The sequence below is a fragment of the Ischnura elegans genome, chromosome 5, assembly GCF_921293095.1.
Source record: "Ischnura elegans chromosome 5, ioIscEleg1.1, whole genome shotgun sequence".
Taxonomy (NCBI): Eukaryota; Metazoa; Arthropoda; class Insecta; order Odonata; family Coenagrionidae; genus Ischnura; species Ischnura elegans.
This window is the reverse complement of record NC_060250.1, coordinates 35,585,813-35,657,901: the sequence shown is the minus strand read 5'-3', so window position 1 is coordinate 35,657,901 and position 72,089 is coordinate 35,585,813. Positions and strand designations below refer to the sequence as shown.

General features: G+C 38.2%; 2 protein-coding genes across 2 annotated transcripts; one reads left to right on the top strand and one right to left on the bottom strand.

Moving 5' to 3' along the window:
* Nucleotides 1-31,766: 31,766 nt before the first annotated feature.
* Nucleotides 31,767-67,261, bottom strand: LOC124158714 (SET domain-containing protein SmydA-8-like). The gene is made up of 5 exons (XM_046533963.1): nt 66,888-67,261; nt 39,356-39,553; nt 38,404-38,767; nt 35,514-36,339; nt 31,767-32,056 (listed from the first exon to the last, which is right to left on the bottom strand). The coding sequence occupies exons 2-5, from the start codon at nt 39,514-39,516 to the stop codon at nt 31,812-31,814; spliced, it is 1,596 nt and encodes a 531-aa protein (XP_046389919.1). The 5' UTR covers nt 39,517-39,553; nt 66,888-67,261; the 3' UTR covers nt 31,767-31,811.
* A 2,239-nt stretch (nt 67,262-69,500) lies between these two features.
* LOC124159809 lies at nt 69,501-70,924 on the top strand. The gene has a single exon (XM_046535723.1). The coding sequence runs from the start codon at nt 69,768-69,770 to the stop codon at nt 70,440-70,442; it is 675 nt and encodes a 224-aa protein (XP_046391679.1). The 5' UTR covers nt 69,501-69,767; the 3' UTR covers nt 70,443-70,924.
* The last annotated feature ends 1,165 nt before the right edge of the window (nt 70,925-72,089 follow it).

Here is a 72,089-nt window from a genome sequence, read left to right as displayed (position 1 = left end):
GCGTCATCACTTGAGCGCGCCGGATCAATGTCCGCGTTAAGTTGCTCGAGTTTGCCGTAACCACCGCCTCGTGGTGTTTCGCCTGAGAGCATATTGGTAGCTTATCGCTCATCCTTCACTTTTCACTTGTGCCATTTTATGCCCTCTCATAAACTTACCTCGTGGACTGGCGAGGGTCGTAAAATTTTGATCGAAGGTAGGTTATTTTCCCGCCTATGTGGTGCTTTCATGAAGGTGAGGCTTTTCGAGTATATGACGTAATAATATAATGTGCAAAAAAAATTTTTAATTATATTTTTGTAATTAGTGGATGAAAAAATGTGAGTCGTTACGTGATTTCCTTTTTTGTCGAGGTTTTCTCTTCTAATTCTCTCTAGTCTCAAATTTTAACGATTTTCCTGGCACTTTTTTTAATGATAACTAAGGAAAAGTAGAGCCGAAAAGGAGTATTATTGGAATAATTTGTTTATTTAGACCTCAAACTTTAGACTATCAATTCAGATAGGGGTTTACATTGCATAAGCCGGCAAAAATTCACTCCTTAAGATAGTAGAATGTACTTTTCAAATAATATTCATATCTCTATTATATTCTCTAGTTTATGGGAAAAATTAACGTGTGAGTTCTTATATCATTAGCTGTAATAAATTTGTTTTTTTTATCTCAATAACTGTTGCAGGTAGTGGGGAATAATAATTTACTCATACATATTTCGGTCCGTAGGGAATACTCGCGCGTGTCCTCAAGGAGTTAGCTCCACAAATCGCACCTTACTTGAAGATAATATTCAACAAGTCAGTACCTGAGGGAAAGTTACCGCTAGACTGGAAAATTGTATCCAATTTCATCGATTATAGGCAAGATACTTGAGCGTCGTCTATCGCCGTTAGCAATATCATGACTTTCTTGGACAGTCGTCACTTGGACTTTCGTAATTCATCTGTGACTCAGCCAGCACTGCGTAGCAAGTAAGTAGTCCAGCTGCTAAGGCATACCGATTACTTGTGATACATTATCATTACAGTATTCTACCGATTACTTAGGTTTCCATGGAGTATTTTAAGCTCCATTTTTTCAGGGAAGAGATAGTCGGTAGCGATTCTCACTTCCATTACTATGGTGTTTATTACGAGACACCATCGTGTGGACTACCTTTCATGTGGCTCCTTCCCTTCGACCTATCTGGCATGGGTGGCCCCTGCGCAAGTCATTGAGTATTAATGCCGCCAGTGCAGCTCATATGAGGTCCCGCCAGTACAGAGGTCATAGGAACGCGCAAGCTTTTCCACCGCGATAAGGTTGTAGCCCAAGGGACTTGTGATACATTGATAAGAATTTTATCTCTCCCAACCTCAAGGAAAATTCAAAGCAAGTAGTTTCTAATGTTTTTAATTATTCAAAATTTGATCTTTGTTGATCATAGGCAGATAGCATTTGAAACTAACAGAAGTATTTTGAAAATAAAATTTAATTTTGTAATGTAAATACGAGTTCTTAGCTAAATTTTTGTTTCGAATCTGAAATACAATTTTTATTAGAATATGATATTGAAATCTATTGTAGCCATCTTCGGTATTACTTTCAGGATTTCCGGTTTCCGGATGTAATGTTAATTCAAGAATATCTGTGTCTCAGCTAGCTTTCAATAGCAATTACTCCAGCTTCTGCGGCATGCCTGTTAGATGTAATGCTCAAGTACGAATTTTGGTCGCTCCCAGCTTCAAGGAAGATGACAGTGTTTGGAGTGTTAAATATTTGATCTTCATTGGTGGCCCATAGTATTTGTATTGAAAGAGAGTATTTGAAAATTAAATTCCATTTTGTTTGGAAAATACATGTTCAATTAATACTTTTGCGGTAGTAGGGATGTTATGTCAATTCAAGAACTCCTGTTAGAAGGTTTTAATTTGAAGTATTGAAAATTTGATCTTCATTGAGTGAAGGTAGATAGTGTTTATATTTTAAGCGACTATACTGAAAATAAAATTCTGCTTTGTACTGAAGATACACGTTCATCGAGTAATTTAAGTTTTTAATCCGCAATACAATTTTTATGAATATTTTGTATTTTGCGTATTGAAAACACAATTGATATCTGTGTTGGCCATCTCTAGTAACACTTTCGATGATGTATGTATAGAATACATATTCAAGAATTTCTGTGCCTCATTCTGCTTTGCTTAGCCATTAGTCCAGATTCTGCGGCATGCCGTAAACTTGTAAAACCTAGGTACGAATTTTTGTCTTCCAATTTCAAAGAGAGGGATGATAGTATTGAATAAAAGCCGATAGTATCTGTGTTTGAAGAAATTATTTTAAAAATATAATCGTACTCTGTATTGAAGATGACAGAAAATACGCATCATCATCATCATCATCATCACTGGTCAACAATCCTAGGATTGGTTTGACGCAGCTCTCCATTCAGTTCTCCTATCAGCTAATCTTTTCACTCCTACGTATTTCTTCTCTTTCACATCTCTCTTTACTTGTTCCATATATTTTGTTCGAGGTCTTCCTTTTCCATTCTTGCCTTCCACCTGTCCTTCGACGATTGTCTTCATCAGGCCTTCATGTCTCAAGATGTGGCCTATAAGGTTGTTCCGTCTTCTTATTAAGGTTTTCATGAGGCTTCTCTTCTCTCCTACCCTTCTTAGGACTTCCTCGTTACTAACTCGGTCGATCCATTTGATTTTCATCATTCTTCTGTAGCACCACATTTCAAAGGCCTCTATCCTTGCTTTCTCCGCTGCGGTCATTGTCCATGCCTCACTTCCGTATAGGAGCATACTCCAGACGTAGGTTCTTATAAATTGTTTCTTTACATCCATATTTAAGTTTCCCGCTGTTAGCAGGTCTCTCTTTTGGTGGAATGCTCTTTTAGCCTGGGCTACTCTGCTGATAATTTCTTTCTTGCTTCTCCCGTCACTAGTTATCTTGCTTCCCAAATAACAGAATTCATCCACTTCTATCAGTTTTTGCCTCCCTATTTTAATGTTGGTCTTGACTTCTTCTCTTCTGCTGCATACTAAGATCTTGGTTTTCTTCGTGCTTATTTTCTTCGCAATGCATAATAATAATAAAACTTTTCCATTACATTACAATAAGCAGCAATTTTAAATACATGTAGGATTGTCAGAAAATTTCTCAACACAGAGTAAAAAGACGAGAGTGCTTGGTGATACCCGTACCTCCTCGCCTAAAACCAGCAAAAATGCAGTGAAACTAAAGAATAATAATAATTTCATAGAGTAAATTTAGTTTCGAATTTTTATGAGTAATTTATAATTTGTGTATCAAAAACGATATCGAAATCTATTTTGGCCTCCTCTGGCCTTTCGTGAATGTATAGATGAATGTCAATTTGAAAACTTTGGAAAGCACTACTGACGGCCGTGCGACAGTGTTTTCGCGACCGAAGGCGAAATTTCCTGAAATAGCGACAAAGACCTCTCACCGTGCTCAAATGGAAAGGGTTTCGGTCCTCGGCGAGGCATCTTGCATATTAAACAGCGTCAGGCGCGGCGGCGCTGCTGCTCCCTCCGGCTCTTTCTCCGTCTCAAGCCCCCTCGGAGTCCCAAATGCGTTCGTAATCAAGGCAGTAATTAAGTTAAACATTGTCTCTCCCTCTCTCTCTCTCGCGATCCCGCCGCTCGTTCGTATTTGAAGTTTCCCCCGCGTGAAATGAAACTCTAGGTCAGCTCTGTGTCTAGCTCATTGAATGAGAATGTAAACTTTGCCGAGACACACCGCGTATCTTAATAATAAAGGGTCACATTCATATTTTGAATGCCAAAGAGTGACGCGGCTCTTCATTTCTCTCAAAGTTATATCATGATGATGTCGTCCCTCCCGTAAATTTTTAATTGGCTGTTTTTTTTATTTTCGTTTTCCGGTTTACACCTATTCCTTTTTTCCTTTTGTATTGTAGCTGAGTTCTGTAGAGTTTGTTCCTCTTTAATATTTTGTGGAATAATGTTTCTTATAATAATCCGTCTATTTTCACCCTATATGATCCGTTCATACATGTGAATGGTATCAAACTAGCCACATAATGGGGGTTCGTTGGGAATTATAAAGCCAAGAAAAAGGGAGGTAAAAATGTTGAAAGTGGTTTACACACGTTTTTTAGCTCAAGTCGATTTCATTCGTCCAGTTTTGTTATTTATTGTAAAATATATAATTCGTTTTCACATATTCTCCTCATTGAATCTTCTGAATGTTATATCCATCGCACCGAAAAATAAAGTGCGCTGTTACATCTGGAATGTCTTCATTAAATAGTTCATGAGTCGCTTCTTAGGGGCACAGTCAATTGCTACTATGATGTGAAGCCATATCTTCACATAGATTTTTCAACGGATATCGATGGGTGAGTTTTTCGATCCACGTAGACACTTTTAATCTCAAGTATACGTGCATAAAATTTGGCTTAAAGGCTCATTTGAACTAATGTAACCGATCCAAGAGGGGTGTGTTTGACTCTTGAAGTTTCGTTTGTATAATCCTTGTGGTGAAAAACTCAATACGTTTCATTCCTTTTGAGCTCCCTCTTTCTCAGAATTTTCATGAGAATACTCCGTGGAGTAATCAAGATGCACTATATTCCAGCCCTATCAAGGTGAATTTTTGGCATTATTGTATTTTGCTTATTTTAAGTAGAAAAAAGGCTTGGGTCTCAAATGAACATTGGAGACATAAGACTGTGAATTCTCTAAACAAAACTCGCATTCATCGATATTAACTTGTATATACAGGGTGGGGCAGAATGGACTCCCTAGTTTCAGACAATCACTGTAGAGTGCGCAGGTGTGTTAGCGGGGTGGGAGTAGTGTCGTTTGGTGGGGGAAGCGATGCCATTTTTTAGTAATTGCCATGAAGTGGTCCGGTGAGCATCGAGGTTTTGTCATAGAAACGTTCTTTATAAACAATAATAGTGTATTGGCGACACAGAGGGCTTTTCGTAGGCAGTTTGGTTTGGCTCGTCATAAATAGGTTTCTGATGCAAAAACCATTAGGAAATGGATCACTAGCGTGCGGGCGATAGGATCTACACTTCCTAGAAAACCAGCAGGGTGACCTAAAAGTGTTAGGACACCTGAAATCACCGTGGCAGTGAGAGCGTCCATTGAGCAGTCCCCATCGCGCTCTGCGCGGAAACATGCTGCTGCCCTTGAAATATCGTCCAGAACAGTAAGGCGAATTTTACACACTGACCTTCACTTACACCCCTACAAGATGATGGTCGTTCAAGAATTGAGTCCACAAGACTGAAACGTATGGATGCTTGCAATGCAATTTTAACCTCTGTGCAACTCCACGCTATTCTGTGGTCTAGCGATGAAGCGCATTTTCACCTCTCCGGCACAGTTAGCAAGCAAAATTTTCGGTACTGGGCGACTGAAAATCCTCATGAACTTCACCAAAGACCTCTTCATAGCCCCAAAGTGACAGTTTGGTGCGCTGTGTCCTCCATAGGCATTATTGGGCCTCACTTTTTTGAATCTCGAGGTTTAGCTGTTACTGTTATCTCTAAGCGTTATTATGAAATGCTGGAGAACTTTTTTCAACCTGAAATGGAAGAGTATGGTCAGCAATATGGCACATAAGCCTTTTGGTTTCAACAGGACAGTGCCACGGCTCATACCGCCCTTCGTTCACGCCAAGTTCTGCAAAGACAGTTTCCCGGCCGCCTGAACTCATTACGAGGCGAAGTTCCGTGGCCCCCTCGCTCCCCGGATTTGAGTCCATGCGATTTTTTTCTTTGGGGATATCTCAAAGCTGAGGTTTAAAAAGTCCGACCAAGGACCTTGGAAGCTCTTAAGGAGGCAATAACAGATATCATCGTTGGAATATCAGAAGATATGCTGAGAAGAGTTTTCGAAAACTTTTTTGAACGACTCAATATGTGCATCGCTCGCCAAGGTCGTCAACTGGATGAACAAATTTTCAAATTCAAATAAAAATAAAATGGCATTGAACGCAGTTTTGGGAAGTATAAACGTTTTAAAACTATCTTTGCTAGTTTTTTCACAATTTACCCGTCAAATCAGGGAGTCCATTCTGCCCCACCCTGTATATGCAATAGGCAAATTAAATAGGCAGATGTAGTCTTTAGCTACCCTCCTTTTTTCCTGGCTTTGACAATCAAACCTTTTCAACAAGGTAACTAAGATGACACATAATTATCTTTTTATTGGGATATATTGAAAAAATAACACAATTTATTACTATAATAGTTAATAATAATGTTTGGAATCTCTCCTTTGAATTATTTCAATCTCTTAAATATATTTTTTGGTATGCGGTGGTCAAACCTTTGATTCACATTCCGATTTACTTCTAATATTAGATGGGTCCAATATTTTTAACTCTGATATATTTTTAGATCATATTTTCAGTTAGTGAATAGAAATCTTTGTTGGCAATCTCTAGTAATAAATTCGTGGATGTATGGTTGGAATATAAAGGGTTCTCTTGAGTTTCCCATAAAGTTTCGATCGATCAAACATTTTCAATAAGGACTAAGATGACACATTATTATCTTTTTATTGGGATATATTGAAAAAAATAATACTATTTATTACTATAATAGTTAATAATAATGTTTGGAATCTCTCCTTTGAACTATTTTAATCTCTTTAATATATTTTTTGGAATGCGGTGCTCAAACATCTGATCCACATTCCGATATACTTCCAATATTAGATCGGTCCAATATTCTAAACTTTGGTATATTTTTAGATCATATTTTCACTCAGTGACTTCTCTTGAGTGGTAAGAGTTTCCCGTAAAGTTTCGATCTATCTCTGCCTTCTCACTTCTACTCTTTCATTTTCGCGCTCCGAAAGGTCGCTTCACTTCCTTTGCCTTCGTGGAGCTTGTTCGCCTTGTATTGTTTCCGGTCGGGGCGAAGTAACATTAAAAGGGATGAGAAAAAAAGGTTCCATTTTTTTGGCTCGCGAAAAAATGTGTTCAAATTCGCGAAATGGAGGAAATCGGCACGGAAGACGCGGGTGGTCTTGTTCAAACCTTTGTCGAAGATGGATTTTGGGAAAAAAAGATCATCGTACATCGGTTTTCATGAGAATCGCGAAAGAGCGAGGAGGAAAAGGCTTCTGTCTAAATTTCTCTCCGCATTTCTCACTTCTTTTGCTCTTTAGGATGCGCAACGGAGGCGGAAAACATCCATTTTCGTGTTTTGTTAGTAATTGCCTTTTTTTTCAGCGATGTGGTTGCGTGAAAGCCTTACTCGTGGAGATTTTCTCACGTAAACATTTCGTGTCAACGTGAATCTTATTGTACGTGAACATATAGTTTCCATTAAGATGAATAAATATTTATCCATCGTATTTTGTTTAACGTAAAGATATAGCTCTCAGTTAGATGAATAAATATTTATCATTCTCGCCCATTTCGTAGCGCAGGGTAGCATAAAGAGCTCTCTCATGCACAAATAGATACACATTTCGCTCTTTATTTATGAATACATTCTATATGGCGTGTAAATTATGCTTCCTTGTCAATTTACGTATTAATTGCGCAATCATTGAAGAAAATCTTACTGTATAGTCCTATTTTCGCCCATTCCAAAACGCAAGCTAGCAAAACGGTTTCTTTCATGCACAAATATGTCGTTCTATGTATATGAACAGATTTTATGTGGCGTGTAAATTATGCTTCCTTATCTGTTAACGTATTAATTTCGGCATCATTGAAGAAAATATTATCATTTACTCATATCTATTTCATGATAAAAAATTCTTTAGTAATTGAGGTGAGGTACAGATGGAAATACTCCTAAGGAATTATCATATCGAAAATAGTCTCTTATCCATAACAATCCAGAATTTGGGAACAGGCTACCGTAAATGCGATTTGAACGAAGATGAAAGTAATCGTTACATGCTGGATGGTGATTTTTATACTCTTAACAATCTGTGTTTGTTAAAGTGAACTGTGGTGAAAATTTTCGGAATATTATTGATCACTTGCGGCATTCAACTTACGCATTTAAAATATCAAGTTAATATCACCAAATTTATGGCACAAATACCAAGGGCATAGCACAATGTATTATTGTTAGGATACGCAATGGAATGGAATCTAATAATGTCAGACTGTGTACTGCGTTATTAATTTGCGCTGAAAGCCGTACGTTCATCATCATAGAATGTGCTATTTGCTTGACTTGGATAAATATTTCTACATGTCGACAGTGGCGGATCCAGGATAGGGACAAGGGAGTGGGGGGGGGGCAAAGTAGGGGGCAACATCCCAGCAGTAGTGGGGGTCCTAAAAAAAATACCATTCTATATAGTGTAAATTGGATACTCAAGGGGGACCTATAACCCCCTTTATCCCCCCCATAGATCCGCCACTGCCTGTCAACATCTTCATCGCGATATCAGCTTTAAGTTTATTTTGCCGTAGTGACCCAAAAATTATATTGTAGGTAGCCGGTATTTTAAATAAGCATCTGGTGACATAGAGGTCTCATTTCTTGATCTTCGATTATTCTGGATTAATTACGATGGTAGGTATTCTGTTTTTCGGTATTTCATATCAAACCTTCAGGTAGTAGCTGTGTACGCGGACGCTCGTGATCCAACTTCGTAATCGGCAAATCGCTCGCTCTGCTCAAAATGTAAATCCTGGAGATGGCTCCGCTTATCTCCCCAAACAGCAAGAGACCTCCGTATGCATTTGCCGGCTTATCCATCACGTGACTGTCTTTTATTTTAGATTGCAGCGGCAACAGCCACGGAAAACTGCATTACGGCCAACGTGCAACTCCGAAAACGAATTGCCGTTATTTCTCCCTCGCGGCATAAACTCCTCGATTAAACTGCCCTCGCCTGGATAAGAGTGGTGCGAAAGACCATTGCGATTGTTCATGGTCATCGAGCCCCTTATCGCTCCGGAGTACGCCAATGGCCATGATGAATGGATGACACGGGCAACACTCCACGCTTGATTAACCGAAGTGCCGGTGAACCTATTCGGTTGGCCATTTTGGATGCATAGCGGTGACGAGGATTCATCAGTCTGCCAATTTCTCCGGGCGTCCTTTCTAACCACTTTCATCCTTTTTCGCTCTCCAGAGACCAAGCTTAAAAGTGCTCTATTGATGAGACAGGTTACCCCATACCTTTTCTCACATTCTCTTTTCCCGTAGCGATTGTGGAGGGTATATTAAGGGGAGTGGTTTTGATAAATACACCTTAATACATCGCAAGCCTCATAATTCCCGAATGGCTATTGGATTTTAATATTTTGATTGAAGAATGTAAAAATATATACAGCCTTGATAGCAAAGTTACAGCTCGATCAGCCATACTTCAAAGTTACGTAGTTAAGTCCTAGTTTAGCGCGAGTTAAGTCTCTCATCATTAGCCCTATCCTATCCTAGGATTGGTTTTACGCAGCTCTCCATTCCTCGCTTCTATCCGCTAGCCTTATTAGTTTTATGTCAGGGTCGTAGTTTGCTCTCAATCGGAAATTAATTTCTATATTATAGCGTTTATTTATCGCGCTTTTTACGTTAGTTATCTTCTGGAAAAATGAAGAGCTAATACGAACGATATTAAAAAACACACCGATTAAACTCGAGTAGTTCTGTAGATAGCTTTCGTAGCTGTATTTTTAGATTTTTGGAATTAATGTGTACGGGGACAAACATTATCTGGTTTCCATCTGATATTGATTGTTCCCCTAAGAAGAATTAAGTAATAGACAAATTATGACGAAAAGGACTGTAATCTACGTTTTTCATATCCTTTTCATAATTACCTTCATGGCTTTTTTGAACATTGAAACAGTGAATCAATAGCCTATCGGGTTGAACCACTTATTGAAAAAAATATGAATATTCCTCAATAGTGAATAAATTTCGTTCCGCACTCGGTCTCAGCCACTACCTTATGTTATAAATAGGTAATCACGACCGTAATTGGCATAATTCACTCATAATCAGTTTATAAAATAAGTTTGGATTTCTAATTGAATTTAGCCTATTTAATCTAGTTGTTGGCCACGCATTGAACAGGATCATTAAATCCTCTGAGTTTGACAAATAATGGTTGAGTGCGGGTGAATTTGTTTAGTGATGGAAAAATCGATTTCACTTTAATTGAAAAATCGAGTTTTAATAGTCAAAGATAGAAAAAATAGAAATTGAGCCATGGTATTCGATTTTCGATCCAAACTTGTGTCTCAACTTTGATCTTGACCATTTCGTTTTATCTCAGCATCTTCACTACTGGCTAATCATAACGTCATCCGTCCCTAGTGAAAGACTTTTTATCTATTTTATATGTTTTATCTGTGGCCAATAAAATTGGAAAGGCGCGCCCCCACCTCGATCATCAAGAAAGAATCTCATTTAGTTGATTTTTAAAAATTATTTTAGTGGAGCCGAATGGTTCCGAACGGTAATTCCAAAACTTTAATATGCGTGCATTGGTAGATTTCTATTACTAGTAATTCAATTATGCAGTCTGAGTAGTTTTTCGAGATTTTTCTACCACTCAAATGTGTTTTTTTAGTGTTTTTCGAACGGATAATAATAATTATGTTTCTTTACTAACTGTATTTCTAAAAAAAAAGTTGATTTTTGCGAAAAAATCTATATTTGGTCCAAATTTCGATATTTGTTGAAAAGTAGATATTTTCTTCGCTGTCAAAATTCGAAGGCTCGAAGCATTGTTTTCAATCGACATTTTTCCATCATTAGATTGGTTTGTTAAGGCAGCAATAGAAATAATATTCTCCCAACGAGTTGCTTCCGGATTATCCTCTTGCACTTCAAAAAGCCTGCCTCCAAATTAAAGTACCAGATTGCCCTAAAAATAAAGCGATATTGAAGAGCAAGTGTAGATTCATTCGCATCGATATCATGACGATGGGTTTAACGTTACATATTTATGTCACCTGGTTTGTATCCTCTCTTCGTCTTCGACATGACCTGAGTCCGCGGAAGGAAGTCTTCTGCTTTCCAGCGCTGAGGGAAAGACCTGTCTAAAGTTGAAAACGCAAAATTTATGTACGATAGGCTTTTAGGAGGGTCGGGCGGACAGGTGGAGTTGGAGCGGGGGAGGGAGGCGGAGGTCTCGACAGGAAGATTTGTGCTGTGCCTCGAAGAAAACGGAATTGCTCCCACCCTTCTCAATTTTTTATTCCCTTTTCCCCCGTTCTTATGATAGATCTGTAGTTTTATTAACTAAGTGGTTTGCTGGATATTTTTAGAAATGGGGTCATTCACTCAAGACTAGGATCCACGGAGTTACGAAATCGGAGTTACGAAATCGATAGACGGGAAAATTGATTTTTAGCGGAAAAAAAGCCTTCTACATCCAGATTTTTTGTGAAATAAAAGAAAATGAGTCATAGTTTTTTATAGTTTTCTATTGAAGGAGTTGAATCAATTTGTGAGTCGCAAGGTAACGTGACTGCAGTGTAGATTTCATGGCAAGTGGGCCACTCCACCGATTATATTCAAATGTCTCCACTCCTTAACCTTTGGAAGAGTTAAAATAAATCTGCATACTATGCAGAATATTTTTTGCCCTAATATTATTTATGCATCGTTCGGTAAAATGGGAGTTTATTTCAATTACTATTAATTATGATGCAACCTAGCAATATAAGAGCCACTTTATAATTTCAAGTAGAAGGTTCAAAATATTTAACTCTTTACTTTGACTAGATATGTCTGCTTCTTATAGATAAAACTGAGTAGTTCCTCCGTTCTTATGATTGATCCGTATTGTTATTCACTAATTGGTTTGCTGGATATGTTTAGAAATGGGGTCGTTCTCTCAAGACTCCACTCCGCAGTTATAGGTATCAAATCTATAGACATAGGGAAAGTTCATATTTGGTGAAAACAAATCTTCTACTTCCAGCTGTATTTTGTGAAATAAAAGAAAATACATCATAGTTTATTATAGTATTCTATTTAAGTAGTTGAATTAATTTTATAAATTCGCGGGAAAGCAAGGGAATTTGACTGCAGTGTAGATTGATTTCATGGTAAGTCGACGATGCCCCGAGTGATGTCCAAATATATATTTCAGTAAATTCTTTAACCCTCCGTCAATCGCGTCACATTTTGGAACGCTCTTTTTGTCGCGTGGCGTCTCGCAGTCACTATTTTGAAATGATCAAACAAAGTGCATGAAAGTAGAAATAAATTTTTTTTAAGTACAATGAATCATTCATTGAATACTTAATTTCATGAATTATCAACAAATTTATGCATAATAATGGTGGAGATATTTGTATTCATAAAAGACTATTTTGACGTTTCTCACAGTTTTTCTTTCATAGAAATTATATCAAATTGATTATTAAAAAAATTCGTAGCAATAAGAATCATATGAAGAATCAGAAGAATGATGAAGATAAAATGGATTGACCGTGTGAGTAACCATGAAGTGCTAAGGAGAGTAGGAGAAAAGAGAAGCCTCCTAAAAACATTAAGCAGAAGAAGGGACAACTCAGTTGGCCACATTTTGAGGCACGATGGTCTGATGAAGACAATCGTTGAAGGATAAGTGGAAGGGAAAAAGGGCAAGGGACGGCCCCGAATGAGTTATATCGGACAGGTTATAAAGGATGTAAAAGAGAATAAATTAGTAGCTATGAAGAGATTAGCGGATAGGAGAGAGAAATGGAGAGCTGCGTCAAACCAATCTTAGGATTGTTGACTAATGATGATGATGATGATGAAGAATCATATCCAAAATTCAATGCTTTAGAAAGTTGTTAGTTTAAATTATAAAGGTATTTAAAAACTTTGCGTTGATATCACGAAGCTATTACCATGTAATGTATGGTAACTCAAGTCATCACGTAGCGTCGACTAGACTCCAAGAACAACAAAATATCAAAGTTTGTTCCATAAGTGTGACAAAACATATAATCATATTGGTGACTATTTCAGAATCATAAAATACTAAGGTACAAGGAATATGAGTTTCCTAAACATTAAAATACGATGTGGACAAAGAAAAATAAGTGGTCTGGCGTCTAGTAGACGCCACGCGACCAACGGATTGTTAACCTTAATTTTTATTATGGAAAATATAGGATAAAAGTGGAATTTATTTCAATAAAAATCAACGATCATGCACTCTATTCATATTGGCACTATCCTAGAATTTCAACTGAAAGGTTCCAAATATAATCCCGTTTACATTCACTGGAGATGGCTACTTCTTATAGACAGAACTGTGAGGGTTATTAAACTTGTGTTCAACTGAACCCTCCATTTATTAATATAATTATTATCACCTCGTTGGTAAAAAAATATTATACACCCGTAGTCTCCTACATTTGTGCAATGGAGGGGAATAATTCTTAAATGATGTGAGAAAAGCAGGCATAAAATGAACTAGTTGCTGATGGTAAAAAAGTTTTAGCGTTGAAAGGTAGAAGTGACAGTAGAAAACTGTCAATTAAAACTAGTATTTCATGAAAAATTGTTTGTAAAACGACTCTTGCCTTAAGTTTGCATATTGAAGCTACCAATTTCAAAGCAATCAATTACTGATAGTATAATTAGCAATGTCATGTATGTCTACAAAACTACCTATGTCTACAGCGGGAAAACACCTTCTTTAACTTTTTCGGCTTAGTTGTCGAATTATTACAATGTCCTTTTTAATTGTTACGTCTTTAAAAACAGTCGTAAAGTTTTACGAATCTTATAACACATTGGTCGTGAAATAAACTTACCTTTTCGGTACATGTACTACCCTAGATACTATCCTGTAGGATTTTTTCGGTGTATTTCGCCTTTACTCATCTTATTTATGCGTGGCGATTTGTTCGAGCTGCTGAAAGTCGTATGCTATTCACTCAAGCGGAGCCCGAGCAGAGTCTGTTAACATGTAAACGGCTGTGAGTTGACGTTGGAGAGAAACATCTGGCGGAATACTCCTCTCATTTCGGAGACTAGTTTTGAGAATTTTTAGAATTCAATGGCGCTATGTGCGTTCGGCGGAGAGAGAGAGAGAGATGCTATGAAAAATGAGACGTTTTTCACGAACCATTGTGCTCATAGAGGGAAAAAAGGAGGGGGTGAAAAAAGAGGGTGATATCACTTTTCTGAGTGGTATGCTGGGGGAATTATGTCAGTGAATGATACACCCCGCTGTTGACATAGTTTTTCTACCGTCATTTATGCAATCAGGAATTGATTAATTCGAAATATTTAGCTATAATTCAACGAACTTAAAGTTAGAGTCATTATTCAAAGCCTTTTTTTTATTATATTAGCAAGGACACAGTTTTCTACTATAGCTTCTTCCTATCGTAGCTAAAAAAAATTGCCATTAGCAATTTTACTTTTATTTTCACAAATAATTTATGAATTCTACCTCTCTGTTCTATAAACACTGGAGTGTACGAATAAAAATTATTTTTTACGATGCCTGGGGGTCAGTGAGTCATACGCCCGTGCGCGTTCAAGTTTTTTTTTAGAAAATTGCGACAATCTGTGATGCATTCACGGCATGCATCGGTTCCGAACAATTTTTGGCGGCCGAGGCGACCTGGACACTTGGCCACTCCACCCCTTGACAATATCAGAATGATCGGTCTTTTTTTCATAACTCTTTGTCCATATTCCCCTTGTCCTCCTCTCACATATTATCATGACTTCTGCTTGAAACGTACGGGGTGCGTATGAATGGGTTGAAAAGCAGTTTACGGTTCACGAGAGATGGCTGTTTCGTTTGCCATTCATTCCAACCTTCAATACGTAGCCGTATCGCTGAATGCTGTGCCGTCACACTGAAAAAAATAGTCTTGCCGTCGTATCAATGCATTTCTCCTTGTTGGTTATGATTTCATATTTTTAACTCGTCTAAAATTTTACTGGAGAGATTCCCAGGAACGTACTCACAGCAGCAGCATACTATTTTTTTTACTTCGGTGGTTGTAGCGTAATCTGATCTAGAACAAATGCTGAATAGTACAGACTTGAACATCTATGAATTGATGTTATGAGGCGTATGCCTTTCCCCTGGATGGGCTCTTCCATCCTCACATGAAGGACTACTGACTTATTATTTCGCAATAACTTTTTCATGGAAATTATATTGCTTTATGACGGCGGAGATGTAACTTTAATTGCAATGAGTTTTTAACCTTAGCTACTTTAACGTTTCAGTTGAAATCGTATTTTGAAATGGAAATATTGCTCGAAGGGAAGAATTTTTTAGAATGTGGTGACACATGTGAAGTGGTACAGATATGCTGGGGTTTTGGAGTTGTAGCCTCCTCCTGCTGTAGCGCCAGCATGGATATTTGGTTGAGGTTATTTTAAAACGAAGACAATCGAGGTAAATATAGTGTATGTTGCAATATTTTAGGTTTTCCCAGCGTATAGAAAAAACCTCGGGAGTGTACAGCGTCCCGTGTGAGTGCGGTCACGTTTACATTGGGGAAACTGGCCGCACAATCGAAAAACGCCTGACGGAGCATGAAAGATGCATACGCCTGTTTTATCTGCTGAATTCGGCGGTAGCGGAGCATTGCTTGGACCTCGGTCATAGGATTGACTTCAAAAATACGAAGGTCTTGTGCCGCACTAATAACTATTGGGATAGCATTGTAAAGGAGGCAATTGCTATTAGCCTTGAGGAGAAGAGCTTAAAGAAAGATAAAGGCTTCCAACTGAGCAGTGCCTGGAATACCATAATTAATCGATACATCCGCACACAACAATGACGGCAACCAGGGATATGAATAAATAAATAAACAAGTGCCGTAAAAAGTACCATTAAGAGTAAACCCCTGAAGACGATGGCAGACTCAGCCGCTGAAACGTTGGGAGAATTAACCCAATACCACACGCGGTGGGAATCCCGAGATATTTTTCATCAATAGTGTATGTTATTTAAAATCATAATAAAAAAGTTCATGCACTTGTTTTGCGAAATTAGATCACTGAAAGTATGCATAAATTAAACATTGGTAATTTAACAATTTTTAAAAATTATAATGCCATATTTTTCAGGTAGCATTATAAAACTATCCCCTAGTTGAATTTTAAATAATAAAATTGGAAAAGCTTGCACTGAAGGTGTTAGATTTATCAGAGGCATCCCATCGATACTATTGTGCGTATCAAATGAAAATCTCGTTTGATATATAACTCGATGGGCCTTATTTACTGTAATTCTCACTCTTAACAGGGAGAAATTCAATCGCCAAAATAATATTTTGATAATTTCCAAGGCCGAGAGGTACATCGCAAGAAACTCGATGAATCCTCGTCCGCTGAGAAAATATTTGCTTACATCGTACCGTTTGAGGAGAACGTGTGCTAGGCGTTTACATTCAATTTCCCTTGCGGGGTACCGAATCCGACTAAACCGACCGTTCCTCAGGTAGGATGATTTTTGTGTTCTCTCCCCAGTCTCTGCGATGTAGCAGGGTCCGGAATGCCTCTGGCGCGGGTCATCCTTTGTCGATTACTATCTTAGTCGATCGGCCGGAACGAGTGACCTGTAGAGCATCTAGTGGTTCAGTACTTTGAGGGCTTGACCGGCTTGTGTTAGTTTATTTGTTCTCCTCCCGTAACTCCTTCGGATATTTATTGATGAAGACCTGAACGAGACCACCTCGCTGAGTTTTCGTTGCTGGAGACGAGATGAGGAGACTGACCGTGATTTTATTGTCGAACTTAATCGACATATCGAATTTTCTGAATGAACACAGTCAAGGGGGATCCAGGATATTTTTCTGGGGGGGGGGGGGGGGGCACAAAGGTCTGACAGGTCATATCATGTTTGAGATTAAAAACAAAATACGACAATAACAGCAGAAAATATTCTCTTTATTTTGATGTGAAAGTTATTATTATTAAATTAAATTATTTTGGCTCCCTAATAATCAAAATAAAACGAACAGCATTGAAAATTTTGTCTATTTTTTAAAAGTCTGGGGCCCCTATTACCCCCCTAAATCCGCCTATGACCACAGCGCTCTGTATCTTTTTAAGTTCGATTTTATTCAAACAGATGATGACGTAACATTTTCGACGAATTTTTAAACCAGTTTCGAATTAGTTGTTTTAATTCCAAACTGGAGTAGCTCCAAACATTTAAAAAATTCTAATATGTAGAACTTAAATAACGAGTTTCACAAATCGCTTCATTCGCTGCTAATTCGAATTTATCTCAGACAGTAAAATTTGATACTAATAGGCTCGTCGTAAACTTTTTCAGCTCTATTTGAACGTCATTTCCATAAAAATTTCAAGAAAATTTTCCAGAAAAGGCTGCTAACTCGATAATATTTATGGTAAGGTTTAATATTTGTAGGTTCATCTTCAAATTTTTCAACTCTATTTGGACATCATTTCTGTAAAATTCTCCATGGAAAGCGGGAAATTTTTCTGAATGTTATTTGCGAATTCACCTTCGTGTAAAAGCTTTCTAAATCTTAGATAAATTTTATTTTTATGCCTATTATTCATTTACATTCATTTTTCTGCTCCTTCTTCCAAGGCGTGGAAAATTTATTATTGTTAGAAAAAAACATCGTAAGCATTTACCGGAGAATAAAATTGCTTCAATTTCCAAATATAAGGTCAGGTGATCCATCCCAATTCCTATAAATAATATGCCATTGTTACATCTTAGGAAACGATTTGCATCTTTTAATCAAATTCAATGAATTAAGATGTTTTTGGAACGTAACTTTACCCAACTCGCCAGTGTCACGGCCTCAACTCCTCCGTGATTCGACTTTGACCTTTGGTGTCCACTCAAGCCGCCTCAACCTGTCTTTATTAGCTTTAGATGAACGCTCAAATTGGGTTCGAAGCGGTCTGTGTGGCCTCACGGTCGAGCGTTCAGTGCAGCACCGACTTTCGCGGTCTCATCTGTGGTGATCGGCGTCCTCCTGGCCCATTTCCATTGAACTTTGACCGTACTATGGCAAAATTGAGTTCAGAGAATACGTTGTGGCATAGGGTCTCTAAGATGCAGAGACTGGGGCACATTAGTAAGATGCCTCAGATTGCCCCTTTTATTTGAAAATTAATTTTAAATTTTACGATGGATGAAAAACATTTTTAACTCTACATTTTTAAACAGTAAAAATATTCCTAAATAGCATCTAATATTACCAAAACACTAGAAGAAGCATGCATTTTTTCGACCTGTAATCACACATCACACAAGTCTTTCTCGCCAAATTGCCTACTTGAGTTCATCTACGTGATCTGGAGGTTCTCTGTGAGCGTCCATAATTATTTTTTTTTGCCCTGCTAGGGACTTTATTTCGTAATTGACGAGTAATTTAACTATCAGAAAAATGCTAATAATGGATAAATAAATACTGATTGAATCTAAAATTCTCTCTTAATGAATATCATATTTATTTTTTTCTAATTGAGAACCACAGAATAATTGACTGTCAAAGTGTTTCGTTATCTATTATAATAATTATTTATTTATGTGATCATATTTTTACGTAAAATATATTGGGATATATTTTTGATGTTGAAAGTAGTTAGCGATAAGCAGTGCTGTAGTTGGGAAAAAAAATTTAGGCGGTACTCACCAAAAATTGCCAACAGCTGAACATGTATTATACTTCCGGCCGCGATTGAAATGTCAAACTTCAACTCTTATATTAGTTCCAAGTTGTGCCACGAGATAACTATGAACATGTAAATAATCATTTCCTATTTTTCTTTCCGAAATCCATTGGATAATTTACAGTGGGGCTATTTTTTACAGATTTAAACATAGTTTAACCGGTACGCTTGTAACGAGTTTGGATTTTAGGGGGTACGCCGTACCAGCTCAACTACAGTACTGACGATAAGTATACCCTCAAACCGTGCTGAAATTAAGCTTGTGTGAATACATTTTGTTTTATGCCCTTCTTCTTTCTTAATACTAGCTATGGTTGATAGCTTGATAACCTTTAACGTATATAGAGTATGAAAGTATTTTTTAAGTGAATTGCATGACTTGTGTATACATTAGTCGTTGTATACCTTTTCAAAATTGGTTATTTCATCACCTCTGTAGTGAGCATGCGGTTCATTCGATTTTTTTCCCAACACTCGCTCTCCAGTAACAAATGCTCATTTATTCAAAAGATTAAAATATATATTACGTTGTTAAATTTTACCGCGAATGTGGTGAGTACCGCCTAAATTTTTTTCCCAACTACAGCGCTGCTTATCGTTAACTATCTTCAACATCAAAAACATATCCCAAAATATTTTGCGTAAAAATGTTATCACATTAATAAATAATTATTATAATAAATAACGAGACACTTTGACAGTCAATTATTCTGTGGTGCCCAATTAGAAAAAAATAAATATGATATTCATCAAGAGAGAATTTTCGATTCAATTCAGAATTTAGTGATCCATTAGCAGCATTTTTATGATAGTTCAATAACTTTTACGTTACATTAAACTTAGTTTTTTGGTCAAGTTTATATTTATTGTTCAAGTAATGGCAATTTTTTTCGGCGTGTTCCCATTTGGGAATATGCTTGAAAACGCATTGAAAATTTAAAAAAAAAAAATAAATTAAAAAAATCTATTAGTAAGCTAATTGGGTCTTTTAAGGGTGAAATTATGGAATTTGCTCCCCCACTCAATTCTGTTACGGGATAGTATTTTAACACCTACATTATTCTTCTGCTTTACATATTTAATCACCTACTCCATGAATCCTACATGTGGCCTACCTCTGCCGTTCTTCCCGTACACCTGTCCTTCAACGATAATTTTTATTATTCATCGTGTATAATGATATCATTGCTATTGTTAAAGTATTCTACCGATTAAGGTAGGTTTCCATGGAGTACTTGAGAATAATTCTGGGATCCTCCCTCCCCATCCACCAATTCCCTCTTCAATTCACAATTACGCCTACCCCCTTTCATTCTATCTAAAATCCTATTCTTTTCCATCCCCTCCCTCGTTTACCTAACATTCTACCCTCAAATACTGTTTTCAACATCCTCTCCCCGCTAAGTACTCGCTCCATCCATACCATCTGTCTCCTCCGAATCTCACCTAAAAGATGCCTCTCCTCACCCACCATGTCAAGCACTTCATCGTTCCTCCCCCTCTCCATCCACTTCACCTTCTCCATTCTTCTCCATACCCACATCTCGAATGCCTCCAGTCTTTTCTCGTCCTCCTTCCCAAGTGTCAACGTTTCTGCACCGTAAAGCGCTTCACTCCGGATCAGACTCTTCACCAACCTTTTCTTTAAATTCTTACATAGCGAGCCTCCGAGAAGCTCCTTCCTGTTCATGAGCGCCTTCTTCGCGGCCGATTAAATTGCCCCATTTTCTACCCAGAGTTTTCGAAAGATTTATCTCTTACTCTCCCTATAACTTCCGAATTACTTACACAATCATTCATTTTGATCTTCATCTTTATTCTATAACACCACATTTCGAAAGTGTTCAACCATAATATCTCCGCTACTTTCATCGTCCATGTCTCCAAGGGCGGATTCAGGATTTTTTCTGGGGGGGCACCAGGGCCTGACAGGCGAACGGTCTTCTCACATTTGGGATTAAAAGCTACATATAACAATTTACTCTACGAGATATACTCTTTATTTTAATGTAAAAGTTTTGAATGCATAAATATTTATAACTTTTATATTAAAATTTAAAATTTATTGGCATTTTTATTCAAAATAACGCCTATTGGGATGGGGGCGCTTTCCCCACCCCCTAAATCCGCCTATGCATGTCTCAACATTACAAAGAAGAATACTCCCAGTAATTCCTAATAATTTTTTTCCAAACTACATTGTTTATATTTTGCAGCAGCTAAAATACTCTTCTTTTTGACGAATGCCTTCTTAGCTGGCATTGATTCTAGTCTATTCTACTGACTATGTGATCACTCGTTCCATCATTGGTCACTCGGCAGTAATCTTTCTCCTTTTTCATTCCATTAACCTAATCCATATTTCCCGGTTCTTTCGTCTTGACCTTCTCCTTAGATGGCGTTGCAATCACCCAGAATAATAAGATTATTTTGCCCTCTTACCTGCTTGATTGCTTCCGCGATATCCTCGTCTACGTCTTTTACTTTAGTCAGTCAGCCAGAAAAGCTTAAGTCTAGCATACATGGCATTCCGTGGCAATTGTTCTCTTATTTATTTATGTGGTCATGTTTTAATGCAAAATATATTGGAATATATTTTTGACATAAACATGCCATCAAATCGTACGTAAATTAAGCTTGAGTAAATACGTTTTGTTTGATGATCTGCTTCATTATTTATAACTACAGTCAATAGCTTAACTGCGGAATTTGCTCCTTCACTCAATCCTCCAACCGGATAACATTTTAGTAACACACAGTTTCTCTGCTTAACATCCTTAATAGTACTAGATGTTGGGTCCTCGCGGTCCATCAAGGATGGCAACGCGAGGGAAAACAGATTTCAATAAAGCCACTGGAAGTCAGGGACTTGAAGCTAGTAGGGAATTCTGAGATCTGAATAACGTAGTGGTCTACGGCCCGGAAAGCCAAAGGTCCTTTGTTCGATTCCCCCTCAGGATAATTTTTTACTCTGGCAATTCGTGTATATTTCCCCGCCGTGGCAAGAAGAATAACTAGGGATAGATGATGCAAGAAAGAAATTATCAGCGGAATAGCTCAGGCGAAGAGAGGATTCCACCGAAATAAAGAACGACTTACTGTGGGAAATTTAAATAGATAAGTAAGGAAACATTTTATCAGAACTTATATTTGGAGTATGCTTCTCTATGGAAGTGAGGCATGGACAATGACAGCTGCGGAGGAAATATGAGGGGAAAATGTCTTTACAAAATACAACAAAATAATATCATAAATAAACTGGCCTACAACAAAGCTATAAAGATAGAGACCGAAATATCAACCTTTGAATAAGTAGAAGTACCCCTCAGAATTATGCTCATTTCATCACAATCTTTATAAATTACTAATCAAATACGGCACTGGAATATAGAGGTCTTCCACGCCTTAATTATAATTATGAGTCATCGATAATGTAATCATGAGCGCCGATCAAGGATGGAGGCCTTCGAAATGTGGTGCTACAGAAGAATGATGGGGATCAAATGGATCGACCGAGCTAGTAACGAGGAAGTCCTAAGAAGAGTAGGAGAGTGCCTTATCAAAACGTTTATAAGATGACGAAACAAACCTTTAGGTCATATTTATAGTACATAGATTATGAGACGTGATGGCCTGATAAAGACAACCGTTGAGGGACAAGAGGATGGCCAGAACGGAAAAGAAAGACCTCAAATTAAATATATGGAACAAGTAAAGAGGGATGTGAAAGAGTAAAAATACTTGGGCGTTGTAAAGTTTAGCTATTAGGAGAATTGAGTGCAGAGCTGCGTCACAACAATCTCATAGGAATGCTGACCAGTGATGATGATTCATCGCCGTTCACACGGCAGGCTTCGAAATATTACAATGAAGTCAACTGTTTCCGTTCGGTTAGAAAACATTTCGTATTATCAGTCAGCAGCAACTCGGTTTCCATATATCTATGGCTACGTTGCCATGACGACGGATAAACAGCCTTGATGTGTGCTTAGGATTTCGACGTTTTGACCCAGGGAGGTTTTAAGGCGTGGTTCTCCTGACCGTGTCCTTTTCCTCCCTTTTCCCCTTCATCGAGCAGCCTTTCACTCACTGGCATTATTGAGGGTAGAGTGCGCACAGCAAATCCCGTTTGCTAAGACCTCAGCCACTGTGTGAGGGCCTTGTGATCTCGGGGTGGAACGTGAAGCGATTGGCTGACCTTTACTGCCATCCTTTTCTTTCGGGTCCTTTTTTTCTCGGGTATCCTTGCTTGACCTTTGACCGGAGGTGAGAGAAAAATGCAGAATCAGACAAGGCCGAGAGTGATTTTCGAGGTTCAGAAATTACTTTTGGTGAGCTAGAGTGCCCGAATGAGAAAACAAATGAGATTGGCGTTGTTCGCCGCTCATGATTACATTATCGATGACTCGTATTTATAATTAAGACGTGACCAACCACCATTTGAGTATCTCCAGGCGAAGAATATCATTAGTAATTGATAACGATTGTGATAAAACGAGCATGATTCTCAGAGGTACTTCTGCTATTCAAAGGTTATATTTCGGTCGCTATCTGCATAGCTTTTCTCCAGGCCAGTTTATTTATGATAATATTTTGTTGTGCCTTATAAAGATATTTTCCCCTGAGATTCCTGTTGGGGATCATTCGCCGAATATCGAAAAAATCCTTAGAGGATTTTTTCGATATTCGGCAAATAATATTTTCTTTTTCGGTCTTAACATAATGGCAGTAATTGATTTGAGCACGTAACATTTTATTAAACATGTATTTGCCATTACGTGTAAAGTTTTCGCGAGAATAATTTGTGTATCATGATGTCAACAACGCTTTTTTCTGAATCTCGACAGTTATATCATATAATTAAGATTTAAAATCCATCAGTATCATATGATTAAACTGCCATAAGAGGTAATGTCCTAATTTGCCTCATCTTTTTCCGTAGCCTAAGTTTCTTTTGGGTGAAATTTTACTCCTTTGATCCATTATGTAGTCCGTCGATTCATTTGAATTTCTATAAACTGAAATAAAATTTGTTTGAATTATATAGTCCATCGATTCATTTGAATTTCTACAAGCTGAAATAAAATTTAGAAAATTAAGACCTACAAATGTATTTTCCCCTAAAAAGTGGACAATACCAGAAAAATCATGACCAATTGAGGTAAATAAGTATGCACTTCATTTCTGCGTATAAATGGAGAATTGTTATCCATTTTTCGACGAAGTTCACGAACACGTCGTTCGACGAAAACTCTTGGGTGACCTACATTGGTAAATTTACAGAGAGTGTTGCATAAAAAGCAGTTTAACGATTAGGTTAACTCGCGTTTGTGATGGCCCACTGGAGAGAAGTTAAAAAAATGGGTAATGTCGATTCGCCGTGAAACCCGACGATTCGACTTTAATAGGGATTCGAGGAGAGAAGGGAATGGTCGCGCTCCAAAGAATATCTATTACTTGTCATTAATCTTCCACGAGAGGTGAGTTTACTCCCCCCGGAAAGTCCTATCTGCCCTGAATTCTTCCCATTCTCCTCGCTCTGGTGTTCACTGGATTCTCATCGTCCCCCATAAAATAGGGACGTGCTTAAAGTAGTCACTCACTGTCACTGAAGTACTAGAATAAGTATTCTATTACTTCAGTGACAGTGAGTACTTGAGTCTATATACATATTCTAGTACTTGAAGGGGATCGGCTTGGTGTAGTGGCTAGAGTGTTGGCTTCCCACCCCGTGGGAGCGGGTTCAATAGGGTGGTTTCCTATTATTTTTTTATTGCCTAAATCGAAAGATTATTACTCCTGGAGTACGTATTTCACGCTTTTAGATTTTTAAATGACGATATCTATTTTTCGCGATTAAATGAAAAGTGAAAATTTTCAAGCGCGCGAAAACGCGACGCTTAAGTATGAATGTCGGGAAGTCTCTCCGCGTGACGTATTTCTGGTTCCCCCTCCCGCCCTGCGAGGTGACCTTGAGGCGAGGCTTAGCGGTGATACGACGCAGGCTGCTAGCGGCTAGCCTAGTACCCTGCTGACTGGTAGCGCTTGGCTTAAATAAGGATTATTAATAACTTATCAAACGAGGAAAACTTTCCGACCTTAGCCAGTTTTAATAAGTGATTGTTAAGACATGTTTCCCTGAGCTCTGCGCCTCATGCATGCAATGGTAACCTCAGACGACGTATAACTCCTATCTTCTCGTATAGAAACTAGGTCCCTGTGACGTCACGTGGAGTGGCATCGCATGGGTGCCAATCTGGCCCTTTTCAAATGAGGATAAAAATGGACCATTGCCATTCGTCTAACCCGGTATTTCTAAAACAAAATAATTTGTATATTATGAATACACTAATGGTGGGTAACGAATCGCAATCAATGCCTTTCGTTTTCTTTGATGAAGGAAACCACCCTATTCCCGGCGGTGGCAGAGTATTTACAGAGATTGCCCGTTCCCTGCTTGAATGTTGTGTGGAGGGCATTTCAAGAGCAACACTCCGTCCGTTGGATGGGACGTTAGGCCGTGGTCTCCTTGGCCCTTTCGTTAAGAGAAGGCTAATTCCGACGCCGGGTTTCTCTCCACCCTTCCTTATCTACCCTTCCCTCATGGTGTAAATGGCCTCAGCTGTCGGTCGCCTCCTCCAAATACCATACCATACCTAGTACTTGAGTGACAGTTAGGCTCTTTACTCTTTTCTATATTTATTGCATTAGTGCTATAATTATTACCAAGTGCCATAGGCGGATCCAGGGGGGGGGGGTACGGTGGCACGTGCCCCCCCCCCCCCAGACCCTCAAAAATATGCTAGATTTTTAATACAGTCCCATTATCATTTCGTTCGTTTTGTATGACGAGGTATCCTTGTGCCCCCCCCCCCCCAGAACAAAATCACAAAATCCTGGATACGGCCTTGCTTGTGCCCCCCCCCCCCCCCCAGAAAGAAATCCTGGATCCGCCCCTGCCAAGTGCCATACCTAGAGGGCAGAAACGTAGCCAGGAAGGTTCTTTGAGGGTTTCAGCGCTTCTAGGAATTACGCTCGTTTTATCACTTTCAGCTTTGGTATTAAAATGGTCATTTGTGGGCTCTAATTAATACATGACTTCCTTCCCGAAGAGATGATTCGTTCTCTTATTATTGCACAAGCGCCATAATTATTGCAAAGAGTCATACCTTAAGGGGAGACGCGTAGTTAGGAGGGATCTTTGCGAGATTCAGCCTCCCTCGAAATTTTTTCCCCTAGAGGCGACACATCTCCTGAGGAGATCGCTTGCCCAGGAGCATCAATCCTCTGACACTCCATTTTTTCCACATCTCATAATGACTGCCAATAGAGAACGATGAATTTAACTGGTAACATTATTCAAGCTTAATATATACCTGACTTAATGAATTGCATGGTATGAGTACATATATTATACTTGATTTGAAATTTCATGCATCTGCCTAAGTTGCGCAGCAATTTAAATTTCAATCTATTTCCTTTTCAAAATTGTATGTTTAATTAATGCTTGTATATTTATAATAGACTTATGTACAATTATCAAGGGATAATCCTGCTCAAATTTTTCATCGGTTCTTGTGAAAATCGACGTATCTATATTTTATCACATTTACTTACAAGGAGTAATTAAATACACCAAATTAATAAGAGAGGGTCGAGTCCATAGATGTGACTTACATCTTTACGCTGAAATGAAGATGTGGCATGGAGGGAAATGTTTTCAAGCGGGCGATGAAATTCGGGACGAAGGCAAAATTCATTGGAGGTCATTGGCGGCACCATCCTTTGAAGAAGGTATAGTTAAGCTTGCCCACAGGCACGACCGATTCCTCAATCGCCAAAGCGATAATATAGAAAGGACATCAAGGTGCTCAATATTTAGCAATGAAATAATTTTTAATTAATCACGTCGTCTTCTGTTTATGACACATCGGAGGTTGAAAAAAATCCTAACCTACTTCAACCCTTGATCACACAAAAATCACAGCCATCGTAATTTTTACGACGCGCCAAATTATTGCTATAAATCATCGTAAAAATAATTATTTAAATATATTTTCAATTAAAGACATATAACTAATACTTTAAAATATACATTAATAATAATAAAACTTTAAGTTAATTGGTATAAAGTAAAAAATAACCTCATGGGAAGGTAAAAAAAATAGCGTCGTGAAATTGACGAAGGTTTAGTGACCACGTGATTCTGAGCCAGGTTTAGTAATCTAGGGTTGGCGAATTGAAATACAAAGTAGCACTAAACTTAGGGCATATTTTACTCGCTGTCGGTATGTTAAAACCCAATGGCAGATCTGCAGGGAGTATAAGGAGGGCTATAGCCCCACCCATCGGTATCCAATTTTCCCAAGATAGAATGGTAATTTTGTTCGGACCCCCGCTACTGCTGGGAAGTTACCCCCTACTAGTACCCCTCCCATTGTCCCTATCCTGGATCCGCCACTGCCCGCACTTACCTATTCCACGAGACAGGTGCACCTTTCGTTTCCAAGGCGGCAATATTTTCTCATTTTCTCGAGATTCTCGTCGCTCCTCCAGTGAATCTTTCTGCTCCAACCCCCATGACGAATACCTTCCCATCGCACCGATTCTCTCGTTCCTTCCCCCTTATTTATATTGCTTCCAACTCCAGAGTTATGTTCTCCGGTTTCCGAAACAGTCAGTTCTCTCCAGAGAGGAAGAGATTGCGAGAGATATTGTAAGTTAATTTTGGATTTTTAGATTTACCTTCAGCCCTGCTGGAGTCGAGCGATAAGAACTGGCCTGAATGGCTGCCTTTATGATGCATGCATGCAAAACACTTGAGCCTTGCTGAATTAGACTATTATCATGAATACATTCATTCGAGTCTTTTCTGATAGCTCAAGATAAAATGCCGATCACGGATGACAAATTGAAAGCCGTCCTCTTTCAAGAACAAGACCATACGGGAATGGAACGACCTACCATAAAAAATATTTGAGTCATTCCCGAAAAAGTTACGTATTTTTAACACTTTGAGTGCCTGCCGCTAATTTTAAAGCCCTACTGAAAAATCCAGCCATTTTTTTACTTAATTTGCAATTTTTTTAAAACATTAGCATCCAAAATATATTTATATGGGTGTGTGTTTCAATAAAAATGGACTTTTTTCTTCTTATTGAATGAGTTGAGTAGCATTTATTGCTAACTTTTAAATGTATTTTTTAATAATGAAAACCTGCTGTTTTTTTTTTTAATAAAAAATTTACAACTAATGATGTACCGCCATAAAATGCATAATATTTTTTTTTTATTTTATAATATTTCTTGGAGTTTAGGACAATGTAAAAACAATTTAAAATAAATCGAAACGTTGGCTATAACTTGTTTTACATTGACCTAAACTCCAAGAAATATTATAAAATGTATTAAACAAGGTCAAGAATAGAAGAGGAAAAAAAATAATATTTTTTATTACGCCCAATTTGAGCTATTGAAACCATGGAAATCAATCAAAAACATTGTTCCAAGCAAATCATTCAAAATCCTGAATGACAAAAAGAATCACTGCATCATCAACGAGCGGTTCTTTCCTCCAAAGAATTTTCACACGAAGTAGGCTGAGATAAGGGTGCCGGTAGCTGCAGAGGACTTTTCGTCCTCAAGACATTAAAAGAACTCTTTTTCCATCGAGCAGTTGATTTTGGAATTAACAGAACCACTAAGCTGTAAACTGGAAAAGTACCACGGGCGAAATATTACAGCTTCACGCAAACAAATTCAATAAAATAGATGGACGTAATATTACGTCCATGGCACGCAAAGTGTTGAAAATCGGTTAATGAAGTAGGTTTCAAGGGTTTCTGGTAATGTTTTCAATTGTTTTCGTTGTATTTTAATGTTACCACCAGGTCAATGGCCAACTTTGAACAATTTTATAGTAATAATAATAATTTCCTATCTAGTATCTCCACATGCTTGGATAATTTTCTTTTTGACAATTTTGAACATGAAAATGCCAAAGAAGCTCTTCACAATCAGTGCCAATTCTTTTGGTCGCATTTGGATTCCACAATATCAATGGCCGAATGTAATCTAATGGTAGTAGTTAAATATTGCCCCCTCCACTACAGTGATGTCCATGAAGAGCGTAAAAATCATTGGAAACAGTTATGCATATTAAATCGCATTTTTATTATATCGAATGCAACCACTTTCACTCAGTTAAACTCTAAAATTGTGATACTAATTATCATTAATTATATTAGCTTCTTTGCCGATGCAAACTATCTTTAATTTGTTTTTCTTTTAAATTTTGTGGGAAAATACCTGCTCTTTAGCTGCATGTATATTTGCTGACTCATTCGCTCTCTTCATAGTATTAAAACTCAGTGGGAGCAGTTTATTTTTGTCATTTTAGCTTTCTTTACGCATGGAAAAGTTTATATCGAAGTTTATGAACATGGTTGATTTAGAGGTACAAACGTAAAGCAATTACTTATTAATTTTTTCTTCAATTAAGGAAACTTATGCCATATTTTTCCACATTCGATTCAAATACGTATTCAACTCTTATCTGTTAAAAAGCCTCTAATTGAATGACTTGAATCCCCTTTCCCATCAGTTCATCGTTTGTATCCAAATGATGCAGTTACGTCCTCTTTCTCTGCTGTGAAATTACTCATTAACTGGGAATTAAGTGACGCCATTGTGGAGAGGAAACGAGGTCGCTATTTGTGCGGAATTTTTATAATTATAAATCCGAGTCTGAGTCATTTCGAAAGTTAAATTGCTGAGAAGCATTCAATAGATTGTCAAGAGGCGAAAATATTGGCCCAATCTATGTCAGCTATCGAAATAAGACCTTGAATTATCCATACTTTGTCGGTTCAACAAAACAATTACATCATGTTTATCCAACTTTAAACAGTTTCCCTTTGATAATTCGATTGTATGCCTGATGAATGAAACGTTCTCGTTCCCTATGATTCCCGAAGTTTAAATGAAACCAAATGAATTTTTAAGTTGAAGTTGAAACTAAATTTCACGACAGTTTTGTGACTTTTCTTAAACTCTGCTAAAATGAGGTAAGTTTTATGTATAATGGTATTTGCCATCGACCCAATATTTTTTTCGATGATGCATCACCACCATCATCGTCACTGGCCAACAATGCTAAGATTGGTTTGATGCAGCTCTCCACTCAATTCTCCTGAGAGATAATCTTTTTGCGTTGTTGTCTCCTGTTTCATATCCTTCTGTACCTGTTCCATTTATTTTTTTTATTGCCATCTACTTGTCCTTCGGGGATTGTTTTCATTGGGCCATAATGTCTCAAGATATGGGCGATTAGGTTGTTCCCTTTTCTCATCAAGGATTTCACAAGAGTTCTCTTCTTTCTTACTCTTATTAGGACTTCCTCAATTCTTCACGTTATGTCACGAAATTTTAATTCTACACAGCTGATACCAGTCGGAACCAAAATTGCTGATGATGTTAAGGTCGAAAACGCACCATTTTTTAACTACAGAAACTTTGAGCCAAGCACTCCGGTTGGCCGCGAGTTGGCCCTGTTTCCGGATTCTCTGGACAACTCATGACTTCGATTGCTTTTCCTGCAAAGGTAAATGCTTTTGCCTTCGTTGACCTAAAAAGCAATGCCAATTTTGGTTCCTAGCACCTATCAGCAGCTATCCAGGGATAACATTTTGTGACACAATTTTTCTCCAGCGAGAAGATCGATCAATTATGCAGCCAAATATTACTGCGCATTTCGCCTTATCCTTTAGTGTATTGATTCCAGAAAACCTTAGATAAATAAATAAGAAAAAATGTTGAGCGGCTCTCTAGATTGATAAAATATTGTCCGTTTTAAATCCCTGATCTTGTAGAAATTGTAATTAGGAATGATCGATTATTTGCCCCATTCATTAGTCACATTTAAACTTCCATCAATATTTTCATTGCGCCATGCAATTCTTTTAAATTCTTTTTAAGTTGTCTCACAACCAGTAGCAGAATTTTTTATAAAAAATATCTGCTCTTTGAAAATTAATATAATAATGCAGCTCTTTCGAACATTGTTTTAATTATACATATCTCTCGATGTTAATTTGTAGTTTATATTAAAATGTTCGTTTTTCTATCTCGTATGTTCTCTCGTGTGTTCCTGGTGATGTCTTTTGTTGGACGGTAATATTTTGCGATTATTTCTGAAACAAAAGATAAAGTATAAAATTTTTCCGAAAAATATTTTAAAAAACAATTTTTCCTAGTGGCACGTACTGTGTTTTACGCGTAGCAATTTAAAACTGTTAATTGGGTTTGTATTTCTATGATTCGTATTGGAAGGAATTTTTTCCATCAGAATTTGCAAAAGTTAATTTTAAAGTTATTTTCAGGCTTTTCAGTAGATAAATTCATATTTTTAAATTGTACGATGACTTTTTGCCCAGTGTTGTCTTAATTAAGAAAGTCAATTAATTGCCAAATTTATCCCAAGGAATTGAAAAAAAGGAGTAATCATTCAAGGACTAAGAAAATGTAATTTACATGATAATATAGGGATTCTAAGTAGTTCCTATCTCTTACTTTGCGAATTCATTTTTATGAACTATTATTCGGGGTATCCAGCCTTAACCATTTCCATTGGTAATGAAAATGAATCTGGTGCGCCATTCTATCTAAATTTTCATTATTATTTTGTGCTTAAAGTCTGGGTAAAACAGTGCAATATGTTAAACTGGAGATATTTTTCCACACCTTCTCACTCGTAGAATCAACGTAATTTTTTTTAATAACCAAGAAACTTTTTTTTACAAAGCCCATAAATTGAAGTTCCACCATACCATTGCTCCTTTTTTGCTTCTCCTCATTCTTCAGGAATGTAACGCAGGCATTAACAGCGTGATAGAACCGTATTGAGATGATTGCGCCCAAGAATTCTACCGCATCTTGAATATTCGTTCCAACTGTACCCCACTTTTTTCTGTATAAGTTTGAATATATATATGAATTTTTTTATCGGTATATTTTACTTTAAGATTGATGCTTGTTTTATGCAGCTGTGTGGAGCTAGATTGCTTAAATCAAATTGATTTACTGTTTTCATCATTATCTGGGACCAAAATTACAAATGGATCTTAGGAATGGCGAAAGAAAAAGTAGATTCATTTAAATACTATTTTATTTATTAATATTTTCTTGGTATAACTCATGTGCGATTCGAAATTTGAGAAGCCAAATGCCGACATTTCTCTATTGAACTGGCAGCCGAATAAATAAGCTTTCTCTCTGGGCTGCCCTCTGGTTCGTAGAGAAAGTTGGCTATCGACTGTTGTAGCAGACACTCCGATTTTTCTATTATGAGCTTAATTTCCTTTAGATCGTGGTCTTCTCTTTCAATACATCTGCTTGCTAATGCAAGCGCTGCTGATGCCATCTCATACATGCAAACCCCTGTAAAAAAGAAAGAAAAAGGCAGATTGAACTTCAAAGTTTCAAAATTATATGGTATAGTTCAACTACAGGGGTATTAAACCAATTCTAGCATCAAATTATATCTAAAGGCCAGTTTACACGATGCGTTAACACGTATGAGTTAACGTCTGTTTGCGTGAATGATTTTTGTGGACCGGAACGGAACATTTACGAAAGGATGAACCAAATTAGAACGTGTTATTTCTTCCGTTCATGCATTCGCACAAGTTGAGTGGCAACGCGTTGCATTTTCGTGTTTATTCTCGCGTTCATACATTAATGTATGAACATTTAGACATTAACTCGTACGGGTTAATGTACCGTGTAAACAGGCCTTAAGGGCCATTTTACACGGGGAACTTAATTGCACAATCTGACGTGTGTACGAAGCCGCAGTCAAAATTGCGTCGTGTAAAGTAGTGAATTGTCAGAATGCATGGAGGTTAGATGGCAAAATAGCACCTGTTCTAATTTCGTTCGTGAATTCGCGCAATTCCACGCCGTTGTAAGAAACTAATGCAGTTCTAACCTGTGCAATCCCGTGCCTCTTGTAAAACGGCCTTAATGGTAGCAAGGGTAAAGTTGAACAGATGAAAATTAAAATCAAAGGCTAGTACAGTAAAATTTTGACGGGAATCTAACTTTTGGAAAAATATATTAGGGTGTGACTTTTTCTCTTTGAGGAGATTTCCATTTGCCGGCGATCAGGAAATACATTAAATGAACCTGGCCCCGCTGTATCTCCGCCGGCTCGCCCTGGGTATCTGCTACCATTGCCAACCATCAGCAATGAAATATCGCGAGCGATTTTCTATTCAGCGCAAAAAAATGGAGTGGAACTGAAACATCTTCTTAAAAATTGCTCTATTTTTTGATAAAGAAATGGAAATACCGGATCTAATATTTAGAAGTAGTGCAGGAAAAATGACCGCAGTATTTAAGGCAAATCAGATGTGATTTAAGTCATGTTAATTACGAAGTTTGAATACTTCGGACAAGATAATGGCGGATGCATGCGGAGGCACCTCCCCCAATAGCGGAGACACCCGCATTGATGAAAATTGCGGAACCACAATTATAACTTGTTTATATACTAAGATGGCATTGGGCTGAATGTGTACAATGGTGGATCCAGGATTTTTTCTGGGGGGCACAAGGGCCTGACAGGTAAACGGTATTCTCATATTTGAGATTATAAGCGATATATTATTGTGTAAAACATTCTCTTTCTTTTATTATGAAGCTATCTACACCAAATTAAATGATTGAGGTTCAGCAAGACACATAAAAAAACGAACGTAATGATAATTGTATTAAAAAATCTATATTTTTTAAGTGTCTGGGGGGGGGCAACGTGCCCCAGTGCCCCTTCCCCCCCTAAATCCATCTATGAATGTGTATTATTAGTTAACATGTAACTTTCTTAAACTTAGCATGTGATTTGATTAATTTTTTATTACGTTAAAAGTCAAGGTTGCTTAAGAATTCTTTTGTGCCCCCCCCCCCCTCCCATTGAGGTTTTTTCTGTATCCGCCACAGAGACAAGAGCTTGTTGGATTTAAAATGCGATAATAGGGGCTTTAAAGTTGAAGAAATAGGTGCAACTCTTATTTCAGAAGTATCACCAGTGAGATCTAAAACTCTTCATTTAGCAACTAATCATGTATTGGATACTTCCTATCCTCCCCTGATCAGCCTTTGCATTTTGTTATCTTGATATTAGCATTGCATAGACTACGCTAAGCAACAATCAATACCAGCATTGAAATACTTCATGTTGATTAGGCAGCCCCAAAGTACCCCGCGACGTAACAAAAATACAAAAATTTCATGGGCACAGAGATTTGAATCCATAGACCCCAGCTGGCAGAAGCCTGGTATGGCACATAATTGCAGAGTTGACTATCATCTCATTAATCCCCCATGTATTGCTGCCTACTCTTGGATCATTGAAAATTTGGTACATATTACTTTGAGAGCAACTTATTCACTAAAAGGTGACAGCACGAAATTCATCTTCACTTCGATCTGCTTTGTCCTTAGCATGCTATTGCAATCAAAATAGGTCTTAATACACTTAAGGTAAAATCACCTCCCATGCAACTTCAAGGCAAATTGATGAAGCTCACCTCATTGAAAAAATTATATGCGTACTTTTAGCATATTACGAGATTGAATTTTACTGTATGAATATTTTATTTAATCATAGAGTCAGAACCCACTCAGAGTTTTTCTACTATTAGGGGCATGGGCATACCCAGCAAGGGACAGAAGGGGAAAGCTGCCCCTGTAGAAGCTAAAATTGCACAAGTCTTTAAGGAAAATCAGGATTGGATTGAAATGAGAGTGTTCAACAAATTTTCTTTAAACCCACGAAAAATGATAATAGTATTCGACATGTGGCTAAAATATTTTTTTTCAAGCAAATAATTTTAAACACTAATAAAGTGCACCATAGTTTTCTTAAAATGTTGGTTTTATTCATCTTTTCCATGCTTAAATATTAAATCTTTAAACAACTACGGCTGGCCCCCCTAGTTTTGATCCTGGGTACGCCCTTGACATTAATTATGTGAGGCGTTTAGGGGGGGGAAGGGGGTCTAGCCGATTCTCACATAATCTCACATAGGGGAGAGGGGGGGGGAGGTCCTGGCAAGTACCACCAGTGACACAGCGAGGGGAGGGTCTTGGGAGATAACCCCCCCCCCCCCCAGAACTCTGACATATATTAAAATTTAATCCATTTTACGTAATTGAATAAATATTACTTATAGAAGAGTGTAAGTATTATTAAAATATCCCTCATAAAGCCGTGAAATTCACCATTTTGAACCATTTATCTTAAACATTTTCTGGGGAGGGCACCCGCACCTCCAGTGTTCCACAACCCCAGTATTAGTTGCTCCTAAAACCTCCCCTAATCTTAATTCCTAGCTGCACACCTGAGTATCACATAATTTTTTCTCCAAGAAACTGTGTAAAATTCTGATCTTAGTAGACTTAAATGCTAGACTTAACTAATCTTAAAAAAAAATAATTAAACAAACTGTTATTTTTTTAATAAATCCAAGGCAATGAAGAATAGATTAATGTATTTACACTGAAAATATCCATTATGAGCAAACTCACGTGAGATTAGGGGGAGGGAATCAAATCAAATCTCACGATATCTCACTGGGTTGGGGTTCGGAGGGGGCCCAAAAATCACCAAAATCACCTCATGAAATTGATGGACGACCCTTCATCACTTTTACCTCAGTAGTGCTAGAGTCACACAATTTTTAACTGAATTGCTGTATTTTTACAGAGATTCCCCATTTAATATCCTGTGGAACAGGACATAGAAAGTCTCTATGACTGGGATCCATATGTTGGACGAATAGTTGTCCCACGAAACAAGGTAATCTAACTTTAATATTAGGCATTGAATTTTTACCTTTCGTCCTGGAAATTCCAGGTTCCAATTTGCTCAGTGTCTCCAGCAGCTCTTTGCAAAGCTCCCATCGACGACGCAGTGGGTAATAGGGTCTATTTGAAATCTCCCACTGCAGTGCATCTTCATTGTAGAGACCTGCCAGAAGTTGACCCACTTCCAACAGTACTGCATTCCCTGGGTAGAAGCTCTTTTTCAATTTGAACAGCAACATTTCCACCTCTTCAACATCATCTTGGTCGCATTCAGTAATGACCGTGCGAGCTACTGAATGAGTCACAGCCGCTAGTGCACCGGAAATTTCATGTTTACACTCCTGGCACATCCATGCACTCGATTGGTCCAAGGGATTCTTGGAGACCACAGGTCCTTTGCTGCATTTAGGGCACTTTAGAGAGCCTAAATTTGTTCCTAATTCGTAGGGATCCTGGCATCTTTTGCAAGTACACTCAAAGTACTTCCCTTTTCGCAGGCTCTCCCTCCTTTCAATCGTCGACACCAATGTCCCGGCATAGTTGTGAGTAATGAGATCACCACACTTGAGATCGAAAGCAGCCCTGATGATGAGGGTTACGTCGCTTGGTTCATGGGCAATGCACGTACTGGGAAGGCAATCATGAGAGAGAAGAGCAGCGGTTGGGTAAATGGCCCGCAGTGGATCACCCTCTGGTCCTCTCACTTCAAAACTGTTCACATCAAGGATGGCACATATTTTTTGGAACAGATCACGTTCCTTGGACGAAATGAGACCTAATTTATAAAGAATGTACACTATGCCCTCGTCGACACTTTTCCAAATCAACGTTCCTTTGCGTGCCTCCAGATGTCCCTGTAAATAATACAACATATTGGTAAATACATTATAAAGTTTTCTTTCTATTACTGATTTTTAATGTGAGAAGCATTTTTCTGTCAACCAAGAGAAAGATAAGTCTTTTTACAAGAGAAATTCTTCAGGAGATGAGAATGGTACAGAAGCAATCTCATTCAATGTCCATGATATTACATAAGGAGATATTAAAACCCTGAACTGTTATAAAGTGATAAAGTTATAGAGATGTTTGGAGCAGCACATGCTTTGGTTGGTCATTTACTCCAAGTTTTTTACAATTAGACTTTTAAAAATGGTCTTTAGCAGACAATACATTTCATAACCAAGCTAAAGTGACTCTTAAACTTTTTATCCGCTATATTGAAAGAGGAGTGCAGTTAAATCAAATCTCACTATATCATATGGTTTCTTTCAAATATATAAAGTCCCTCATTGAGTTTGAATCAAAGTTTACCAAGAATTTTATAGTTATCTTTATTTTATTTTTCTCCCTGAATGAATTGAGCCATTCAAACTGTTTTATCTCTAATTAAAACTTTATTGCTTTCCACTTGCCTTGAGGAAACAAATAGTCTCACTGATACCCTATTTTTATGAGAAAGTGCACATTTATTATTAGAAATTGACATTCATTATTGAGTCAATACTTTTCCTCTACATTTTAATATTGCTACTACGTACATGTTTCACCATCATCATGTGTATATGCATAATATATGATGATGCTCAACAGAGAAACATGTTGTACAAATATAAAAGTTTAGTGGAAAAGTAGTAATATGATTACGAAAATGACCATTTCTACAGAGTGAACCTAATGCAGTTAAACATTTGTATTAGAGATCAGTGGTGGATCCAAAGAGAGGCAAGGGGAGGCTATAGCCCCCCACTGGATAATCCAATTTATACTAGATAAAACTCTAATTTTGTTCTTTCACCTGCTACGGATGGGACGTTAGGTACCCCTCAGGCCCCCCCAACTAGGTAGGCCCCACCTTGTCCCTATCCTGGATCCCCCACTGCTAGAAATTGAATTTTTGTTGTTTCATTTGTATTTAAAATAGCTAAATCTAAATATAGGCTCTAATTGCCTCATGCATTATCTCTTTGATTGATAAATGGCCCCCTTCTGAAATCAATCCATGGTAATACATATTTACATTCAGCACTTCTCCATCTGACATTCAGTGAGAATGGGTAACACTCTTCTAAAACATCTGTAATCAGCTGGTTTTACTGGTGGAATCACCAATGGCAATAAGTACTGTATGTGGCTTAAGCAAGAAATGGAGGGTCAACCCTCCCACCACCTCAAGAAGATCACAGTTGTAGGTTTAACCTGTCAATGCCCACGGGTGCCATATGGCACCCAGTGCAGTGCTGAGCCAATACTCCAGCAATGCACTTAGTATGTGAATTTTAGCGTATATTTCGGTGCGCATACTTAGTAGAAGGTTTCCTCTATCATTCAGTCAGTTTGAATTGTGTTCATTGTGTTAAGTACATATGTATCATATTTTTTTAAAGTGAAATATGTGTGAATTTAAAAAAACTTTGGGCGCTGATGGGCTGTGGGCACAATTTTCAAACCAATTAGGGAGGACCAAGGGTTTTCCTAGCCCCCCAACTTAAATGGTAATTTTTCCAAAAAAAGTACAAAACCAGTAGAAATGCCAAAATACTTTTAGACTTAGAAGATTCCTTAATATGCTGTTTTCAGAAGCTAATTTAAGCAAATTTTCCTGGGGAGGACCCTGGGGGCCCTCCTGTTTCACTGGGGGATATTCAATAGCCCCTAAACCCCCGTAAGTGTTGTTGACCACCCCAACATATGTATATTAAACTCTAAACTCCACCCATGGCTTTAACCCCTCCCCCAAAATACATTCCCCTCTCCAATTCCTCTCCCCAGAAAAATTTTCTGGCTATCCTTTAATACGCATATGAAAGGTATCATATGTACAATATTATTATGTGTACATTGTAATGACACAATGTTGTATTGGCATCCATTATTTAGTGCTGAAACTAACAGAACCACTGTGATTAGGCATATTTTACCTCCAACTCCATAAAGGTGGTCCACTGCTGAGGATTAGTCGACTGAAGTAGATAACAGCGTAGAGGTAGGACTGTCTGAGGTGGTAGCGCTACCTGTTGTAGAGCTCCATGCTTACGGTTCAAAGAAGCTATAGTGGCACATTCAAGTTGACTATGCCACATATTGTTGGGGCATGAAGCACAGCAGAATGGGGCCACGCGGCACACTGGGCAATGATAGAATCTGGAATCTTCTGTGAGCCCGCTGATTTTGTTCAAGCACCCCATGCAAAGAGGGGGAGATCCTGGCTGTGGCCCGACAGCCGCTGGGCTCTCCCTATGCAGAAGCTCTCCACCTTTGACATCTCTGGATGCTGCCAGATATCTAGAACATACATGTTATCTCATAAGTTGTCTTCCTGGTGATGGAAATAATGAAAAAAATTTATTTCTAATCGTAATCATATGATTGGTAGGATTTCGTTTCCATAGTTTCCATGAATTTTAAATTGTATCAGCTTAACATGCTATTTGCCTCTCTGAATCATTACTCAAAAATATTCTGTGACCAACCAGTTTTGGGGAGATCTGTGGGGGATTTTTTTTGTTTACCTTGGTGGTCAATTTGTTATGTAGTGTGGGAAGTAGACTTCTGAATTCTGAGAGAAATGCTAAATAATATTTATGTTTTGCTACTTGCTTTTTAAAGAAATAAATAACATTATTTGTTGATATGTTGTATAAATTTATCTTTTTTTAAATGAAGCAAAAATGCAAATTTTGAAGTCAGTTCTTAAATGTCAAAAATTAGTCACCGAAAGGAAACCAACAGTGTCCTTATGGAATGCCGCTATGTGGTTGGTCTTCAACCTTAATCATATATTCTAGTATGTATGTGGAGCATGTAAATTCTCCTTTCACCTTTGTGGCACTTAAAGGAGTTTTGTTAAAAAATCTATTGTGGTGGACTTACCTCCCTAAAACTTCTGATTGCTTGATGATGTATGGATGGCAGGCTTTCCCATGCACTTCCTTATGCTTCTCCTGGTGTTCCTTGGAGCAATATGATGCATTGCAGCACTGTAAGCAGGTTGTTGAAGCATTTTCAGCCCCACAGAGCTCACATGGAGCCATATTTAGTTGCCGGCACTAACGACCTTGATTGATACACCTGTGGAAGAGCAGTTGTGTTTTAGTTCATTTTTTCCTTGATTTAGATTGAGTAGATATATACTTTTGTGATAGGTGGACCAAGATGGAATGAAGACTGGCTAAGACTTAAGATTAAGTAGCACTAATGGTAAACAGATCAAGAAGTAACTGGCATATCATTGTGATTATTCAATTATTATTTAATACACCAATATCATCATAAATCTAGATGGACCTCTTTAACAGAATCTATCCATAATTATTTTATTTAGGATATCACCTAGACTGCTTTAGCTTTGCCACTGACTGAAACAAAATTAATATTCTCATTTATCTATGTAAAATATTATGATTGGATGAATTAAGTCATAATTATTAATATAAGCTCCTTTGAAATACCAAGGACCAAAGTTTTATCATCACACAGTTCAAAGAAAAAAATCAGGGGAAAAGTTTGCCCGAGCCTTCATTCAATTTCTCCATTTGGCACAACTTAAATAGATGTTAACCATTTGGTCTGGAAGTAACTCTAAATTGGCTTAAACTGAAGAAATCTACAAACTAAATCTGCAAAAAATCAATAAATATGTATCATAATACAGAAGCAAGATCAGAAAAAAAATCACTCTCAGTTCAATTTATGATGCATTGTTGCTCTTTTAAATCAATATTTTCCCAGAACCACTTTGTAATTAATGTATTTATTCTCACAGAATCAATTTAAAAAGAAGATTACCTGATGAATGCAATGTAAATGAAGAGTTATCCTCCCATATTCTTGTTCCCACTCCCAAGTTATGACAACCTTCCACCCTTAGCTAGGATAACTACTCCTACAATGGATTCTTTCATAATTGTATTTAAACCTAACATAGTTCATAATATCCTCTCCTATCAAGCAACCACACTTCTTAACCCACAGATTTTTGATAAGATGGTAATAACTTTTCAATTGATTTATTTATTCTTCTTATTGAAGAATATATTCTTCAATAAAAAGAATAAGAATATTCTTTTTATTATACCTTACACCACTGCCAAGGATGTCCTACTACTGTATCCTAATAATGACAATATCTCATGGCTACACAAATAAAAATCTTCAAATGAAATTAACTCATTCTTTCCACCAAACAATTTGAATAGATCTTCTGAGGATATCAGCATGGGGTGAATGTGAGCAGGGGTGCAGCTAGGAATTAAGGCTGGGGGGGGGGTTTAAGTGCAACTAATATTGGGGGTTAGGGGGTATGGAAAACCCACCATGATAAGCGAGAGGTACGGGGGCCCTTCCCCCAGACAAAATTTAAGATAAATTGTTAAAAATGGTGAGTTTTACAGCTTTCTGAGGTATATTTTGTTAATCCTTACACTATTTTAAAGGTAATATTAATCCAATTAAGTAAAATAGATCATACTTTAAAATTTCTCTGAGCTCTGGGGTGGGTTTTATCCCCAAAACCCCCCACCTTCCTGCACCACTGAATGTGAGACCAGGAAATACATACCTATCTCAAGAATGATCCACTCACGGAAGACCCTCATGGTGCTTTTTCACAAACTAGGTTCTTATTTTCAATAGGCTTTTTCAAACTAATTATGTATCATTAAATGGTTTCCATTTTTATCAACATTTGCATCATGAGCACCACTGATACTTTGGGATTGGTTCCCATTCAGTTTTTTCAATTGAAGGTTTGTTTTTAGAGAATCCATTTTAAGACCCTATTTCAAGAACTCTTTTCATTGAAAGGAATATTTAGGAAGCATCGGCATTCTTAAAAGGATTGCTTTGACTGGAACTGAGGAGCAAAGTTCACAGTATAACTCAAACTTCTGTCCAATGGCTTCAATCACTTTAAAGTGAACAGTGCTAAAAATTTAAAGATTATCATTATCTATTTATTTCAGTGCCTAGCAGATATATAACTCACGGGGGGGGGGGGGGGGGTGCAATGCAAAAGATATCACTTGAGTTTTGGTAATAAAAAAGTAATCAAGTCGCATGCAACATTTAAGAAAGTTTTGTCTAAACTGATTATACACATATACAAGACAATGCCATCTTACGATATAAAAAAGTTAAAATTGTGGTTCTGCAATGTTTGGCAATGCGGGCAGCGGGCCCGCAGGGGGGGGAGTCGTGCCCCCTGCACCCACATATGTATCCACCATTGATTTATTTCATATATTTTTACAGCCCTAGAACCAATTTTTGAGCACTGTAAATTACTTCATGCTTTTGATAATGTCAGGGTTCATTGAGAGAAATTAGAACCTTGCTATATTGTATAATCTAGTTATTTATTCATAAAATAATCTTGTGATAATATCTGTTTCGCGTCACTTATCTGAACCTACCAATTCAAAAAATTTAGGCTACAGCAATGTAAGGTTGCCTTGGCTGGTTCTTTTATAAAATGGGCATAATGTAATCGATGAACAGACTTAGAGGGATAGATATATGAGGGTTAGAAGAGGCAGTGGCGTAACTATGGGGGGGGGGGATGAGGGAGTGTGTCCCCCCCCCCCCCAATGCCTCAGAAAAATCAAAAAATAATTTAAATTTCTTGTCTGGATTTGATATACGCTAACTGCATCTGCTCAAAGTTAAATTTTAAGTGCCAAAATGATGTGAAATGTATTTTCAGGCATGTTATTCTTCAAAATAGGTACATATTTCCTTAAATCCCCGTTTCTGGAGGGTGTAGCCCTCACTAACCCCTCTCATCTCCCCCAAAGCCCCCATATCCCCCCAAAGCATATTCCTAGTTAAGCCACTGAGAGGAGGTGAACCTATTCGATTGGCATTGTAACATTGGAATATCATATCCCTCAGGGGCTGAAAATGTTCCTAAAATTTTTAATCATTTTGCCTCATAAGTTGGTTTGTATTCAACTTGTCGCTTTCATAACAGAACTCCAATTTACTAAGATATGCCCTTTAATAGAAATATTTTCCTGCTCTTAAGAAACTTCAAGTGAAACAGAAAACTCAATTCTTATTAACATTTGTAATGCTTATTGCAGTTACTTGAATGGCAGACACATTTCTTCCATTGGTTACCATCATATGCTGTCGATCCTCTTCGAATTTTTGTTGAGGACACATTAGGGTCTCACCAATGTTTTGAGCATCTATGTAATGGTAGTTCCCTCTGGAGAAAATTTAAGGAATTTAAGGATTTAAGGAATCCAATAAAGTAAAATGGATTAAACTTAAAAATTTCCATGAGCTTTGGGGGGATTTTATCTCCCAAAACCAGTGCTTAATGCTAGATACCATTTAACTGCTCAAATATTTTTATGACCTAGAAAAATATACTGTAATGCTGTGTAAAAATATACTCAATATCAAACGGTTTGAAAATAAACTAAAAAATATCTTATCACGCGCCCTACTAAACCACGGTTTCGGATTTACCGCGGGTCTCACCTTACCCCCGAAGTCATAACATTATGATTTTGGTGGTTTAACTATTTTTCCGAAATTTATCCTGAGTCGCCAGCCGATGAGTATCGATAAGCCGTAAACGCGGTCGGCAACATAATCTAGTGTCATCACTCATCATGCTCCCGAAAATTACTCCATCCCCTATTTCCATTGTAAGTCAGAGATCACTTGAGAAAATTCAATTCCCAAAGTTCGCAACGGCTTCGCAACGGGAAGGCAGGCAAACTTCTATTTAAGCCATTATAAAATAAATTTTAGGTAAAATTAATTTATAGAAGTTTCTTCTTTGTTTCCCAAGAGGTTTCCCGTAGTAACGTGAATATACACTCAGTTCCCCTTGACCGGCGGTATAAATGATTTTTACTTTACCGAAAAACAATCTCCGACTTCTAGAAAAATTTGCAAATTTCAGTTTCATATCATATCCAGATTCTATCGCTCAAGTGCCGATACTCTCGATATTTAAAAGTGTATCTATTAATCTTCTTCTATAAGACGGTCGCCTGAAATTTACCTTCAGAAGTGGGTACACGATTTTAATTTCGATTCGATAATCTTTGAATCCCGTAATCTAATTGGCCTATCACCAATGACACTTCATAAACTTAAGTCGGATGAAATATAATAAACCAACTTTGATTTAATCTTAGCCTATAGCTTTATTTTTAAAGAAAACTAAGCTTTTTTCGTGGCAATTTGTGAACTAGTAGTAGTAGTATTTGAATTTAGGGTGCGTCGACGGCTAGGTCATTTCGAACTTTTTGTGAAATATTTTTAGCATCCGATGCTTGCGGGGTTTGCTGGTGGCAAAGCGACGTTTTTATAATGCTTTTTTCCGAGGGTAGTTGAGGATCGTCTAAATGAGTGAACTCGTGCTGAATCAAAAGAGACGGCAGGGTGGCAAGTGGTCATTTGCTGGCATCATATTTTACGACGCTTCGCGTGTTCCAATCTCCCGCAGTTCCTCTGTCGCGACATTTTTTTCATGTTTTTTTGGCGCCTTTCCCTCTTTCGCAGTCATTGAGTGAAGGGCCGGTCTCTGGAGAGTAACACACAGTCAACGCGTGCTTGTTTTGAGGGCTGATATTTCTACAAGCATAAAATACATGCTAAAATTGAAAAATATAGCGTGTGCTAAAATAATTATAAATTTAGTTTGAAATAAAGTTTAATTCATTATAAATTTTAAAAAAAGCTATACACGGCGATTAAATTAAAGTCAATTTACTAGGTTTCATCCGACTTAGATTATAAAAGTGATAGCCCAGTTTCATTAATCCATTTGAAGGTATTAGAATCGAAATTAAAATCGCGTACCCACTTCGGAAGGTCAATTTTAGGCGACAGTTTTATAGGAAATTGAAATTTCCGCTTAACCCATTTAGACCGAACTAACTAACGCAACTGATTTTTATTATTTTTTATATCATATTTATTTTACTACTAATTATGAGATATTATGAAAGAAGACCCGAACAAATATTTGTAAATTTGTTTTCAAGCATGTTCCCAAATGGGAACACGCCACGAAATGTTGCCATTGCTTGAAAAATAAATATATACTTGACCAAAAAACCAAGTTTCACAATGTAATAAATATTGGTCTTTTGAATAAATGAGCATGTGTCACTGGAGAGCGAGTTTTGAGGAAAATATCGAATAAACCGCATACTCACTACAGAGGTGATGAAAATAACCAAATTTGAAAAGGTATAATTAATGACCAATGTATACAAAAGTCATGCGATTCGCTTTAAAACATACTTTCATACTCAATTTACACAAAAAAGCTACAAAAGTAATCACAGATGTGAAATGTAATTTTCATGAATTTTTACAAATCCGCTCCCTAATGAGAACATTTTACTGTAAACGCTTAATTGCGGAAACAGCGATTCAACGAAATTTTCTTTTCGTTGTGGGTAATCCTATAGTATTTTCTCGGATTTGTGATTGCCGCTCGAGCCAAGTGGTGTTCTATTTCTTTAATTGAACACGACACATATTTATGCAGTTGAATTTTATGACGTTTTACTGATTCAATGTTGTGCAGCGTATCATATAGAACTTCAGATCCAGAGAAGAAATAAAAATTCTAAAATGTTCTGCAGTATAATTAGCAAAATTTTATCAGCTTTAAAGCTGTTACAATCAATTTATATCTGTGTTGATTATGAATGAATTGGTCATAATCTTGTTAAGAGTGATAATTTTCTTAAAAATATGTGTTGCACCAAGTTTTTGCTATTTGTAAGATGCTTGAAGTTCACATATTGCTAAAAAATAAGATTATGGAATGTAACAGGTATTAAATGAAAAAAAATTTACTTAAGGTGAATATTTGAGTGTAACCGTTCATTATCCTCGAACGACGGGCAATCGGGATACGCATTTGCAATTAAAAACGGTAGTTATAAATAAATTATTCCCATTTACTTTTAATAAGAAGATTTTCTTCTTTATATAGGAAATCTTTCATTAATGTTTATAATTTCTCCTGTTCGGCTGATATTCTATTATGTCTCTTCCAACAGTTGAATTATTTTTGTGCTGTGAGAATCGATGGAGCAAAACCAAAACTTCGATTAATTTGTATCTTCATCACGTTCTGAGACATGCTTTGGGAAAAACCAGCGAAGCAAGTTTGTAGTGTGAGATTTTTGATGCCCTTAAAAAATCACACCTGCTTGACGGTAACAGAAATAAAAATTTCCGACATGCATTCGAATTTCAAGCTGACACGAACCAGATTTACGTCATGATATTATTTTGAGTACAAGTCATGTGAATTTTTTCTGATTTTTTTCAACCTCACAAACCATTAATAAGACCCAGCGCCACGGGATGACATGCTACCATCTCCCTGTCTCCAGCAGCTGTCCAAGTGGCTGTCGGTTAAAGGGTTGCTCGAATATATCAATATTATTACCGCCACCCAGAGCGTTCGCAATGATGTCTTATACTCTAAATTTCACGTCATTTCTCATGATTTCGGCTACCATTTCGTTGCGTAAAATCTAATAGGACGTGAAATGTTTTCGAAGGCTATGGAACAAGGTTTTAGAATAAATTGCTTTTCGCAAATCCTCCTTTTACTGAAGCATCACAATTGTCATGCTTTTCAAATTAACCGTGATTCACCTGAGAGCATCCACCAAGGACGGATCCAGGATTTTTTCTTGGTCGGGGGCCACCAAAGGGGGAGGGGCTCGCAGGAAAACGGTATTCTCATGTTTGGGATTAAGAGCTACATGTAACAATTACTCTATGGAATATACTATTAATTTTAATATAAAAGTTATAAATATGTGAATATTTATAACTTTTTTATAAATATGTGAATATTTATAACTTATATATTAAAATATAAATTAATTAATATTTGTACAAAAAAACTCGTCTATTTCTTAAGCATCTGGGGGTGGGCACGTACCCCGTGCCCCCGCCCATAATCCGCCAATGGTATCCACCACTGGACTCCCCGTTTGGCACTGTTTATACTCCAGATAAGGCTCTTTAATAGATTTTTTCACCCCGGGAGTATCATTTTGCATTGCTCGGTTTTGATAGCAGGTCATATTGATTAATTATTAGATGTAGTCGGTAGAGTCAACTTCAACTACAATTGTCAATCATTCCTTTTATTCGCGGCGAAAATTTTAATCAGTTATTTTCTATGAAATTTAGGCTAAGTGAAATGTCTTGGCCCTCTGTGAGGTCATCAAGTTCTTCATTCCATCTTCTTAAAAAAAAAATCATTGTCTTGTATGGATCCAAAGATTTTCCCTAGGGCCCTTCTCTCACAACATCTGAGTGAGTGCGCCTCTGCCGAAGATAATGTCCAGCATTTACATCCATAAGTGACAACAGCTCTAATTAAAGTTTTATAATATAGTTTCTACTTAGCATTTCTTCTGATAAGTCTATTTTTCAGCATTTTATGATTCTTTAAGTACTTACGCTCTGATGTCAGCAGTGATTCTCTCTTTTATGCAAGCCCTTATAGAGTTATCGGAATTCACTTATGTTCCTAGGCAGAAGAATGTTCTAGTCAATTGAGATTCACTTTCACTACAACTATCAATCATTCCTTTGATTCGCATCGAAAACTTTATCTGTTATTTTCTATGAAAAGTTAAAATAAGCTATTTCTTATTTTATTTGAAAAAAAATATTTCATGTCATATAGGGTAATGAAATCCAACCCAATGATATCAATTAGGTATTTCATTTTGGATGTCATGACCTAACCATCAATTTATTTTCTTAGCGGTACATACACATCATTTACTGTGTTCTAGATCTGTAAATATCGTTTGTCACGTTATTATGCTCATTCTTTATAGTAAATAATTTAGTGCGAAAGATCCACAGAGAAAAAATCATTCGCCTTGACCGGGATTCGAACTCGGATCCCCCGATTTCCGGTCGAGTGCTTTAGCCAGTTTAGCTACCGAGGCGTCATTCTTCCCTGTGGATATTTGCGGACACTACCGGACAAGGTGTTGCTGGACAGCAGGGCATATGATGCCACAAGCAGTCCAAGTCGTGCGCACAGCGCCACAGCCGGAGAGCAGGCCCGGACATAGAACAAATAGAGGTGTTCGCTCGTGACTAATTTAAAGTATACCGGGACTAGCCGCGGTGATAACTTTTACGGGAGTCACCCGCAAAGCACAATCGTGCGAAAGATCCACAGAGAAAAAATCATTCGCCTTCGAAACCGGATCCCGGTCAAGCTACCGAGCTTGACCGAGCTTAGCCAGTTAAGCTACCGAGGCGTCCTTCTTCCCTGTGGATATTTTCGGACACTACCGGACAAGGTGTTGCTGGACAGCAGGGCATATGATGTCCGGTAGTGTCCGAAAATATCCACAGGGAAGAAGGACGCCTCGGTAGCTTAACTGGCTAAGCTCGGTCAAGCTCGGTAGCTTGACCGGGATCCGGTTTCGAAGGCGAATGATTTTTTCTCTGTGGATCTTTCGCACGATTGTGCTTTGCGGGTGACTCCCGTAAAAGTTATCACCGCGGCTAGTCCCGGTATACTTTAAATTAGTCACGAGCGAACACCTCTATTTGTTCTATGTCCGGGCCTGCTCTCCGGCTGTGGCGCTGTGCGCACGACTTGGACTGCTTGTGGCATCATATGCCCTGCTGTCCAGCAACACCTTGTCCGGTAGTGTCCGCAAATATCCACAGGGAAGAATGACGCCTCGGTAGCTAAACTGGCTAAAGCACTCGACCGGAAATCGGGGGATCCGAGTTCGAATCCCGGTCAAGGCGAATGATTTTTTCTCTGTGGATCTTTCGCACGATTGTGCTTTGCGGGTGACTCCCGTAAAAGTTATTACCGCGGCTAGTCCCGGTATACTTTAAACAATTTAGTCTTAAACTCGAAATGATAAAATAACTGTACGAATGAGTGATTTTATAAATGTAAATCGTAGGCGAAGGGTTTGCGTTGGGAATACATCTAACTTCGTATACGTGTATAAATAAATAGGTTTTTCAATATCAGTTACTTTGTTTTTGCACTTTGTAATAATTGAGCTTAAAATTGGTTGTTATTTGAAATGAAATCAATATTTTTATGGTGTAAGATGCGAGATAGGTATTTTAAAGCACTCTTTTTAAATTCATCATTTCACAGTCTCCTACCTAACTCTGAGGAAGGTGGTAATGTGCCACCGAAAATTTAGTACTGTGAGTGTTTTTTATCTTTTTTTTGTGTCCTGTGATTCTGCCCAACTTGGGATATTTTTATGTTTTTTAAATTCATAATTTTTGGCTATAATAATAATTGGAATGAATTTGAGTGAGTTTGTGCGAAGATTTTTTTATTGCGTTACAAAAGTGCTGAAATTTTGGCGTGGTGGTCTCCGGTGACAAGGAAAGACGGATTTGGATTTCGTAATGCCTTATCGATTACACATTCTTAACGTGTCTGCGGCGAAAAAATCTGTAGAAAGCGAAAATCTGCTGTTGTATTTAAATGGTATGCAGAGCTCCCGTTCCGAAATTGACGAGACCGATTCCATGACTTTGGTATGCCATATTGTGAATTGCGATATAGGAAAAATACAGCAAATCGCTCTCAGCTTCCGTCAGGATCGCACGGTAGTGAGTACGTGTGGCGGGAAGTATGCGCGTTTCCTCCTACTTCTAGGCCCAGTTGTCTCGGCTATAATTGGATCACAGACTCATGACTCACTTCACTGGAATTCTTCTGTCGCTGACACCTCTTGGCGAAATTATGGAGCGGGCTGAAGCCTTCTCCGCCCAACCTTAAATCTCCTAGTCTCTATTCTTTGTGAATCTTTGCCTATCTCGTTTGTTCAGGGTAGTATTCCAGTGCTGTCACTGGTGCATGTCAAGACACGTCGTAATATTCGCATGAATTAACCCTCTTAGTGCCACCGAAATTTCGTGGTAAGTACTAGCGAAAATTTAAGAATTTTGTAGCACTTTATGAAAAAACACGACGTGAAGTTACTATTTTAGATATCTATGCAATTTTGGATGTATGTACCAATGTAATGTAATACCACTAAAATGGAATTATTTGTTGGTTATAATATTCCAATGCATTGGATAATGGATAAAACATAATTTATGTACTTCTAATGACTTCATATCCGGTCTACGCTCGAGCTATATGGGGGCTTCCATTAATTACGCGAAGCGGTTAGGGGGGGAGGAGTTCAAGCCGATTCTCACCCAATCTCACGTGGGGGTAAGGAGGGTCCTGGCAAGTATCACGTAATTTTTTTCAGCAAGCAGTGCAAAATTGCGGTATCAGATACTAGTCTTAATCAGTGGTGGATCCAGTATAGGGATAAGGGGGGGGGCTAAGTAGACGGTAACTTCCCAACAGTATTGGGGCACGAACAAAATTACCATTCTATCAAGTGTAAATAGGATATCCAAGGGGATGGACTATAGCCCATTTAGCCCCTCCCCCATAGATCCGCCTCTGGTCTAAACTTATGTTAAATAAAAATAATTAAACAAATTGTTTCTTTTTAATAAATCCAACGCGTGGAAGTATATATTAACGTATTTAGACTAAAAATACGCATTTTGAACAATCTCACGTGATATTAGAGGGAACGGATCGAGCCAAATCTCACGATTTCTCAATAAGAGGAGAGGGGGGGGGGTCCATAAATTGCCGAAATCACCTCGCGTAAATAAATAATGGACGCCCCCTATAAGATCGTGGCACTTTTCGCGCGTGGAGCAAAAGCCGATATATCGGTCCGTGGCACCAGGAGGATTAAGAAGATAAGAACAGGTGGCCGAGTGTGCAAGATTACATCCTCGTTAATAAGAAAGATAACTATCGATTAAAACTTGGAACGAAAATTTTCGTGCACTTCAGACCGAAAGTTTTCATGCAAAAATTCCACAACTTTTTATCTTGTTTTATTGTATTTAATTTATGCGACAATGGATATTTTTCCTGAGATGTCAAACTCTTCGACTCTAAATTTCACCAGAATTTATTAAAAATAATGGTCCAATGGTTTTTATTTTCGTCGGTTGATAAGCTTGAGGCAATCGGGCATACTTACAACCAATGACTAGCTTTATTCAAATGATTTTCTACAGCTTTCGTCACAAAAATCTGACTGTGGTAATATAAGAAAAAATAAAATACTTGAAAGGGAATTTTTAAGTATGAACGAATTAAATTTTCCAATTGCTCATGTAAACTGAATTGAACAACTAATATGTGAACTCGTTACCGCCAGGGATGTCGACATATAAAAAATATTGGGGGGGAGGGCCAAACCGGGGATCTTGCCCCGGGAAATTTTATACTTAGTGAGTTTTAAGCTTTTTAAGCATTTTAAAAGAGTCATTTGATGAACATCAGAACCCTGATAACTCCAATCTCGATATCTGGACACTCCGGGGAAAATCGACAAGCCTGACACATTTTTTCCTCACTCCCATAACGAATTTTTGAGGGGGCTCGGGCTCCCTCAGGCCCCATGGAGTCGGCGCCACTGCGCACAACGTGTGATAAATCGATGTTCAATAAATGGTATTTTGGTCGCTGTGTAATTGATAAAACAACTTCAATCCAAAGAGCCTATGACCCTTTGCCATCACCTCGGTGAATATTCTCATCAGTACTTTATTGGAAACAAGTTCTCCACCTTACTGTATTGAGTGCCCTTTTTCTGCAGCTTTCGTTATAGGTTGATTACTATGGCGTCATATTTCCTTCTACGTGTCGATTTGGACTTCTAAAAATCATTCTCTTGAAAAAAAGATTCTGACCGTATGCGTACTTAGTCCTCTTTCATTATTGCTGGAAAAAGGAGTGGCGAAGATTTCATTTTTTACATATTTGGAGTGTGCAATGAGCTACTTCAAAATGTGAGAACCACTTGATTTATCGGACAATTTCACTGTCTGCTTCTTAGCGCCTTCGTTAGTATGTTTACATATGCGTGTAGTGTGCATTTAAATATACTCATATAAGTAAAAGTTCCTGATGCAATTTCATTTGGAACAATGGCTCTTCACAGTTTTGAGGAAACCTTAGAGATATAAAGTACGTTATTTTGTCTCCCTCTTATTGAAATTCTCCAATACAATATTGGGGGGGGAGGGCCAAACCGGGGATCTTGCCCCGGGAAATTTTATACTTAGTGAGTTTTAAGCTTTTTAAGCATTTTAAAAGAGTCATTTGATGAACATCAGAACCCTGATAACTCCAATCTCGATATCTGGACACTCCGGGGAAAATCGACAAGCCTGACACATTTTTTCCTCACTCCCATAACGAATTTTTGAGGGGGCTCGGGCTCCCTCAGGCCCCATGGAGTCGGCGCCACTGCGCACAACTGTCAAGAAAAGAACTGAGCTATTATCAAAGAATGAGGGTTTAAAATAAGCTTTAGAGATCGCCAATATGTCCTCCCATTTTCTCATCTTTAGTGCTCATAACGGTGTCATCGTCGCGTATGTCATCAAGCTTGTAATTGGTTTGCGAAGCCATTATATCCCCTAGCGGTATGGTTAGTGTAACGGGTCCTAGAGTTCCCGTTCTTCATGATGATAGAAAGGCGGAATAATTTTTCTCAGTATTCAAGATTTGAAACTAAACTACCATTATGTTTCATTTTTGTTCAGTGAATTCATTGATTTGACTGACAATGAGCGATTTTTTATAACTTTTGATTATTATCTTGACTATTAATAATCTTATTATAATATAATATTAAAATATCTTATTATAAAGTTTCTTCACTGCTTATTTTTGACGCTAATTATAAATTTTTAATGTGTGCAATTCAATTTCAGTAAATTTGTTAATAATATATGTGCCTTTCAAATTTCTACCCAGACGGCACAGGAAGTTTTCGTAAGTGAATACGAGGGTGGACCATCAAGATACAAAAATCGCGCTTAGGAAGTTACTAAAAAGGTTTTGTTTCTTTATTTCCTTTAATGGCGAAAAAAGATGCAAGAGGACTGGCAAATTCATATGCATCGATAAAATTGTATCTCATCGATAAAACTGTATTCGGTCTGGGACTATTTTCTTTCGCGGGTGGTGCCATCGTGCCATATCCTCCTAGAAAGATCACATGTCTTCACAGGCTAGCACAAGCCGTTGGAGATCGCGTCGTTTACGTAACGTCTTACCATATTTCAGGGATTTTTGTGGTTAAGTTTGTGAAAAATAGAGTGTCTGGTAATAGTGAAGTTGCCCTTATTCTTTAATTTCATTCACTGGGCTTCAGAAACGTGTTTGTGAGATATTTTTGTTAAAAATGCCTTTCGTGTGTGTATTGTCGGGATGACGTAATGGAAACTCCGGGACATGGTTCAAGTTTTTAGCTTTCCAAAAGATCCTGAGTTGAAGAAGAAGTGCATTTGGGCGATAAGAAGAAAACATTTCACCCCTACGAAAAACTGTGAGGTATGTACTCTTTATCGCTGTAATTATTTGGATGTAATTTTAAGTTAGAAGTGGCTTCGGGATGTTGATGCATCAACTATTCAGTACTTAAGTACTATAGTACTATTCAGTACTAAAAATGCAGATTCAAAATATTGTAGCAGCAATTCTTTTGAAAATTCTTGCATTTTAGTTGTCTTTTTTGTATTAATTCATTCGGTAAACGTGTGGTTAAAGGAGAAACTAGGAATAAGCTGCCAAGTTTGTAGGATCGAATATTGCTTCTTAGCTTGCCCTATGGTGTATTACACGTCGGCTTTCATCATTTCAAATTATCTTATGCTATAGTTTATAACAATAAAAATATCAGGCATACAAATATTTACTATATTTACGAGCCTAGTAATTTGATTTCTCATGCAGAAATACCAAAAATTGGAAATGATTTGACCTAATAAGTTACATTGTATTTTATTATTTATTAATTTTAGGTGTGTGAGCTTCACATCGCACCATTGTGATATCAGAAAGTAATCTGTGGCCTTGGACGAGAAGACGAGGTGAAAATTCTTGCTGAATTGAAGGTGCCCAGATTGCAGGAAGGTACCATTGCTTCACTGTTACCTGTCGCCAAGAAGACAGACATTGTGGCAGAAGTGACATATTTGTGGATGTGGATTTGATTTGTGCAAGTTGATGCTGTGATAGTGGACGTTCATCGGAGAAAGTATTGAAGATAGTTTTTATGTATCGACCAGTTTTCTTTTAAATAATTTTCTATTCGAAAGAGAATAAGAGTAATTGTTTCGCTAAATTAGATGTGGAATAGAAGAGAAAATTGGAAATATTATTGTGGTTGACAATAGACAATACATAATATATGTATTGTATTTCTGTGGGTTTTTTCTTTCCTGCCTCGTTAAAATTTCTTGTGGTGGTGACTTCATGCAAAGTAAGTATAAAATCGGAGGTGTGATCTAAGAGATAACATGTTTTATTTTACAAGTGTTTATGCTGGTGATTTGGCAGGACTTTCATATTTTTAATAGGTTGATACATTTACTGCAGTGACCTAGAGACTTTTACTCATCCCACATAATTTTTCAAATACTTTAGCGCCTGATATGGGTAAGTTTTAGTAGCTGAGACTGAACTATACGTTAATTTTTGCTCGCATTTTGATGAATTCGATCATACTAATAGCAGATGTGTCAGCAATCCTGTTTCATCGGCAATTTTTATTTAAAAATTTTATTTCGTCAGGTTTTAGGGTAAGCTTTTTAATGCTCGTGGGCTATGTGATGTCTTATTTAGGGTCAAAATTAATAAGAATTTACTCTTATTAACATCTCAAGGTTTCCAAGTAAGTACGAGCCACTTAAGAATGCTGGATGCTGGGGATGCGTGAATTAGCCTTGAGAATCTCATTTTTCGCAGTTATTTAAGTGGCCGAATAAGTTTTGTAAGTTCTCAATAGGTAAATAGTACTGTATCATGGTAATTAGAATTCATGATATAGTATTATTTACCTATTGAGAACTTACAATTCATAATGATTCATAACATTCTCGCTACGGTTGGTAGCTATCGATTGTGTTGCGTTCGATACATTTTTCGATCGTGCGAGTTACGATATATCTAATTTTCGACCCAATCGATTGAGATTAGCCTGAGTGCTGTGTTCCTGCGCGCTTCGTATCCTATCGTACGTGCTTCGTAGCGGACATTCACATGCTGCGTACGCGCTTCGTCGACAGGCCGCGAATGGAAATTATCCATTGACGAAAAGCGACGAAGCGGCATAGTATCCCCGTTGTCAATGGGTACTATGTACATACGAATTAGATACGGAGGGTTCTGTGCCGTCTGGGTAGTATCGTATGCAATGCATTGTATTTATCTATCTTACTTCAAAATTCCTAGAAAAAATATCCAAATAGGCCAAATGGAAATGAATTATTAAAGACGTTCTACCGGTGAAGACAGGTTTATTTGAAAAAATTTATGAATCACCCTGACCAGTCCTCCTTACCCTTTTAACCATTATAACTCAAATTCCCTTATGCATAATATGTTGTATTTCTTACCCGCTTACGTGACATTCCTCTACGTTGAGCATTGGTGACTTCGGATAAATCAATAAGCTCTAGCAAAAAAGATGGAATCACTTACTGGCAGCAGAGAGTATTACGAAAATCATAAGCTGTCGGGAAGTAGACTGGCTAAAAGAAATACTGAATATAAAATATATCAAACTTTAATAAGAGCTGTTGTCACTTATGGATGTGAATTCTGGACATTATCAACAGCAGCGGCGCACGCGCTTAGATCTTTGGAGAGAAAGATCTCAAGCCAATATTTTGGACTCAAACAAGAAAATGGAATTTTTCGAAGAAGATGGAATGAAGAACTTGACGACCTCATATATGTTCAAGACATTGTGAGATTTGTCCCGCCACAGAGAATCAGATGGATGGGACATTTGATTAGAATACCAGATGACAGAGTGGTCAAAAGAATTTGGGAGGGTATATTATTCAAAGTAAAAGGAAGAGGACGTCCATGCCTAAAATGGCAAGATGGAGTGTAAGCAGACCTGGCTGCTTTGAGGGCAAGACGGAGAAAGAAGACCATCAAGAGATAGGAACAGAGGAAGATTATAATGGAGGCGAAAGCTGACAAAATTCTGTAGTACCAAGGAAGAAGAGTAAGTCCAATTCCCTTACGTATATCACCATCTGTATTTGCAATTTAAGTATTGCTCAGACAAATTTCAGGAAAACATTAGTATGTCACATGAAACGGGCCTTGAACGCACCAATCACGGAGAAGCCTCCCAATATAGTACCTCGCGACACACCGCTCGAAAGACAAACTCGTTTGTCTTTAAAAGCGGTCCCGAGCGACCTTCATGTGAACTGTGAGGTACACCTCTACCTCTACCTGCCTACTATCCGCGCGCCCGTAGCACACTATGCGTATGTGTTACCTCGATCCTCTTCTGCCTTCTCCCCCGTCACCTCAGTATTTGATAAAATCTTCACGAGTTTCACACCGGGGAAGGATGTTCAAGGCCAACGTTTCGATGCCGAGTTTTCAAAAACCCGGCGTGTATCAAACTTGGCTCGGTCAGTCTTAGCCCTTCGCTATTCTCCCCCAATCCCACATCTCGAACGCCTCAGTAATTAATCCTTAACGTGCACGTTTCCGCTCCGTGGACGGCTCCATATTTTGCGCCTTCGTTGGCCTTCTACGCGTTATCAACAGGGCCGTATTTACCCAAAGTTACGCTATAGGCACCTCTCCAATGAGCGCCCCTCCCCACTTAAGCCCCCCCCCCCCCCGAATTTTATGATAAGGCATAGCCACTCAAATGAGGTTAGGTTCGGAAAAAAGGAATTAACAATACATAGCTGACCGTATAAATTTATGCTTGAATTTTTACGCAGGGAAAACATAAAAATTCAACTAAAGAAAAACAGCTAGGAGTAAAACTATATGAAACTGTTTTACTTTTCAATCCGGCGCCTACTTCTCAAGCTATCCGCGAAAAATCGACAGCCTTAACAAGGGCATACCCAGGATCAAAACTAGAGGGTGTCTAGCTGTAACTGAACCTCCTGCCCCCCGATGGGTACGCCCATGACTCTAACGTAACCACACCAGTGGCGTAGCTAGGAATTTCATTCTGGAGGGGTCCAAAACTAGAGATTTCGGGGGGAAGGAACAGGGTACTAGGTAAAGGGTTATTAACTAAAAATGCATTTTTCATAATCGATTGAACTTCATTTTTCAAAAAAATCTATTGAAAATTCATGATTTTTCAATATTTTATTTTTCCTTTATAATGAAGCAAAGCAATGGTGTTTTTATATTTCTGGGGGGGGGGGAACGGACCTCGCTACGCCACTCAGCCAAACTACCATCGGGTTGAACCACTGAGTGAGTGACCAATCACGATTTCGGGTTTGAGTGATCGACCCGATTGTAAAAAGTCTTTTCATGTGGGACTCTGTCGTGAGGCACGGACTCCGGGCAGTCACATTCACCACCGATCGCTCAATCCCCTCCTCCCGTACCCTCCCTCCCTATGTCTTCCCTCCAAAAGTCATTTCATCTCTTACGAGAGCTCTCTCTCTCTCTCTCTTGCTGGCTCGGCGCCTAAAAATGCACCCACCCCACTCCACTCACCCCTCCACCCGCGACTCCCCATCCAAGCTCCTCTCCATTGAGTCCCACCGTCCATGTCATTTCCCTCCGCGCCCCATTCTTCTTCCCTTGCCCCGGCTTTGACTTCCTTCCTCCGAGTGGAGGGCTATCAAGAGATCCCGAGCGGAATGCTTTCCCAGGAGGACTCATAACCTTTTAGCACTCGCATGGTGTCTATATCACCCGAACCGTTCTCATGATGGGCCAATCTTACGCCCAATATCTTGTATGAAATGTGGCACCATCTGATCGAAGTTATTAATATTTGTTAAGAGAAGCATTGAATTAATTCCGTGGTAATATTGTCATGCTTCATTTAACTTATTACCTTATACTCAATAAAATATTGTAGAATCGAGTGAGCTGTTTTCAGTTTCAGTTCAATTTCCTCATATGGGCTACGGCAATTTCATTTTGCCTCATAATCCACTTTTATCATTCTTTCTATGCTATTTTGACGTTCAGATATAGAACTAATCTATCGCAATATCACAGTCTGATAATTATCATTGCGCTAAATATTCCACAAGAATTTAAAGCATATGTCTAATATAATAGTCTCTGATTTTGTGTATAGTAATATCGTTTTATTAATCTAACTTATACTTATTTCCATGACTATGACCATAACATATACATTTTTAAAGCTTAAATTCTGGGTTTTTGCGCGAAGTGCTCAGAAAATAAGGGGTATTTTAGTTTTTTTATATTTGTTTATTCGTCAATATTAATGTTGTCACCTTCAAAATAGTCCCTATTGAATATTAAGCTCTTTTGTCGGGGCTTCTTCCAGTCCTCAAAACACTTCTCAACTCGGCCTGTGGGATAGCACTAGTTCTTCCAGTGATTCGCTTTTAATGTCATCTGTGCTCAGTAACGGATACATAAAAAACTCAAGGGTGGCGCAAATGATATTTTGAGATACCCATACTTTTATCGTACAAAATGAAAAATAATCAAGTTACATGCAAAATTTAAGACAGTTTTATTTAAACTGATTATACGCATGTACAAGACAATGCTATCTTATCATATAAAAAAGTTACAATTGTGTTTCTGCAAGTTTCTGCAATTTTCTGCAATGCGGGCAGCCCCGCAAGGGGAGGGGCGCGCTCAGGGCCGGATTTACCCAAAGTTACGCTATAGGCATCTCCCCGTGGAGCGCCCCTCCTAACTTGAGCCCCCCCCCCCCCCCTGCCCGATTTTTATGATAAGGCATAGCCACTCGCATGAGGTAAGTTTCGGAAAAAAGGAATAAACAGATATATGGCGGACATAATAAGTTTTTGGTTGTAACATAACATAAACAAGCCACCATATTGTTTTTATAAAATTTAAAACTGACAATGGTAGTACGGGACGGGGGGATTGTTGTGAAGGAAGGGGGAGTTGTGTATAGAGAGTTGAAGGAGGCAGACGTGTTTAAAGGAAGGATCGGGATAAGGACTAAGAAAGGTGGCGGTGTAGCAGAGAAAGGAAGAGAAAGCAGAGAAGGGGAGGCGCCTACGAGAGGAGAAGAGAGCGGGAGGAGAGGAATATAGCGGAACTCAGGATCCACGCTGATGCAGTTCATGGCGGTGGTTCAGAAGAGTGGTGGTGGTAGATATAAATGGAATTGTGATATCATGGTGGCTTTTGATGTTGGTTTTATGCTCTAAGTTTCAAAATATAGAGTTTGTTTCGAAATGTATTGGAATCATTTGTTTATAAAGAAGAGAGGAGATTTTTAAAAAGTTACATGCTTGAATTTTTACGCGGGGTAAAAACATAGGCAATTCAATTAAATAAAAACAGCTTGGAGTAAACTACATGAAACAGTTTAATTTTTATGCAACTAAAACACTTTAAGAATGCCCTTTCCAAAAATAACGTCTAGCCTTAATTCATACAACAAAAAAGAAGAGAAACTTCAAAAATAAAAACATTACGTACTGCTGTGACTGAATGAAATGCCGCCCTTGAAAGCGCTCCTATGCACGTGCCTATTTTGCCTTATGGTCAATCCGGCCCTGGGCGCGCGCCCCCTTCGCCCCCATACGTATCCGCCACTTTCTGTGCTTTTAAAACGACCGTGCTTAAAAATTCTCTTAAATTTTGGAAACAGGAAAAAGTCACACGGAACCATGTCTGGCGATTATGGAGGTTGAGGCATCGTTACAATATTGTTTTTGGCCAAAACTTCTCGAACAAGAAATGGAGTGTGAGCCGAAAATAGCCGAGCTCGTAATAAAAACACCTTAGCGGCTGTCACAGATAAAGTAAGTAATGAATACAGCCGAATATGTTATTATACCTCGGGAGCATGATAAATATAAAAAATATAATTGAAAAACTTTGACAATCGGACTCTCCAAACCCGCTAAATTTAAAATTTGCCCTTATTTTCTGGACACATTTCGCACATGACCCGATGCGAGTGGTTGCGTAAGTCAGTCTCACGCGACTTATTAAGGGTCAATGGCCGAGAACTCATGACTGCTCCCATTCACTTCTCCGTTACGAATGGACGAACTTCTCTCTGCCCCTCTCTCTCGGGGGATTGGGAGATTTGGAGGGGACATTATGGTTCCGCGCGCCATATCTTTTTTTTCCTCTATCTCCTGGTTGAAATCTCTCTCTCCCCCACGAGGACTTGAAGAAACTCTCCTCATCGTTCATCCGTACGTACGTAATGGTTGAGGCGGTCACGTTCCCGGTATTTTCCCTCGGATGTGAGCCTAAATAAGCTCCTAAAGGCACCCGAGGAACTATTAACTTCTCCCCCCAGTGCCTCTAATTCTGAAACGTTCGCGAAGTGTGTGTTTGCGCTCTAATCACCTGGTTGCGGGTCGATGGTGCCACGTGACGTGACGACATTGAAACGCTTGCATTGGGAGGGATGCTGTGTCGCCAAAGGGCCTACATTCACAGAGGACTGGATATTATCTTGTTCTTTTTTCGCCTCTCGGCGGCGAGATTTTCTATTGGGGTAATGGTTTTAATTATGCCATTCTGATGCTAATTTGGTCTAATACGTGCAATGAGTTTGGAGTAACGATTATTTTTTTACTTTTTGAAAACCTAACAACGACGCTAAATGATGCTACTAGCTCTCAGAAACTTGTTAACACAAATGAATTTACTTGGTTGACTCCACGGATCATAGATTTAATTGATCCTATTGACGAATTTACACTTGGATTAATCATTTGAAAATAATTTTCTTCTGTGGTATATCTATGATCTATGAAGCAAAACCAAAAGCGGATATGGGAATCCGTAATCTGTGGAGTTAACCAAGTACATTCTTACTCTTTAAAAATGCTACCAAGTTCCCTCGCCGAACATCGATTTCCTAAAATCATTTTTTCATCGTGATAACATGCACATTTTCAGTTAGCATTGGTATTTTAGGTATCAAAATATCGTATATATTTAAATAGGTACAGCTAAGGTGCAAGAAAATATTTTTCTTGCATCAAAGCTGTACCAAATTTTCATAGTAATGAGTAGAAAATGTAGTGATTGAGAAGCTAGCGTACATCAAAAATATTTACAATAAGGAATATCTAATCAAGTGAATGTTCCCGGAACTTGAGAAGAATTCTGCTCTTAAAACTGAATTCTTTCGCCAAGGTTTTGGTGTGGCGCCAATGGAGAACATAAAAGGAAAGGGACGGCTAAACGGACATATTTTTAGGAACTAGAGCATAGTGCAGGAAAAGGATGAAATGAGAGATGAAAGGAGAATGTGTATATCCATTTCTATTCTTAAAAATATTGTTAAATGAGAATGCAGTAACTAACGGATAATTTAACGTTCTATCAATGTTAAGCTTAATGGAAGTGATGAATTTCCAGACTGCTATTATCTAATAGTGATTAATTAGTGATTATTTTTTTTGTTTTTCTAGTCCCTCCATAAATATACAACAGTATGAGTTGACTTTCCATGAGGACATGCAAATATAATTATCGACCTGGTCGCAATTGTAAACCCGCTTTGCGAAATTCAATATTTTATCTTATGAATAAGTTTTATTTATTGTCTCTTTATTAGCAATAACTATCTTCCCATTTTATAATAAACGGGAATTATCAGCTCATTAACACATTTTTAGGGATTGTATTATTAAATTTGGTCATTGTCTGTGCGCCCAAGGCAAAATAGTAAAACCGTTCTCTTTCTTCAAATTATTGCGATGGAGAGAGAATGCGAGCTCTCTGGAATTATGTTTTTTTTGCTTGTGATAAACTTCTCCGAATCTCTAACATTTTTGCACCTGGCAGTTAGACAAAAAGCAGTGTCCCGTGCATTGCAGGTCACATATTTGTCAAGTTTACGAAACGGTGCCATTAACAACTCGGTGACATCCTGAAAAGTGATTCCATCCTCCAGGTCCCAAAGGAGATCCGATGAGGAAAAGTTCAAATTGGGAAACTTCATTGGTGGTAGTGGAGGGAAAGTTGATTATAACGAAGCTCGAAATTAATTTTGAACTGGCTGCACGTTCTGTGTTTCAAATGTTCTATTGCGTAGAATTGGATCATTAAAATAAATTTCATCGCTTAGTTATCAATTATTTAATAGTTATCTGAGTTAAGTCCATACTCCCAATATCATTCACTAATCTCATTTTTCCATTTTTTGTGTCAATCATTACTGCGGTAAATTAAAATGCAAATGAATCATCAATTAGATAAAACTCATTGATAGACAGTACGCGTTGGTTAATTTAAAAATCATTTATTTTGACTACCTACTTTCTTTAAGCTTTTCAATTAAATTTATAAATGGAACTACCAAGTAGGGATGGTTCGAGTGTACCTTAATGCCAAAAGCGAATGTTTTCATTCGTAACTTCTCATCAGTAAGACATTATAGCATTGATGGCCGGTGGTTGATAGTATGAAACATTGAGTACGCCTAATAATGAAATACACAAAGTCTAATTAATATCGGCGAAGTCATCGGCATAGTCTGAGTAAATGATGTCTGATTTGAAAACATTAAGTTACAGGACAAATTTCCCACGGTGGCTTTCTGTGCAATTTTTCTCTCATATATTTGTATTCATATGTCCATGTAATCGTATTTCATTTCAAAAATGAACACCTGTAGTGAATAAATTAGAAATGAGATAAGATATTGAATTTCTGGTTAAAAAGCCTTTGCTAATCTTCTGCCAGGTATGTCGTATATTTGGAATGGTTCCAGCGCCCGCTCATATCCCGACCAAATGTTCGAAATTTCCGAGAGGAGAATCTTTCTCAGGCGCTCATGCAGCGTCCTAGTGACCTTTTAGTTTGATGAACGAATAAATAAACTTCACGAATACCCTCATCTCTAAGGGATCCAAAATATTTAAGTATGAATAATGAAAAAGATGAGGAGCCTTTATCCACGGTACACATGAAGTTTGTAAATAAATATGTATTCCTAATGTGTTGCGTAACTGAAAAATATCGCAGCACGGAGATATGTTTAGGAGAGATATGTAAATACTTTCTCTTCGTCAATACCCCCATTGAATTGAATGTTCTTAGTGTGTGGTAGGACTATTTTCGGAGGAAAACTAAGAATTGAATAATTTGCCAACAAAATCTACATTAAAACATTTAAAACTTTCTTTTCTTTTATATCTTTCTTTCCTGATTATACATGGTGAGGAAAGTGCACGGGTAGCGATAATTTACGCAGTGAAATAAGTAAGCAGATTAATTTCTACGATGAATCAACCCACGTGTATGTACTTATTTGCCACTGCTATACCTCTTAAGGAAACGACTTAGTATATTGCTTAAATTGGTCACATGGGATCAGTTTCGTCCTAAGTGACGTTGGGTGGCTTATAAATCGATAGCCGTCGGATGACTGTGGGACACCTTTTTTTTAAACTACTGCAAAATAAGTAACATTATTTTATGAACTCAATTGTTGAGGCCTTCACTTTGTAGAATTCCATATTTAATGTTTGGAAAGGAAATTGCTTAGCTTTTCTACAAAACACACACTTTATTGCCGACTAGTTTCGGTTACACTGTACCATTATCAAGACTAGTGATACACATCAGAATTTGCCGGTATATATACTCTGTGGTCGGGTGATTGGAGGGGAAGGGGAGGGGGGAGAGGTAAGTGACGGGGAAGGTGAAGGAGGGAAGAGATAGGGAGAAAAACCAGAGGTAGTTACAAAGTAGAGCGTGGGTTGGCGTCACAAGGATTTTTTGGGGTGTAATAGTGGAATGTCTAGAAGGGGGGAGTGGAAAGGAAAAAGGTGGTCATTAGCAATGGGTTCTTTCCTCTTTACAATTTTTAAAATTTCCAACTGTTCTCTGATGTCCAGCTGTGTTCCTTTCTTGACTCGGTGAAGCAATTCCGGGGTAAAATCCGCTTGGTGGCCTTCCTCCCGAAGATGGGTAGCGAATTGGGACATCCCAGTGTTGTTGTAGTAATCGCGCCGGTGTTCCTCCGCTCGTACGGTCAGACTTCTTCCTGTTTGTCCTATGTATTTGGAGTCACAATCACCACACCTTAATTGGTAGACCCCGCTCTTGAGGGCTGAATCAGTGGGGTCCTTGACTAAAGGTAGCATGCTCTTCAGGTTAGAATTATTGTAAAAGGCCGGTTTTATGTTGATTACTTTGAGTAATTTTTCCAATTTAATAGAAGGTTGGCCTAAATATTTTATGCGTCGCCATGACTGTTGATCCGTGGGGGTGGTAGAGTAAATACCTCTGAGTAAGAATTTTCTCTTTTTGCTTTCAAACAAATCGTTGATCAATTTTTCGGTGTAACCATTGGCTATCGCGATTTTTGTGATGGTGGTAATTTCTGAAAGGAGATCTGAGGGCTCTAAAGGGATCGACAAAGCTCTATGCAGCATGCAATGAAAGGCTGACAATTTTTGGGTTATGGCATGCTTGGAAGTTGCGTGGATGACTTGGTCTGTATGAGTAGACTTTCGGTAAATGGAGAACTTATGCTCGCCGTCTTTAATGGAAATATTTAGATCTAAATAATTTAGAGTGCTGCCCTCTTGTAACTCCATAGTGAACTTGATATTTGAATTTAAAGCATTGATAAGGCGTAAAAAATTTCTTAGTTGCCTCTTCGTTCCCGTCCATAAACAAAGTATGTCATCTACATAGCGGAACCAATAATGAACATTCTTTAGGAGGGGGTGGTCACTATTGAAAAGTTTCTTTTCTAAATTGTTCACAAATATTTCGGATAGCAGAGGTGACAATGGGGAGCCCATAGCTAAACCGTCTCTTTGTAGGTAGAAGTTTCCGTTAAACATGAAATAATTTTGATTTGTACACACTTTCAATAAAGATATTAGTTCGTCGCAAATGAGTTGGGGCGTTTTAGCTTCGTGTAGCACTTCCTTGGCCAGGAGCACTGCTTCATCTCTTGGAACACTCGTGAATAAGTTCACCACGTCAAAGGAAACTAGCATAGAATTTTTAGGCGGTGTTATTTTTGATAACAATGTTGTCAATTCTATGGAATTCTTAATACTGTGTTTTGCAAGGAAATTGGAATGTTCCATGAATTTGCACTTCACCACTTTGGATAGGGAATGCACTGGGGAGCCTATGCCTGAGACCACCGGGCGGATGGGAATGGAAGGTTTGTGCACTTTGGGCATGCCATAAAATCTGGGGGCAGTGGGATTCATCTCTGTTACATTCCACTTTTCACTTGGGGTGAGGACCATTTTTATTTTGGAAATAGCACTTTTACACTCTGCTTGGCATTTCTTGGTGGGATCTTTTTCTAACAGTTGCACATGATTTTTTGCAATAAATTCTAAACATTTGTCAATGTAATGTACATGTACATTCTATGCATGTAATAATAATTTGTTTACCTCTTTTAGCCTGATGAACCATGGAGGGACTAACGGGTTGAAGAAAAGGAGCGTAAAAAATTGAGGAATAGGAAAACGACCCCGTTATCATGAATAGGGGGCGGAATTGCTCCAGCAAAACCTATGTTCTTTCGATCGTTTTCGTAGACGATACTGTGGAAATAAATACCATCCATGAAACGAGCAGTAGTCGATAAGATTAACCCTGTCCGACCCAATGTCACTTCTAAGTAGCATCAAATCTGAAGGTCCGTCGTAAAAGAAATGGGTGCCTTTGCAGCACTATTAAATATAGGGCTGGATTATGAGTTATTTTTTGTTGCAAAATTTAATTTTCAAATATTTAGCTGCTATTATATTTATGATTGAGTTTAAAAGGTCCATATTTATAATAGTTTAATCTTTAAATTTGATTTACCTCACTAGAAATGCTGGATTTGGAAGGGTGTACACCAGCGTTACCGATATTTTTTAGCACGGAAAATCAGGAACTTGTCAAAACTTTACCATAAAACTCTACGTTTTTAGAGTTGCTGGGGGAATATTTTAGGATTATAATCCTGAAGCAGGGTATGGCTCTGAGAGTAAAGGCGTTAATGCCTATAATCAAGATGATAATACGAAAAAAAACATAAATTCCCGAAATGCGAGGTGGCTCAGGAAAAGACCTGGCTCCTACATTCTGAGTGTGTGAATTTCACACCACATAGGCTTTGTTTGAGGTGATCTCCACCTTCACCTATTCTAACTAATCTCGGGGTTAAATCAGTGGGTGAGTAAAAGAGCGTGAAAGGTATCAATGACTCACGTAGAATTTTTTTTACAGATACCCACAGCTCCAAGAAAATACGTAAGGGTTGGCAACCCTAGATGATATTTTTTTAAGTTGCGCTATGCTCACAATAGGATAGAGAACCAAGCGGTTTCTTTAGGTCGGGCTTGTAATTCAGTGATTTTACGCCTTCGCCTCAAGAGGGGGGAGGAAGGGAAGAAAAAATGAAGGTAGCACCGCGTCGCCGTGATTAAGGATGCTCAACCACGCCTCCCAGGGAAGGATAGACAAGAGAGGTATTGGTAACCTAACGCCGTCAGTAGGGTGATGCGAGCTACCACTAACGGAACCAAATCAACTCTTCCTAGAGACTTGATTTCATTTTTTTTAATTTATCTTGATGATTTACTTATTTGTCTATATTTACCAACCCCTAAAACAGAACTGTTAGGCCTATACATCGGAGGATTAAACAAACAACAATGGACGTTCACGAATATCCATGCCCTGGATAGGGTTAACATTAGAGTATATAGTTCATAGTGCTTTAGTATAGTATATAGTGTTTCAATAACTGTATGTGGTCAACCTATGCAAAATCGAACTAGCGACTTTCGGTTTGGCCGTCGAGGAATTTACCCCGCCGTCACCGAGGTCAACAGAGGCAATGTGAGAGAATAATCCAGAGAATGATCTAATTGTGATAACAGAATAACTTTAAAAACAACAAATATCATCTAGGGTTGCCAACCGTAACTTATTTTCTGGGAGCTGTGGGTATTTGTAAAAGATTTCTTCGTGGGTCAATGACACCCCTCGTAAAAGATAAGTTTCCGGCGTAATTCGTTAGAAATCTTTCATATTTAGCGTAATGAAAAAGTACTTGCCTATCTTCACACTTATTTATTTCAATCGACCCAGGTTTCGGCAATTAATGCCATTTCTAAGGTTTTAAAGTGGCGTTATGTGCCGAAACCTGAGTCGGTTGAAATAAATGTGTGAATAAATGTACACGTGCATTTCATTATGTACAATAGACCTCGCTCGTGCTCACATGATAATTCAGTGATTCCACCCCGAGGTTGGTTAGTATGGGTGAGGGTGGAGATCACTATATATTTGGTGATGTTGAAAAGTACTCACGATGCACTTCCACGCTGCGATCTCCCAGGCGTCGATGGCAAACTCTCGCCGGAGCACGCGGGGCAGAGCGCCGAGGGAATGCGCAATCCTCCTGAGATCGGCGATTCCTCCTCCCTGCTGAACGTCAACCCGAAGTGAGAGCGTGTGCGTGTGTTCCACTGGGAAAAGCTCATCTTTCGCCCCTCACCCGAGTGATATTCTGAACCGTGAGCGCGGTCCGAGGACTGAGGAGGGTGTTGGGGGGGAGAGAGGGGGTGCCTTTTGGCGCTTCTTTCCCGTCCGCCGGCCCCAGTCGTGATGTGGGACGTGGAGGGTGAGGGATGCATAAAAGGCATCGGCACAAAACATAGGCTGGGCGTAGGTGAGCTCTCCAAGACTATTTTAGACCGTTCCTTCCTTATCTCCCCACACCGTCGCATTCTTCACATCCTCCCTCTCCCCTGTCCCTACCTCTTGCAATTCTTCCCCCCCCCCCCCTACTGTCCTCCCTTGTTGTTGTGAGGGGTTAAATGTCAGGCTTTTTCCTTTAATTTTTTCAGTACAACCATCGGCCCTCTTTTTTTTACATTTAACTTCTCACGACCAAAATCATGTCTTAAACATGAAGATAAACATTAAAAATTAAAATGTGAATAGAATTGATTAAGAAAAAAAAATTGAATATATACATAAAACGTGACAGCAGAAAGTGATAAAGTCAGAAGATGAAAGGTGCCTGTTCATATAGAATCTTGTCCTTTTCTCCTGAATTTCCTTGAATCAGACCGGAAAATAAATTTGCCTTGATTACTGATGTCAAAATTGACGTGAACCCCCTCGTTTTCTGTGTGGGAGATTTAACACCAGACAATCAATACAACTATCGAACCTATTTGTTCACAGTTAATAACCAAACGACGACTTCACGACTAAAATCATGTCCTATTCATAGGTTAAACATTAAGTAAATTAATTAAGAAAACATAAATTAAATATAAATAAGACGTTACAGGAGAAAGTGATACTGTCAGAAGATGGAAAAGTGCCTGCTAACATTGAATGCCCTGAGGATGTTGGCAGCGATAGCCATCGACCTACATACAACTCACCCGGTGGAAAATCTGAGATTTCACTAGTATCATACGCAGTGGCGGCTCGCGAGTCAAATGCTGGGGGGGGGCGCACTCTACCGGGGGGTCATAATTTTTTAATATTTCGTGTATTTTATTAAGTTTTTACGGCAATCTAGGAATTAAATTTTGTGATGCCATGTGTTCCGTTTTTTTTTCAACAAAAATACCTAGTTTTCCTAATAAAGCTTGATTAATAAATACTTAATGCAGTCATACGGATCGGCTTAGTCCGGACTCTAGAGTATACTGATCAATGATCTTGAAGAATAAAAATATATTTGCTGCGATCTTTTGCAAATACAAACGAAAATACGTAACTTTAGGTTTTAGCGCCTACATTCTTCGTGCGGATATGCCCGCAATACACTTCTGTTGTTCGTTTTGCAATCATAATGCGTTATTTGTCAAATCTATACAATATTTGCAATGATTTAGGTAGCAATGACACTTGTAACACCTGAGGAGGGAGGGGAGTGTCACTGACTTCCACTAGGCAACAAACACTACTAGAATGCACGCGCTTTGCTATGGCAGATGTAAACTTTGATTGCGGTGTTTGCGTTGCTTCTTGAATACAATATGATTTAAAATCAATAATCAAACATATCTCACACATTTTTAACAAAATCTGAAATACTCACATTCCTTTAGTTATATTGCAGAAGTCCATCCTTCTTTCCTTTTGTCCAGCAAAGTGATCAATCACACGTTCGTTGAAATCAGCGCCGGAGAACAATTTCTTTTCGACTTAACACATGGCAAGGGTACTAGCCTATAATAAACAAGGGACGACACAAAATAGGCCGACGAAAAATACGACCAAAAAGAACAAGGTGCCTGGACACAGAATTGGGACAATTTTTCCCTATATTTCCCTAAAACAAAAACGAGCACTGTTGATTAATTAAAATTGTCTTCTTGAATGTACACACAGCACTAAGAAACTTCTTAATCGGCAATTACGCACAGTTAACTCCTCGAAAATGATGTCTGAACTCATTTCACTCCGTTCTTTCCGAGAGTCTTGCCGTTACTATAAGGACGACTCAAGGGAGATAGAAGTCGTGGTCCACTAATGCTGATTCAGCTGAGGGACGAATTTAAGGTCAGCAAAGGCATTCAAGCAAACAAAAGACGTCACGGACCATCTCCTTGAGTCTAAGGGCCCCCGCGCACTGGCAACTTTTTCAAAGCAACTATTTAGTTGCTTTGTGGAAGTTCAAATGAAACACACGAAATTGACTGCGGCCCCGCGCACGGGCGATTTTTTAGTTGCCGCAACTAAATAATTGCGTCCGGACCTATTCTGAGGGTGATTAAATTGTTGCCGGCAGGAATAGATCGCGTGGATGCTTACCCAACCCCGCGCACTGGCAACTTTTCAGTTGCTTGACGGCCCTTGTTCGGAGCGCATCTTGGAAAGTGTTTTGCTGGACGCGTTTTGCAAAGGTCTCATAGTTTTTAAGTTTTGGGGTTACTTACGGTAATATTAATTACTGAACATGCTCTGGATTGTATTTGGAAGCCATATATTTACAAATTCACTTACTTGCATTATGTAAATAAACAACTACCTCAGAATGTTTAACTTACATAGTTACACCTTCCCTTCATTTGATTCCTTTCATTACATTTTCTTCATACTCTTGAGATTCTTCGAAATTCTTTTCTTCACTTTCCTATACTTCTTCTTTCTGGTTATCCAGCTACCACTGCTTCACAGCATATTACATGGTGGACCACGGATCTCTATTGTAGATACTATATAATGTTGGGCCTTGGAATTTCTTGCATTCCATCTACGTTTCTGATCTTGATTCATTTCTTTTTCTTCGTTGAAGTCGTCACCTTCAATTATTTCAATCCGTCAGGATCAGCACCAAAGAGGCGTAAATATCTGTATTTTGAGCAGTTATTATTTCTGAGGGACTCGCTTGAATGCAGAAATACATCCAGCAGTCTCGAACATAATAACATTGATTTGAACGAAAGCGCAGGTGAAGATAATGACGTAGAGCCTTCACCTAAAGCTGACTGCCCTCCTAAACCTGGCTTGACAAGGAATAGTCGAAAACATTCTACAAGCAGAAGTTTCGAAGAGTCTTTGCTGCAAATTCTACAAGATAAGAGGGACGAAGAAAAAGACATTGACGTAGACAAGTATTTTCTGTTGTCACTGCTTCCAGCTTTCAGACGATTTAATGACGACCAAAAATTTTATGCACGGACAGAAATCATGAACATAATGAGGAGAGTCCGACAATCAGGGAGCCAAAATCAAATGCAGACTCCGTATGTATTAGAGCAAACCAATTCTCAGGCATCAACATCTCAATATTTTTCAACATTTGTACCAAGAGGGCAATTTCAAGAGCTTCTGCCACCAGCTGCAATCACTTCTCAAAATGTATGGGAAAATACGTCGACAAGTCCTCAATTTTGAACTTAAATTAATTATTTTACTTCAGAAACTACTATTAAAAATCAATAAAAGCGTTGCATTTCCATTTCTTAGGCATTAAAATATTTAAACTATTTATTGTTTTTAATTTAAAATTTAATATTGTTTTTTTACCTTAGAGTCACCGCCAATCTTTCTTGAGGTGGTACAGCCTGTCTTAATGATGTATTTTGGTAAGTTATTCGAGGTACAAGGCTAATCAGCAGTCGATCAAAAGTTTCTATGCTCATTCGAAAATAATTAAAGAACTTATTTGGGTGTTCTCTCAATCTGTCAAACAGCTTATAAAATTGTCCATCAAGAAGTCTGGAACTAATTATTGGATGCACCCAAAACCTTTTGTTCCTTTGCTTATTTTTTCGCTGTCTCAGAATGAGCGCGACAACACAACTAGCTTCCACGAGATCCATTGTAAACTGAGCTGAGAGGCAACTATTTAATCGCCAGTGCGCGGTAAGGAGCAACTCTTGGGTGATTAAATTGTTTAGTTGCCGGTGATTAAAGTTGCCCGTGCGCGGGGGCCCTAAGATTCATATGTGGTAAACACACGAAACGCCAACGGGTCGCACTTGGAATAGCCATGTCTTCGAAATCATTGCCATGATATAATAGAAAATAAATTCTAGATCGTAAAAGAAGACGACTCTGAGCCACAGATGGGAGCTGTAAGGATCTCCGCACCATGATATGAACTCTTCGAAGCCACTTAAATCAGACCCAAGTGGACATTTTCCGTCAGACAGCTACCGCTCTGCCGCTGAGGAATTAGGTGAACATGAACTAATAGAACAAGGACGGCTAGAAAAATGATGAACCTACACACAAAAGGTGCATTGTACGCGGCACTTCTTGACATTCATTGAATGACTCTATTTAAAGTCACGTTTTACGGGTTAAATCATGTGCAATCCTTCACCCTATCACGCACGCACCTATTTCTTAAATTATAAATCAGTGGTGAATGTTAACTGATTTTTCCCAATACCTACTGCAGGTCCTTTGATAAATTTATCTGAAAAATAGGTTCCGCATTTCTAATCATCGGGAAGATATGAATACATTGTTAAGGCCTAAATATTATAATACTAGCTGACCCGGCGAACTTCGTACCACCTAACAATCAATGAACTTACAGTTTAGTTACACCATTTATAAATCAAGAGCGGCTGTATCGTTTTTAATCATGTTTAATTTATTATAATAAAATAAGGATACAAATTAAATAAAACTACGTAAATGAGTATCAAAATTGTTTGTCAGAAAGACATTCTCTTTATTGAATCTACATAGGGTGGATCGGAGCACGTTTACGCGGAGTTTTTTCAATGAATTTTCTTACGTCTTAGCTTAAGAAATTTTGGGCATTGTTGTTTTATAAAGTATAGTTAATGAAATAAAAATTATACGGATTCAGTTGCTGGCTATTTGTGTTATTAACCGTAAAAAATGTTTTTAGGTCCAAGTCTGTTGCGTAAACTTGGCCCGTTCACGGAGCAGGTTAACACAACGCCAGACCGACACTTGACTGATGCTCAAAATCGTGTAAGAAAAGCCCCTATGAAGCAGCATTCGTATCAAATGACTTGAGCGCGCCAGTTATAGTATCTCTGTTTGGAAAAAATGCACTGC

What these genes read in the sequence shown, in the direction of transcription:
- LOC124158714 (XM_046533963.1), bottom strand. Translation starts at nt 39,516, where the DNA reads ATGGCTCCATGTGAGCTCTGTGGGGCTGAAAATGCTTCAACAACCTGC. An exon ending in CAATCAGAAGTTTTAGGGAG is followed by an intron (nt 38,768 to 39,355) that starts GTAAGTCCACCA and finishes TGTATGTTCTAG; the next exon opens with ATATCTGGCAGCATCCAGAG. An exon ending in TGGAATTTCCAGGACGAAAG is followed by an intron (nt 32,057 to 35,513) that starts GTAAAAATTCAA and finishes TCTTTTTTACAG; the next exon opens with GGGTTTGCATGTATGAGATG.
- LOC124159809 (XM_046535723.1), top strand. Translation starts at nt 69,768, where the DNA reads ATGTTGGGCCTTGGAATTTCTTGCATTCCATCTACGTTTCTGATCTTG.